The 72089-nt window shown below is 39.0% G+C and overlaps 4 protein-coding genes across 4 annotated transcripts; all 4 read right to left on the reverse strand.

Moving 5' to 3' along the window:
* Positions 1 to 5167: 5167 nt before the first annotated feature.
* On the reverse strand, positions 5168 to 6097 carry LOC101823769 (olfactory receptor 4X1). Its single transcript, XM_005064565.1, has one exon. The coding sequence runs from the start codon at positions 6095 to 6097 to the stop codon at positions 5168 to 5170; it is 930 nt and encodes a 309-aa protein (XP_005064622.1).
* Positions 6098 to 18612: 12515 nt separating this feature from the next.
* On the reverse strand, positions 18613 to 19542 carry LOC101823507 (olfactory receptor 4X2-like). Its single transcript, XM_040744922.1, has one exon. The coding sequence runs from the start codon at positions 19540 to 19542 to the stop codon at positions 18613 to 18615; it is 930 nt and encodes a 309-aa protein (XP_040600856.1).
* Positions 19543 to 34872: 15330 nt separating this feature from the next.
* On the reverse strand, positions 34873 to 35802 carry LOC101828593 (olfactory receptor 4B1-like). Its single transcript, XM_005064966.2, has one exon. It carries the CDS (start codon positions 35800 to 35802, stop codon positions 34873 to 34875), a length of 930 nt encoding a protein of 309 aa, XP_005065023.1.
* A 29351-nt stretch (positions 35803 to 65153) lies between these two features.
* On the reverse strand, positions 65154 to 66065 carry LOC121140283 (olfactory receptor 4B1-like). The gene has a single exon (XM_040744975.1). It carries the CDS (start codon positions 66063 to 66065, stop codon positions 65154 to 65156), a length of 912 nt encoding a protein of 303 aa, XP_040600909.1.
* Between the last annotated feature and the right edge of the window lie 6024 nt (positions 66066 to 72089).

The raw sequence follows: 72089 nt of genomic DNA on the forward strand, positions 1-72089 counted from the left end.
GACCTCACATAGTAATAGTGGGAGACTTCAATACCCCACTGTCACCACTAGACAGGACCACCAGACAGGAACTTAACAAAGAAACAAAGGAACTGACAGAGTTATGACCCAATTGGGTTTAACAGACATCTATAGAACATTCCATCCAAACACAAATGAATATACAATCTTCTCAGCTCCACATGGGACCTTCTCTGAAATTGACAACATATTTGGCAACATAGCAAATCTCAACAGGTGCAAAACAAATTAGAATAACCCTCTGTATCTTATCAGACCACCATTCTTTAAAGTTAGAATTCAACAATAACACATACTGAAGAAATGCTACAAACTCATGGAAATTAAACAATGCACAATTGCACCACTCCGGGGTCAAGGAAAAATAAAGAAAGGAATTAAAGACTTCCTAGAATTCAATGAAAATGAAGACACAACATACCCAAACTTATGGGACACTTTGAAAGCAGTACTAAGAGGAAAGTTCATGGCACTAAGTGCCCAAAAGAAGAAACTATAAAACAGTCACACTAGAGAATTAACAGCAAAACTGAAAGTTCTAGAACAAACAGAAGCAAACTTACCCTGAGGAGAAGACACCAAGAAATATTCAAACTGAGGACTGAAATCAATAAAGTCAAATCAAAGAAAGCAATACAAAGAATCAATGTAACAAAGAGTTGGTTTTTTGAGAAAATCAACAAGAGACACAAACCTCTATCCAAGTTAACTAAAAGGCAGAGAGACAACATGGAAATTAACAAAATCAGGAATGAAAAGGGGGACATTACAATGAACACTGAGAAAATCCAGAGAATCTTCAGGTCATACTTTGAAAATCTGTACTCCACAAAATTTGAAAATTTAAAGGAAATGGACAATTTTCTGGACAGATATCACTTACCAAAATTAAATCAAGAGCAGATAAGCAATTTAAACATACCTATAACCCCTAATGAAATAAAAGCAGTCATTAGTCTCCCAACCGAAAAATGCCCAGGCCCAGATGGCTTCAGTGCAGGATTCTATCCGAAATTCAAAGAACAACTAATACTAATACTCCTCAAAGTGTTCCACACAATAGAAGAAGGTTCATTGCCAAACTCTTTTTACAAGGCTACAATTACCTTGCTACCCAAGCCAAAGAAAGACACAGCTAAGAAAGAGAGCTACAGACCAATCTCCCTCGTGAACACTGATGCAAGACTATTCAATAAAACACTGGCAAATCAAATCCAAGTACACTTCAGAGAAATCATCCACTATGATGAAGTAGACTTCATCCCAGGGATTCAGGAATGGTACAACATATGAAAATCTATCAATGTAATCCACCATATAAACGAACTGCTAAAGAAAAACTACATGAAAATCTCACTAGATATTGAAAACTTATACAATGCAAAAAAAACATCTTCAACAAATGGTGCTGGCATAAATCCAGCCACTCTGAACCTCTTCAATGAATTGATACAGGGGGTAGCTTTCTGAACATAACACCAGTAGCATAGACACTGAGATCAACAATTAATAAATGGAACCTCCTGAAACTGAGAAACTTCTTTCTGTAAGGCAAAGGACACAGTCAACAAGACAAAAAGGCAACCCACAGATTGGGAAAAGCTATTCACTAACCCCACATCTGACAAAATTTACAAAGAACTCAAGAAGCAAGTCTCCAAAACACCAAAGGATCCATTTAAAAAGTGGGGTACAGGGCTAAATAGAGAATTCTCAATAGAGGAATCTAAAATGGCTGAGAGACACTTAAGTGTCTTAAGGATTTAGCCATTAGGGAAATGCAAATCAAAACAACTCTGAGATACCATCTTACTCCTGTCAAAACACCAAGGATAACTTATACTGGAGAGGGTGTGGAGAAAGGGAAACACTCCTCATCTGCTGGTGTGTGTGCCAACTTGTACAGTCACTATGGAAATCAGTATGGAGATTCCTCAGGAAAATGGGAATCAGTCTACCACAAGACCCAGAAATTCCACTCTTAGGCATGTGCCCAAAAGATGCACATTCACATAACAAGGACGTCTGTTCAAGTATGTTCATAGCAGCATTATTTGTAATAGCCAGAACCTGAAAGCTACCTAGATACTCTTCAATTGAAGAGTGGATAGAGAAAATGTGGTACTTACATAATGGAGTACTACTCAGTGAAAAAAAATGGAATCTTGAAATTCGCAGGCAAATGGATGGCACTAGAAGAAACCATCCTGAGTGAGGTAACCCATTCACAAAAAGACAGACATGGTATGTATTCACTCATATGTGGATTTTAAGACATGGAGCATGGGATTGCCCACCTACAATCCCACTGCCAGAGAGTTTGGGAAACCAGGAGAACCCTAAGGGAGATATGCATGGTACTTTGTAGAAGGGGAATGGGACAGGATCTCCTGAGCAGATTGGGAGCATGTGGGGAGGGGAGAGGTAGCTGGGAAAAAGAGGAGAGGATGACATGGGGGAGCACGAAGGTTGAGTCAGGGGAAGAATAGAAGAGAGAAGTATGAGAGATACTATAATAGAGGGAGTCATTATAGGTTTGAGGAGAGATCTGGCACTAGTGAGATTTCCAGAGATCTACAAGGATGACACCAACTGATAATCTACGCAATAGTGGAGAGGCTACCCTAAATGCCCTTCCCAGACAATGAGATTGACGTTTACCTTATATGCCATCCTAGAGCTTTCATCCAGTGGTTGATGGAAGCAGAAGCAGACACCCACAGCTAAACACTGAACTGAACTCCTGGAACCCAGTTTCAGAGAGGGAAGACCGATGAGCAAAGGGGTCAAGACTGGACTGGTGAAACCCACAGAAATAGCTGACCTGAACAAGGGGGAGTTCATGGACCCCAGACTGATGGCTGAGAGGCCAGCATGAGACTGATCCAGACCCCCTAAATTTGGGTGTCAGTGAGGATGCCTCAGCAATCAATGGGGCCCCAGATAGTAGATCAGTATTTATCCCTGGGATATGAATGGACTTTGGGAGCTCATTCCACATGGAGGAATTCTCTCTCAGCCTGGACACGTGGTGGAGGGCCTAGGCCCTGCCATGGATGATATGACAGACTTTGGAGATTCCCCCATGGAGGGCCTCACCCTCCATGGGGAGCAGAATGGGGATTGGGTGGAGGGTTGGGGGCTGGGGGGGTCATGGGAGGAGGTGAGGGAGAGGGATCTTGGATTGACATGTGAAGCAAGCTTATTTCTAATTGAAATAAAAAAGATTGCCTTTCAAGATAAATAATAAAGTTGTTGGCCTTTTCAATAAAGTAATTGGCCCTTTCTTTGTCACTGCAAAATGTCAGTAAAGGACCTGACAAGAATAGCTTCCTTGCCCACATGGTTAATCTACACTACATTGCTTGGGTATGAATGTAAATGGGTTCTTCGGAGCTTTTCACTTGTAGTATATGAAATGTTTAATCATGTAAGGGATATGGAAAACATGCTGTTTTATTGTTTATTTTGTATTTATTGTAATCATTCACTTGGGAAACAGAATGTAACCACATTTTAATTCCTATACTGCCTGGAAACCTTTATTGGAATATATAAGCTGTAGTTACACCAACTCCACGCATTCTTCTCAAAGCCCTGTGCAGGTGGACGATGGCCCCCCAAAACAACAGTAGATGACACCAACGGACATGCTAACATAGAAGGAAATCTCACTGGGTTTCAACCATAAACAAAGAACTGCAGGCAACCAAGGAATTCTGAGAATAGGAGAAATAATCTTCCCTTAGGAAGAGCTCACCAATTGTTTATCCAAAACCGAATGGTCAGCCCTGAAAACAAAAATGCAAGTAACATTTATATAGACTAATTAGGCTGTATTTATGTATTTAGAATAGACACACACCACATAGTGTGTGTGTGTGTGTGTGTGTGTGTGTGTGTGTGTGTGTGTGTAACAGAAGCCATACATTTAAGAGAGAATCAGACATGGTGCTTCCTAGGATGGTTTGAATGAAGGAAATGGAAAGGGGAAAATAATTTTTTAATGATTTTTAAGTGATTAGGCATTGTTATGTAGGAGTTCAATTGCTTTTTCCCAACCCTCTGCCAACCTGCCGTTGGCATTGGACCCACAATAACTCTACTCCAGGTACTGATGTACTGTCAAGAAGAACTTTTTCTGTTTTCACAATTTTTATTTATATACCCAGAAGAAACTCAGCCTTTGGGTCAAGGAGTCATATTTATATTCTCTCCCCCCCACACACACACACTTTATCACTACAATAGTCAAGATGAGGGAAGCATTTGTCAGGTTCTGAGCACTTATGAGCCACTGGCTAGTTATGATTGAATTTAATACAATTTACTTAAATTCATTTATTCAGTTACTTAGAACTCATGACATTTGTTTATTCCTTCATATATTCATTCATTTACCATGATTTTGCTATTTTCTCAGGGTTTTGAATTCTGTTTGTATTATATTACTACACAGCTTCCAGGGTAAACACCTTAATAGAAACTCTCAGTTCCAGGATAAGAAAATATAATATTTTATCTATTTGTTGCTGTCATTGTTTTCATATTCCATAGCTAGTATTTATTCATTCACTCATTTAATCAGCAAATACTAATGGAACACCAACAAAATGCCAAGTAATGTTCTAGATACTTGGGACACATCAGAGAATAAAACTATGAACACTACCTCTTTATTTCCTCTTTTTGTTTGTTTGTTTGTTTGTTTTGGTTTTTCGAGACAGGGCTTCTCTGTATTGTTTTGGAGGCTGTCCAGGAACTCACTCTGTAGACTAGGCTGGCCTCAAACTCACAGAGATCCACCTGCCTATGCCTCTTGAGTGCTGGGATTAAAGGTGTGTTCCACCAACACTCAGCCATATCTCCTCTTTCTTTATTTCCTTCCTCAAACTTCCCAGACTGATCTGGGGTTCCGAAGAAGTTCACTTTCTCCAGATTTGCCAATGTGCCTCACGGCCACCTGTAGCACTGGAATATCCATCTTACCCCCTTCCAGATATCTTCACTCTTTTTCTATTAACATAAAGATGAGGAAATGGAAGTTCCAATAAGGTCACTGTTAGACAAGGTAGAGACTGAGTGCGTGCGATCTGAAGTGTCCCCCAGCTTCCCATTTCTAGTGTCCCTGTTTTGCCTAAGTTTTCTATTTTTCTTCCCAAGTCATCTTCCTCCCTACAAGTCTCCTCATGGCATTTTTCACCTCAGTGTTTCTGAAAGAGTAAATAATGGGGTTCAAGAGAGGTGTGACAACTGTATAAAACACAGCCACGATCTTGTCCACAGGGAGGGTGATGCAGGGTCTCATGTAGACAAAAGAACAGGGTATGAAAAACAGCCCCACCACAACAAGGTGAGAGGCACAGGTAGAGAGGGCCCTGCGCCGTCCTTCTGCTGTGTGGCTCCTCAGGGAATGTAGGATGACCACATAAGAAACCAGCAGCACCGCAAAGCTGATCACTGAGATGGAGCCACCGTTGATGATGACTAGTAGGCTAATGAGGAAGGTGTCTGAGCAAGCCAACTTCAATACTGGGTGGACATCACAGAAGTAGTGGTCAATGATGTTGGGACCACAAAAGGGCAGCTGGAAAATGAGGAATGCTTGCCCAGCAGAATGCAGCAAGCCCCCACTCCATGCTGCCCCTACCAGGAAGCCACACACTTTCCGATTCATGATGGTGACATAGTGCAAGGGCTTACAGATAGCCACATAGCGGTCATAGGCCATCACTGTCAAAAGAAAGATTTCAGTGCCACCAAAGAAGTGGAGGAAAAATATCTGTGTGATGCATCCCTGGAGGGAAATTGCTTTCCTCTTGAGCAAAGAGTCAAAGATGAGCTTAGGGGCTGTGACAGAACAGTAACATAGTTCTACCAACGACAAGTAGCTGAGGAAGAAATACATAGGGGAAGAGAGCCCTTTGCTGGCCATAACAGTCACCACAATCAGGCCATTGCCCAGTACAATGGCTATGTACATCAAGAGAAACATCGCAAAAATGACCTTCTGTACATGCTGGCTCTGGGAAAATCCCAAGAAAATTATTTCTGTTATGTTGCTTGTAGCTTTCATGTTTTAAAGTGTAGTTTCTGGGAACCTAGAATCACAGAAGCCAGAATCAGAACTCCATTAGAAATGAGAGGCATCTTCTTCAGGTTCTGGGGTCTGGTATTACCTCCCGCTCCTTTCTCTTCCCCTCCCTCCCTCTCTCCATGTTTTGATTTGGGTTTCCCCAAAGCAAGGATTCCATGGCACAAGTGACTAAAGCAGAAATTATCTAATGGTGGATATTAATCTCAGGCTGCAATTTGACTTGGTAGTGCTATAAATACATAGGAATTACCTGACTATCCTCAAAAATGTCAGAAAGCTGTATATGATGCAGCCCAGAGGGAAATGAGACAATATTTTATAAATAAGAAAGATAACACTTAGGTTCACCCATGTACTTAAGATCACAAATACCATACTTAGACAATTGTTTGTATTCTTCAAGCATCTGCCCTAAATCTGAGACTCATAGTGACTTAACTGATCACATAGTCCCCCCCTACACCAGGAATGGATCAACATTCTAGAAGGAGTGATAGAATTTCTCAACTCTAATTGTTCTTCAATTGATAAAACTTACCAGGCTCCTGACCTTGTACATGCTAAAATCAGATTATCAAGTATTAAAAATAGTTGGTTATACTTTTATTTACCTTATCACACTACTCATGGCATCTGTGAGGGGGTGTTGCTTAAAGTACTTTTGCAGTGGAGGCATGTATAACACTATCTTTAGAATGTTCAGTGTTCCAGGATCCTGATACAAGAATCATCCACCCAACACATGCACAGAAGTGGTGGGTACACATGCATGTATGTGGAAACCAGAGGTAACTCTCAGGTAAAATTCCTCAGAAGTGCCATACACATTATGTTTTTTGAGACAGTGTCTCTCACTGGCTCATGGGGCTTGTAAATTCTGGTAGGCTGGCTGGATAGCCTGCAAACCTGAGATATCCACCTGTCTCTGCCTCCTCAGCACTGAGATTATAAATAAGCATCATCACATCTTGCTTTTCACTTGGTTGCTGGGAATCAAATTCAGGTCCTCAGTTTTTCATGGCAAGCACTTTACCAACTGACATATCTTTTCAGCTATGATTTGATTTGAGTTGGGTTGGATTGGGTTGGCTTGGCTTAAATTGGGTTTAGTTTAAGATTATTGATATTTAAAGTATCCTTACAATGTAATCATCTTAAAAACTAAAAATTAAATGTATTTAGGTGGAACAACAATAAAGGAACCAACATCTTCTCAGTGGAAATGAAAAAGCGTTTGAGAGAATGTCATAAAGGGGTTATCAGACAAGTTAAACAAGGACAACAACAATGACATTTCATCTATGGGGCATAAATTATTTTAATTCTAAATTCTTAATTATTGGAGACAGACTAAAAGACTGAAAGATAAGTACACATTCTTATCAGGCAGAAAGCTAACTGACTGTCTCTAGGATTTGAAGTTAATAAAACTCTAAATAGAAATGAACATAGAAGCTTAAATTAAACTGACCCAATAAACAATTTCCTTGAGAACCTTTCAGATCATTCCAACGAATCCAGAACCTACTCTGTGATTTCCTGTATGATACTTCCTGCCTTAGAATCCCATATACCATGCTGTTCTAAAAGATGTAACTGGCCCAGTTGTTCTTCCTCTCCCACATTTTCTCCAAAGAGATAGCATGGGGATGGAAGAGATCAACCAGGCACAGGAGCTTCTTTATTCATTTCCTTTCATTCAATAATCATAGCTGTTCATTTTGGAAGGAAGTTCATGGGATTCTCATCCTTCTGAGGAAGACTCTGGGGCCTGGATGGCATGGAGTTGGGATGAGAACCAAGTTTCACAGCTTCTGATCAACAGTGTCTCATCTACCCCCTCCTCCTCTGGGGCTGACCCAAATCTGTCTCCATTCAGGAGGCAGACCAGAATTACAAATTATGGGCTCCATCCAATTCCAGTGGACCACTTACCCTGGATATAATGCCTACTGAGATGGCGTATCTTCACAGCTAGGAGGTTGTGAAAGGGAAAGCATATTTCTGGAGTCAGACAAGCTTGAGTGCCAGGAACAAATGACCTTTGTAAGACTTGTGTTCAGGACCACAGAGCTTATCACCAGCACTAAGCCCCAAGAGTTAGCTTAAACTTAAGTGTTTGACATACATCCATCAAGTCTCACCAGCAAAACTGTAAATTCTTGATGGCACCTAGAGAATGTCTTATATCTGCTGTAGTGCTCTACACAGACTTACAAACAGTAGATACTAATAAATAGCTTGGTGTGATCTCTGAGTTCTCTGTCTATTACCTCATGTATTAGGAAGCCAAGGCAACAATGGAGGAGTGTGGATGGAATTTCTGTTCCGCCTTGTTCCACAGCCATTTAGCCCCAAATAAACACACTGATGCTTATATTAATTATAAGCTGTTTGACTGATGGCTCAGGCTTCTTATTGGCTTTCTCTTTCTTAATTATTAACCCATTTCTATTAATCTAAGTATTTTCATGTGGTCTTATCTTACCAGAGAAGGGTCCAAATCTCTCTCTCTCTCTCTCTCTCTCTCTCTCTCTCTCTCTCTCTCTCTCTCTCTCTCTCTCTCTCTCTGTTTCTCTCTGCATCCTCTCCCCAGAATTCTTCTCATCTCGTAATGCCACCTATATACAGAAGGACATCCCCCATCAGAGGAGCGCTCAAAATGGACCAGATACTCAAAAGTACATGGTCTCTTTTAAAAGAAAATAACTCCAAGTACACTCTAGAAGAGGCTTAGTGGCTGAACTTACCTTGGAAATACTTAATTGCCTTGATTCTTAATTTTACCTTCCAGATATTTTATAGTTCATTTTCACAGTCACTCCTGAAGAAAAAGTTTTATGTCATTAACCATATCCAAAAACAAAGTGATCAAAGAAATATAGAGTGTGTTAGTGTTTGTGAGTCTAAAACTTGGAAATGTCAATTCAAGATTATTCCTCAGCAAAATTCGGACTTTTTTCTTTTTATAGTGCTGGGGATAGCAACCAACGCCTCATGTATACTCCATGAGCACTCAACCACTGCATCCCATCTCCAGACCCAAAATTCAGATTTCTGGGTGATCTCCATTCAGGCTCAGATGAAGTTAGTAGATTTATGTCCTCAGAGAATGTCAGGTATAAGAAAGTCTTAGCCAAGGCCCTTGAAATTCTCAAAATAATATTTCTTTAAAAAAAAGCTTTACCCTCTCTGAGGAATGGATGAGGGAGTGGGGTAGAGGGAAGGAGGGATAGAGGGAAGGAGGGATAGCAGGAGGAGGGGAGGAAGGGAGAATTGGGATTGATATGTAAAATGAGAAAAGATTGTTTTTAAATTTTTTAAAAAATGATTAAAAAAGCATCAAGTTGAGGCAGGACCAAGCTGCTCCCCCTGCATCAAGGCTGGGTGAGGCAACTCAACAGGAGGAATAAGTTTCCAAAAGCCAAGAGTAGGCAGGAGTGGATAGGGAATGGTAGGAGAGGATGGAAGGGAAACTGTGATCAGTATGTAAAATAAATGAAATAAATAAATGATAAAAACAAAAAAGGAAACAGAATGAGAATAAAAGTTTACTTGGAATACAAGTAAATAGTCAATCACGCTTTGAAAATGTATTGCATACTGGTACACTAACAGAGTTTTATAAACAAATTCTGAATGACATCACACACAAGCTGATGCGGAAAAACAGTTCAACACTCTCCTTATACTGAACCCAACATTCCTTAAGAGCTGGACAGAATCCTTGTTCTTAGCCCCAATATATTTGATCATGACCTTACTCGGCATACATTCTTTATACATTATCTTACAACTGCCATTTATCAGTCCTTTCTATATAGTAAGCTCTCGAGTGTGGTGCTGTTATTCTCACATGTTCCCTCTGGCATCCATCCCTCTTTACCTCTTCTCTCTACACTTTATTTTAACACTGTTCCCAGATGATAACATTTTGAATTAATTTCTTAAATGTACAAATAAAAGTGATCCTTTTGCTTTACATCAAAAGAACGTACAGCAACCAATTTGGAAAGCTAACATTGCAAATATTCCTAGCTAGCCATGTGACCAGAAGCTTGGCTAAAAATGACTGGCTATAACATCTGCTCTGAGCCAAGGTGCAAACTAACTCTCACCCTGTCATTTAGTCAGATAGGCAAGATTCTGACATAATGATAACTAAGGCCATCCCATCAGCTGATTGAGAGCAAGTCTGAGAAAGGCTTTCTGTTATGAAAGCATGTGAAGCAGGGGTACCAAGAGTGAAATGAGCTATTGTAGGTACTGGGTGTGCTGTGCAGCTGGTAGACTGCTTACCTAGCTTGTAGAAAGTTCCAGCATCGCATAAAACTGGATGTGATGTACATGCACTTGGAGGTGGTTGCAGGAAAATCAGAAGTTCAAGATCATCCTTGGTTACCTAGCAACTATAAGGCCAGCCTGGGATATGTGAGACCTTATTAAAGAATGAAGGATATAAGAAGAGAAGAAGGAAGGGATAGAAGGAGTATGTCAGTGTGTGAAAGGCCCCACCCAAGTATCTGTCCATCCATGGAAGAGCTCAGTGAATGGAAAAGACTTGGAATCTGCTCCACCCCTGTGTGACAACTCCAGCACTTAATGACCTTCCCATTAGGAAAGTGATAAGAAAGTATAATAGGATCATTCTACCATAAGACCTAGGAAAAGAAAGTTGGAAACATTTGCTGGACCAAGGATCCTGAACCATTTAAGGTATGAGGGATGAAGAATTTAAATCAGAGATCTGAATTCCCTGAGCATCCTCCACCTGGGGAGTTTCTGAGAACAACAAAAGTCAGGTTCTAATTTACTTCATTCAGGTTTAAGGGAGTTCTCTTTAATTAATCCAATTAGAAAGCCAAGATTTCTACTTGCCCCCTCATGATTGGCCCCTGCTGATCTGGCCCCAAAGGTGCTCCCTCCTCTATTCTCAGGTTAGTGACAGAGAAGGATGCAATATCTCAGGTCACTAGAACATTCTCAGAGGGCTCAAGATGGCCTCTCCTGTCCTCTTCTTATACTTCATTGTACCTATGATGTCAACAAGTTCCAGAAAAACTTCAGTCAAGGAAAGCCAGGTCATCTCACACATGTACTTTAAACATCTCTGAGTCATAGCATGGCCTTTGAGCTCATTTACTCACTCATTGTAAAGATGAGAGAGTAACTAAAGTGGAAACAGTAGCCCAGCTCTTAACATCTGTTGTAAGATTCTTACAATTGTTCATTCTTACAAGTATAAGCATTTTATGAAGAATTCCCAGAACATGGTGAAGGGGCATCATAAAGTCTAGAGTTCTCTAACTACAAGATAGGCATTCTAAAGCAACAGTTTGCATTTGCATTTCTATATCTTTCTACGTTTCTAATTTCTCATATAGTGAAAGTGATATTCTCCCATAGCAACTGACATTCCCATTTGAGAGATTAAGCAAAGAAGTTTCTGAAAGGTGAGGAAAATTGTTCAGACCAAAAAAAATCATAAATGATTCTATTGAATCAAATTATTAGGAGTTGTAGAACTTACCTACCCACAATGTAACCAGCAGCTGACACCCTGTGAAGGAGCTAGCAGAAAACTGATGTGAGACATGCACTTACTGTCATCTGCTCAGTGTAGTGACACTGCTTCTTCAAAGTCCCGAGAATTATAAACCAAAATCTAAAAGTGACATTACTCCTCCCATCAGTATCCTACTACAAACACTACACAAAAACACAAACTCTATTTTCAAAGCTGCAGAAGAATGAAAATAAATCCCTATCTATCACTCTGCACAAAACTCAAGTCCAAGTGGATCAAAGACCTCAACATAAAACCAGATACAATAAACCTGATAGGAGCAAAAGTGGGGAGTAGCCTTGAACACATTGGCACAGTAGGTAACTTCCTGAACAGAACACAAATCTCAAAGACACTAAGACCAACAATTAATAAATGTGGTATCATGATACTGAAAAGCTTATATAAGGAAAAGGACATTGTCAGTAGGACAAAACAGCAGCCTACAGAATGGAAAAATACCTTCACCAACCCCACACCTGACAGAGGGCTGATGTCCAAAATAAATAAAGAACTGGAAAAAAAACTAGGCATCAACAAACCCAATAATCCAATTCCTACATGTAAAAATTTATGGATAAAGAGCTTTACTGTGTGATTTAGTGTATCACACTGCAGATTCCATGGTGGGATTCTCCTTTCTTCAGTTATTCACCCTTCTCTTACATCTTATTTTGTTTTATTTGTGGGGATGGGTGAGATCAAGAGACATGATGTGGAGACTTGATGGGAAAGACACAAATAAAAAGAAAGTTTAAAAATCTTTAGGAAAAAGTGGCATACAGATATAAACAGAGAATTCTCAAATGATAGGAGCACCTAAAGAAATGTTCAACATCCTTAAGCCTCAGGCAAATGCAAACCAAAACAACTCTGAGATTCCCCCTTACACCTAATAGAATGGCTAGGATTAAAAACACAAGTGAAAGCTCAAGCTGGAGAGGATGTGGACCAATACCACAAGAATATTTGCTCAACTATGTTCATAGCAGACTTATTGGTAGCATACATGTCCCTCAACCAAGAAATGTGGTAGATTTATAGAATGGACTACTCTCCAGCTATTAAAAACAATAACATCATGAAATTTACAGGTAAATGGATGGCACTTATAAAAATAATCTTGAGTGAGGTAACCCAGACACCTCAGAAAAACAAACATGGTATGTACTCGTTTATATGTGGATGTTAGCTGTAAAGGATAGCCATGCTACAGTTCACAGCCCCAGAGAAACTAAGTAGCAAGGAGAGTTCAGTGAGGGACATATGAAACTCCCTAGGAAGGAGAAATTGAATAGACATCGTGGGGAAGTGGGGTATGGGAACAGGAAGGGTCAGGTTGGGGGAGGGTGAAGGGAGAGAGTACTGGTAGAGACAACTGGAATTGGGGGATCTCAAGGATGAACTAGATATCTAGTGCAATGGAATTCCCAGGAATCTAAGAAGTTGATCCCAGCTCAGTGGAGGGATTGGGACACCACCCAGCCACATAACTTCAATCTGTTCTGACTATAAAAGTTGCTGGGTAAAGGTGATGCAGAGAATGTGGGAATGACCAACCAATGATAGGACTAGCTTGAGATACATGCCATAAGAGGAAGCCCAGCCCTGACACTGACTATAGGGCCAGGACCTAGAGGCTGCATAGCCTGGGAAACCTAGAATAGAACCAAACATGACTGACAAAAAAAATGAAATGATTCTGCTATACCCATAGACTGGTGCCTAGCCCAATTTTATCAGAGAGGCATCATCCAGCAACTGATAGAAACAGAATCAGAAGCCCATAGCCAAACATTAGGGGGATCCCAGGGAGTCCTGCAGAAGAGGAGGAGGAAGGATTGTAGGAGAGGTCAAGGATACAGCAAGAAAATCCATGAGATCAACTAACCTGGGCTCATACCGGCTCACAGAGCCTGCATGGGACTGAAGTCGGCCCTCTGCATATATGTTACAGTTGTATAACTTGGTCTTCTTAAAGAACTCCTAACATTGGGAGCAGAAGCTGTCTCTGACTCCTATGCCAGCTTTTGGGAACCTTATCCTGTAATAGGTTGTCTTGTCTAACCTTCAGTTATGCCTTCCTATGTCAATATCCATAGGAGGCCTTCCCTCCTCTGAATAGAAACAAGGAGTAGGGCATGGTGGTGGCTTATGGAGGGGAAGGACTGGAAAGAAAGGAAGGAGGGGAAATGGCTGTTGGGTTGTAAAAAGGTAGATAAATAATATTCACAGCAAAATAAAAATAAAGGTGGTGCATACCTATATTTTCTTCATTGTACTAAATCTTTCACTGGGTATAAGTACATCAAAAGAGCATGTTGTATACCGTAAGCAAATATAATTGAAGTGGTGCTTATTTTTATTTAATAGTTTTTATATTTTCTGAGAATTTTGTACATGAGCACATTGTGTCTTTATCACCCCTGCTCCTTCTTTTTCACAAAAAAACACAACTTCAATTTTTATTAATATCCATCCAGATAGTTATGCAAATCAATCATAGTTACTTTCCTTGTCTGCTCTACTTTATGTTCCTAATAAATTGTTGTGACGATTTTTAAATGTATATATTATAAAATCTTTAAAAAACTTTTACAAAATGTCCCTTTAACCCTACTACTTCAGTGAGTAATTCCTAAATCCAAAGATGCTCTCTGAGATGGACAGTGTCATCTTCAAAGTTAGCAAACTAACATTTACACAATCCCACAACTTCATCTAAAAAGATCTCATCCACAAGCATACATTACATACAATTGTCATCAGTTCATAAAGAACTGAGACATGTTATTTTTTTTCCTTTTATTGAAACTAGATGGAAATGACCCAGGAGGCTCAAGCCTGGAATCATAATTAGGATTTTTTTTTCTTTCCACAAGTAGAAAACTGAAATACATTCATTCTGAGGCCTGGATCCCTAAGTGGGAAGCCGGACATGAGGTGCTGGGAATGCAGTTGACTGGGGAGAGAGAATCTGAGGGAAACAGGGAAGATGGAGAGAATGCTGAGGAAGCTGGAGAGCAAAGGGGAGGATGGGAGCACATGAAGAATGGGGGAGGATCCAGGCCTCAAAGGGAAAGGGACACCAAGAAGACAAATAAATGAACAAAGATTGCAAGCTATACACAAGACATTTCTGTCAAAAGAACAAAGGAAGGATTGCATAGCAAAATATCACCCCTCATCAGCAACCTCCAAATTTTTGATACATCTAGGGATATCTTACAGGAGCACTAACTGTTTTATGAGGTTTCCTAATACACAAAAATCTTGGCTTGGGAAGCTGTCATATAAACTGGATTTCACTGTTGATTCCCCTAGTATGTAAGATAGAATTCTCACTACATTCTCATTGTCAAACTAAAATAACACATTTACTTTTTTCTTTTTTCTATTTTTTAGGATTGCCATTATCTTTTTTAATATTTTTATTTAAATTAGAAACAAGCCTGCTTCACATGTCAATCTCAGCTCCCTCTCTCTCCCCCTCTTTCCCAGCCCCTCAGCCCCCCAGCCCCCCACCCAATCTCCACTCCATTCCCCAGGGAGGGTGAGGCCTTCCCTGGGGGATCTCCAGAGTCTGTCATTTCATTCAGGGCAGGGCCTAGGCCCTCGCCAAAGAGTCCAGGCTGAGAGAGCCTCCCTCATTGTGGGATGGGGACCCAAAGTCCACCTGTATGCCAGGGATAAATACTGATCCACTACCCAAGGCCCCATAGATTGACTAGGCTCCTCGCTGACACCACATTCAGGGCGTCTGGATCAGTCCCATGCTGACCTCCTAGCCCTCAGTCTGGGGTCCAAGAACTCCCCCTTTTTTCAGGTCAGCTATTTCTGTGGGTTTCACCAGCCCAGTCTTGACCCCTTTGCTGTCACTGGGTTCCAGGAGTTCAGTTCAGTGTTTAGCTGTGGGTGTCTGCTTCTGCTTCCATCAATCATTGGTTGAAGGTTCGAAGATGGCATATAAGGAAGTAGTCAAACTCATTATCAAGGAGGGGCATTTAAGGTAGTCTCTCCATTATTGCTTAGTTTGCCAGTTGGTGTCATTCTTGTAGATCTCTGGAAATCTCACTAGTGCCAGATCTCTCCTCAAACCTACAATGACTCCCTCTATCATGGTATCTCCCATCCTGCTCTCCTCCATTCCTCCCCTGACCCTACCTTCCTGCTCCCCCAGGTCCTCCTCTCCCCTCCTCCTCTCCCCCTCTCTTTCTCCTGCTCCCCCATGCTCCCAATCTACTCAGGAGATCTTGCTTCATTTTCCCTCTCTGAGATACCATGCATATCTCTCTTAGGGTTCTTCCTGTTTCTCAGATTCTCTGGCAGTGGGATTGTATGCTGACACTCCCCTGATCCATGTCTAAAATCATATATGAGTGAGTACATGCTGTGTTTGTCTTTTTGTGACTGTATTACCTCACTCAGGATGGCTTCTTCTAGTGCTGTCGATTTGCCTGCAAATTTCAAGATTCCATTGTCTTTTTCCGCTAAGAAACGAACACTCCTCCACTGCTGGTGGGAGTGTCAACTCATGCATCCACTTTGGAAATCAGTATGGAGATTCCTCAGTATGGGAATCAGTCTACCACAAGACCCCGCAATTCCACTCTTAGGTATATACCCAAAGATGCACATTCATACAACAAGGACATCTGTTCCACTATGTTCATAGCAGCATTATTTATAATAGCCAGAAAAAGGGAACAACCTAAATGCTCCTCAACTGAAGAGTGGATGGAGAAAATGTAGTACATTTACAAAATTACACATTTTCTAATATCACAGAGAATAAATGGAATTACTGGGTTTTTGTCAAACAGAAATGTCATTTCATTTTCTAAAAGGTTATGTAATGACTCTTGGAAGGTCCACCATAAAATTTCAACTTTTTAACTGTTTCTTCACACACCTCAAAAACTTTGTAGGAAAGTCTAAATGCAAGCAGGATTACCTATCACATTATTACTTTCTTGTCATGTCAGAAAGTTGGTTTTACACACAATTCCCCAAGTGATAAAATGCTTCACACAGCATCATAGTGACATGTTCACCTAAGTTTCTGCAGGGACATGCTTGAGGCTGTGCCAATAACCTTCCTGAACAAACAATTTTAAAAGAAACTTCAGATTTAGGCCTTTTTCTGAAGGATTCTCAGAGGGACCACAGGGTTCTCACATGTTATTTCCTGGAGAGCCCTAGACAGGTTTTCCACAGCCAGATGTTACTAACAGCTGTATCTTGTGGTCTGCCAAGGAACAAAAGGCATCTTTAATGGTGGCCATGGGAAGCCTCACCCTCTCTGAGGAGTGGATGGGATGGAATGGGGCTGGAGAGGAGGAGGAAGGGAAGGAATGGGAACTGGGATTGGTATGTAAAATGAAGAAAGATTGTTTTAAAATAAAATATTGGAAAAAAAGAAAAAACTATGTGTGGACACCACCTGCCCTTTGGAAATCCCTCCAGAGGTACTTAGGAGTCTTCCAGTTGAGGAGTGTTTGAGTAACAGGCTATGAAATGTTATCCAAGATTTGTAAGGTACCTGTTGCATCTTTAGTGGGAGCAGGGAATTTTAGAGATGTGATCTTCCACACACATACTATAGTGACAACTATCTATCAATCACTTAAATGAATTACGTTTTATTTCACTTTTACAAATAAAATAAAAAGAAAATGCTTTTTCTCATATGTATACACATATATATTCCCATAATACATCCTTATTGTGGTTTTCCCTCCCTCTATGCTTCCCAGTTCTTCCCTACCTCCTCCCCCATCCAGATGCACCCTTCTTCAATCTCTCATTAGAAAACAAATCGGTTTCTAAGAAGTAACAATAAAATAAAACAAAATAGAAACTAACACATAGGAATAGGACAAAACAAAAGAGCCAAAGAAAAGACAAATAAGACAGATATGGACACAGAGACCCACTCATGTGCAATCTCAGAAATTCCATAAAAACATACATTGAAAGCCATCACATATATGCAAAAGATCTGTGACATTAAAAAAGAGAGAATAATTTATATTTACATATACATAAAATTAAAACTAAAAATGAGATTTAAAAATCTTTAAAGAAAAAAAGAAAAGCCCTGGTACAATATTATAAGATGAGAAAACTCCAAAGATGCCACTGAGTTCACTTTCTGTTGTTCATCTGCTGCTGGGCATACAGCCTGTCCTAAAGAGTAACTTAAAGGGGAAACAATTCTTCAATCTTCCTTTCTTCCCACTCTTTTGAACAGTGAATTACCAGCAATAATGCAGACATCCTTCAATTTGATTTTTTCTTAACCTATTAAAAAATTTTACTTAGATTATTTGTTTTTGAAAGAATAGCACAGTTACGATGTTGGGTGTCTCTAGAACATATCATATACAGAGCTATGCTCCATTGGTTTAGCTCATTGCTAGTGATATTCACTTTGGACAGTTGTATAAGAGATATTTAACAAGTTACATGTTTCCTTTTGTAATTAACAAGCATCTGTCAAGACACAATGAGATAGCTCATCCATTCATTTATTTCATACACAAAAAGTAAACTATTCTGTTAAATGAAATGTTTGTTTCTATCAAACAGGCATTTATAAGACAAATTGCTCAAAGTAACCCTGTGAAGCAAAGATATGTCTGTCCCATGTCACAGTAAAATTACCATAGGAAGTGAACCTAAACCAAAATAAGTATAGTCTAGTATTCTGCTGCAAATATTTGCTACAGTATTATGAGTGGTGGCAAAATGCAAACAATATAAAATAGCTAGTTATTTAAGACTATTTTCATAAAGGAACTGATTTACAAGTATTTTAGATGTTGTTCACCAGTTACAGTAATGCTGAGCATCACTTCCACTCACAGTGCCCAATCAATTTGGACCCAGCACCATTCCAATACTGACAGCCACTAATACCCAGACTCTATTTCTCATCTACTTTCAGTGCCCTGATCCATAGACTTTTCATGGCTTTCTTCACTTCTGCATTTCTCAGGGAATAGATGATAGGGTTGAGGAGGGGAGTTATCACTGTGTAGAACACAGCTACCATCTTGTCTACAGACAGAGTGGCTGAAGGTCTCAGATAGATGAAGACACATGGACCAAAGAACAATACAACCACAGCGACATGGGACCCACAGGTGGACAGAGCTTTGCTTCGTCCCTCAGAACTCTGTGTTCTCAGATGAAACAAGATGACTACATAGGATGCTAAGAGGACCACAAAACTGATCACAGACAGTGTACCCCCATTGGCAACAATCAGAAAACCAATAAGGAAAGTGTTTGAGCAGGCAAGTTTGAGCACAGGAAGCAAGTCACAGAAATAATGGTCAATGACATTGGGGCCACAGAAGGGTAAGCGGAAGATGAGAAGGATCTGGACAAAGGAGTGCACAAAGCCTCCCATCCATGCTGTTCCCACGAGGACAACACACACCTGTCGGTTCATGATGCTGGTGTAGTGCAGGGGCTTGCAGATGGCCACATAGCGGTCATAGGCCATCACCGTGAGCAGGAAAATCTCAGTGCCACCAAAGAAATGCATGAAGAAAAGCTGTGTCATGCAGCCCCACACAGATATGGATTTCTTCTCAGCTAGGAGATCCCAGATGAGTTTGGGGGCTGTTGTAGAGGAGTAGCAGATCTCCACGAAGGAGAGGTGGCTGAGGAAGAAGTACATGGGGGATCCAAGACTTCTGCTGACTGTGACAGTGACCACCATGAGGAGGTTCCCCAGCACAATGGCTGTGTACAAGAGCAGAAATATCACAAAACAGACTCTCTGCACCTCTTGATTGGGAGACAGTCCCAGAAAAATGAACTCAGTCACATTGTGTATGTTAGCCATGAGGGAGGAAGTTGGGTGGTATGACCTGAAACGCCACAAAAGACTTCATGAAATAAGTAAATTAAATCTTTTGCAGGATACCTGTGAGCTAAGTATTTTTAAAATGAGCAGGAATTAGTAACAAAAAGATGAGAGTTCCAAACGGATGAAGAGAGTGTCAATGTATTGTGTATGACTGGAATTATGGAGAAAATAACTAAATGTAAAGCTGCAGGAAAAGAATACCCCTGATATATGAAGGGGTGTTGTGGACTTTAGAGTTTACCTATAGTCAGTGAGGAACATCAAGAGTGTGTCAGCTGAGGAGCACAGACTTACTTACAGAGGGTGGACTCAAAGAGAGATGATCAATTAAAAACTCAATAAATGCACTTATTGTTCAACATGGGACATCCAGGATAGTATTGCTATATCCAAGTTATATGCTTTTCTAGTACTTTTAAACATCTTTGTTGTACTTTCCCCTACAAATTTCCCTCTTTACCTTTCTCCTAGCTCATTTTCCTTTCTTGGTTTACAGGGGATGGTCTCCAACCTCTCACACACTCATTAGTGTCTTCTCAAGACATGTTCATGCTGTATCTCCCTTGACACTTCGCACCCCTTAGAGAGACTACAAGCCTGTACACAGTCATAGCCTGTAATTTCCATTCTGCTGCTCCTCTGGATTCTCACTCTATATAGTTGTTTGCTTGATGACATCACCATAATTCAACCCATGCACAATTTTCTTCTTTGCTGACATGATCATTTCCTCTAGCCCTGTAGCTTCAGTGTCAGTTGTCTTACATCCTTTCATAGTGTCCACTCATGCTCTGAGACATCATCCCCTAGAGACAGCTCTCCAGCTCCTCAGAAAATCACCCAGACTGCCACTGACTGACTTGAAAATCTCCTGGTACGTGAAGTAGTTGAGGACTGTATGTATCAACAGAACCTCTCCTACAGCAAGACTCCAGGGCTCCTGAATGTAGGAACCAGGTGACTTCCACTCATATCACAAAGGGACACACTAGTACAAACACAAAAACAAAAAGAGGGTGAAGACCAAAAACTCACTCATGAAAGAAGGCACTACTCACTGGCTGGATTCTTGATCTCACATTCAGTTTTATCATATGGCTATTGTGTAATACATAGAAAGTTCTTTAACTTCTTATAGGCTAAGATTCCAATCAATACCATGCATGTAACATATGACTCCAGGATTGAGACCACAGTTTTCATTCCCAGTTTCTTGGTGCAGGTGAAGTTCTCATCATATGACTCTTCATGCTCTTCCATAGGTCCTCACAACCAGTGGTCCTTCTTATCCCATGACATTTTAGAATCAAAGCACTTACCATACTGAATTATAATTATTTATGCAGTCATCTGTCTAGCTATAGCCTGAGCTTCCTTAAGGCAGAGACTATTTCTTTCTCACCACTTCATTGCTAGTACATTATGTGTCTCCTTGTAACACTCCCTTTTCTTTCAAAGTACACTTAGTTATCACAAGAAGCCCATGAACAGATATTAAAGTCACACCAGAATTCTTCTGATTTTGCTGCTCTGAATAAATATACATATGCCAAAAAAAGTCTCTGGGTTCACGCCGTTTCTTGGTGAGACAACAGAGAAGCATTAAGCAAACTATGACCTACCCCTGTGCCCCTGTAGTAACAGGCTAGATCTGCTTCCCTTTAAGTCTTAAACTTGGAGATATCAAGACTATATATAGATACAGAGTCACTAGGACTCATCTCTACCCAATTTTTTAGTAAAAGAAAAGTAGACTTGCCTCCCAGATGTTCCATAGAAAACAGATCACCCAGACAGCTCAGCCTTAAGTTCATGCTGCCTAGATGATACCCAGGGAGAAGACATGATCAGGTAAGAGGACGGAGCCCCCCAGAGATCTGCAGTCCCTTTTCTTTCTACTAAGAAAGAATGCCTCATGGGAAGCAAGACCTCAAAAGCCTCTATAGGAAACATTAGATCAGAGAGAAATGCAAACCAGTTGCATTCACTCAGTGTTCACAGACTGTTAACCCATAAAGGTCTGTTAATAGGTGAGAATTTACCTACCCATCATAAGATTAATCTGGTATCTTCACATAGAAGGTGAAACATACATGTCAGGAAATTTAAAAAGGACTTCTCACTGTCTGTGGGAAGAAAACAATTGAACAGACAAAATGATACACATCATAGACTCTCTTTCAGCAATGGCTTTGCCTCAAAGGAGGTTTAGTTCTGTCTAAAAGCATTTTCCCATTGTCCAACTTAGTTAAGTAGAAAAAATACCAACAACATTAGCAAAGTAGAGGCCAAGGACACAGAGAAACATCTTACAAGGCACAAGACACTCCCATATAACAAAGAATAGCCCAAAGTGAAGAGATCTTAGACCTACCATTGAGATATCATGACATAAAGGAAAGTTAATTTGCCCTGAACTAATAATCTTTAAAGTGGTCATGTTGGTAGATTGCAGGAGAATTTACTATACTGCTTTGAGAATACCTGTATATACTTTAAGTTTCCTGTGATAAAACATCTGAAAGATACTATAATAGAAGTTTCAAACAAAATATCCTTTTTGTCAGTGAAACTCATAAAAACACAACCTTGAATAAAGATTAAACAAAAAGAAGTTAATTTAAACTAATTATTAATAAGACATGTTAAGAGTTATAAAAAAGTTTGAAACTTCTTTTTGCACATTCAACTCCTGAATCAAACATTATCCTTTAGAAACAAAAATCACAAAAATAAATAGAGAAATAAACATGAATAATTAGGGTTAAAGGCACAGGTACATGGTAAAGAGTACTGACTGCTCTTACAGAAGACCCAAGTTTGATTCCTTGCACACACATGGCAGCTAATAACAATCTTTAATTCCAGTCCCAAGGAATCTGATACATCGCTTCTGGGCTTTTGTTTTGTTTTGGTTGGGTTGGGATGGGTTGGATTGGGTTGGGTTGGAATTTTGGGTTTGGGATTTTATTTGAGACAGGGTCTTTCTACATAGTCATGGCCATACTCACTATGTAGATCAGGCTGGCTTCAAGTCACAGAGATCTACCTGCCTCTACCTTTAGGGTTTTGGGATTAAAGCTGTGTACCAACACTTTATAGGTGTTTCTTCTGACATTACTACTTGATACAATTTCATTGCTCCAACAATCTTTCAGACCACTCTTCTGCATATCCCCTGAGCCTTAGGTACAGAAGTGTTTAATAGGTATGCCTATGGGATTAGGCGCCATGACTCTGCACTTGGTTAGTTGTGATTTTCTGTAGTGTTCTCTGTCTATTAAAATGAGACCTATCTTTGATGATGGGTCAAGGCTATAGTTATCTGTGAGTATAAGGACCAATGTTTGTAGATTGTCATTAGGGATTATGCTAGTTCAGTAAATTAGTGTCTATAGCTTCTACTCTAGTAACCATTATTTCATTAGCACCAAGTAGTTAGCTAGGTATCCATTCCAGGAATGGGCTCTCTCTTGTTGAGCAAGTCTTAAGTGCAATTAGAGAACTTCTGGTTACTAGCAAGTTATACACACCACTACTGCACCCTTAGGGTTATCGTACCATGCTTATCGTTGATGTGGCTCATAGCCATCATAGCTGGGTAAGAATGTTGATTGTTTCCCCCTTTAGAAACTTGCATGATACCTTTTGGTACCATAAAAGCTAGTCTTCCAGAAGGAGGTATTCAGATAAGTTCTAATTCAGGGGTCTCAGGATCCTGTATCTGAAGGACATGGAGTCTTTAGGAATAGGGACTTATCTTTCACCTCTGGGGAACATCCAAGGGAAGTGGCAACATACTGTATGTTTTGGGAGTCTATTAGAAAGACCTACTCAACAAGCCAAAAGAAAGTGTCTCATGTTTAGTATGGATGAGCTGTTAAGTTGCCTTTTGAGTCTTGGAGGGAGTAATGTCAATCCAGATAAGATTTCTTTGTCTCTTTTTCTCATATTAGTTTGTTTAGTGCTATCTCAATTTGTTGTTATGGCTTATCTTATTTATTATAGTATTATTCCTTAGATCCCTGTTTGTTTTCTAATGAGAGACAGAAAGGGTATTTATCTGAAGGGGAAGGGGAGTGGGAATGAACGAGAGAAGTTGAGATAGAGAAAACTATAATCACTATGTACTATTTAGAAGTTGATTTAAGCAAGTTGATTATCCTAACACATTGCTGAATTTGTTCATAATTTCTAAGTTTTCTGATAGAATTTTTGGAATCTCTAATGTATAGTAGCATATCATCTACAAATAAGGATAGTTTTACTTCTTCTTTCCCTATTTGTACCCCTTTAATTTCCTTCTCTTGACTCATTGCTCCAGATAGTATTTGAAGCATAATATTGAGAAGTGGGGATAGTGTTTCCTGTTTCCTTCCTGACTTCAGTGGGATTGCATTAAGCCTTTTCTCTATTTAAGATGATGTTAGCTGTGAGTTTTTCATATATAGCTTTTATTGTTTTGAGGCTAGTGCCTTCTAGCCCTACATTCATTTTAGGATTTTCATCATGAAGGCATGCTGGATTTTTTTTCAAAACCCTTTCTGCATTCTATTTAGATAATTGTGTGATAGTTGAAGTCCATGTATGTGGTTTATTGCATTTATTGACTTGCATATGTTGAACCACCCCTGAATTTCAGGAGTAAAGACTTCTTAGTCACATTGTATTCTGCTTTCATTTTATTGAGTAATTTTTACCCTATATTCATAAGAAATAATGGCCTGTATTTATAATACTTCCCTGTTCATTTCTGATTCTATAATTAGGTCCCCTCTTTCTTTCTTTGGGTAGTTGGGCCAGGGGTCTCTTAATCTTGTTTATATTCTCAAAGAACCATGTTTTATATTTATTAATTTTTGTGTTGTTTTCTTTATTTCCACTTCATTGATTTGTTGCTGCCAACTGGATTTACCTTTTGTTTGTTTTTCCAAATTATATTTGTGTTCTTTCTAACTTTTTGATGTATACAATGGGGGCTAATAAATTTCCTTTGTAGGACTGTTTTCAGTGTGTCCCAGAGTTTTGTTGTGTTGTTTTTATTTTAATTTACTTACAGGAAGATTTTCTTTCTTTCTTGATTTTGTCTTTGATATGCCCATTATTTAGTGATAAGCTGTTTGATTTCCATGACATTGTATACTTACTAAAGGCTGTTTTTGCTGTCAATTTTAAGTTTTATTGCAGTCAGATAAGATACAAAGAATTATTTAAATCTTTTTGAATAACTAAAGATTTGTTTTGTGTCCCAAGTGGGGTCTGTTTTAGAAAAGCCTTTGTGTATGGCTGAGTATATTCTTCGTTGCTTGTGTGGAATATACTATAGATATCTGTTAAGTCCATTTGATATATGATATCAATTAGTTCTGATATTTCTCTAAGTTTTTGTCCAGAGACCTGTCTATTAGAGAAAATGGGATACTGAAATAATTTTTTATTTGTGGACTGATGTTATTCTGTGCCTTTAAAGCAGTAATGGAATTTTTATTAAATTGGGAGCCCCAGATTCATTTAGGATACTAATGTTTTCTCGGTTAACTATTCTCTTGATTAGGTGAAGTGCCCTTTATCTCTTCTGATTAGTTTTAATTTGAGGTCTGTCTTGTCAGATCCCATAGTAGCAAAACCTGCTTGTATCCAGGTCCCATTTGATCAGAATACTTTTGTCTGCCCTTTTACTCTAAAATTGTGCTTCTCCTTAAAACAAAAGTGTATTTCTTGCAAGCAATAGATTAATAGAGTTTTGTTTCTTGATCCATTTGTCAGTCTGTCTTTTGATTAAAGAATTGAAATCATTTATATTTGTGGTGTTTAAATTAGAACTGTCCCCATAGGCTCATATATTTGAATGTTTAGTCACCAAGGAGTGGTGTTTGAGAAGGATTAGGAGGTATGGCCTTGTTGGAGGAGGTTATCACTGGGAGTGGCTTTGAGATTTCAAAAGCCAATGTCATCTCTCTCTCTCTCTCTCTCTCTCTCTCTCTCTCTCTCTCTCTCTCTCTCTCTCGCTTGCTCACTCTTGCTCTGGCTCTCTTCCTCCCTCCTTTCCTCCCTCCACTCTCTGCCTGTTGCCTGTAGATTGGGATGTAAACCTCTCAGCTACTGCCTCTGTATCTTGTTTGCCTGCTTCCTGCCATGATGACCATGGACTATTCCCTAAATAACTAAGCAGTCTCCCAAATTAAAGGCTCTATTTTATAAAACTTGCCTTAGTTGTGGTGTCTCTTCACAGCACTAGAACACTGACTACTGACTGCTGGCAATATTTAAAGTCATTATTTAAATGTGTGTTAGTTGTAATCATCAGGTTGTTGACTTTTGGAGTTGTTTGTATTCTCAGTGATATTTTGTATTTTAATAATTATAGCTTTATATTTCTAACAGTTTCTCAGCTATTCTTATTACTCTTTTCAGCACTAAGTTTTGATTCCTGTATTTTCTTGAGATTTGGTTTTTATATAAAAATTTTAGGCTGTTCATATTATGGAAATTTTCCCTTCCCTTCAATTATTGAGAATAGTTTTACTGGATATATTAGTGTAGGCTGGCCATCGCAGTTTGTTAGGAGTTAGAATTCATTTGTCCACGCTCTTCTGGCTTTCAAAATTTTCTTTCAGAATTCAGCTGTTATTCTGATGAGCTTTTCTTTGTATGTACCTTGCTATTTTTTCCTCTTGCAGCTTTCAATAGTTTCTTTTTGCCATTTTTTATTTAAATTAGAAACAAGATTGGTTCACATGTCAATCCCAGCTCCCTCACCCTCCCCTCCTCCCCCCGGGTCCCCAACAGGCCCCCAGCCTCCAACCCAATCCACACTCCATTCCACAGGGAGGGTGAGGCCCTCCATGGGGGATCTCCAGAGCCTATCATTTCCCTCAGTGCAGGGCCTAGGCCCTTCCCCAAGAAGTCTAGGCTGAGAGAGCATCCCTCATTGTGGGATGGACACCCAAAGTCCATTTGTATGCCAGGGATAAATACTGATCTACTACCCAAGGCCCCATAGATTACCTAGGCACCCTCACTGACACCGACATTCAGGGAATCTGGATCAGTTCCATGCTGGCCTCCCAGCCATCAGGCTGGGATCCAAGAGCTCCCCTTTGTTCAGTTCAGCTGTTTCTGTGGGTTAAATCAACCCATTCTTTACCCCTTTGCTCATCAGTTCTCTCTCTCTCTATCAGTGAATTCCAGGAATTCAGCTCAGGATTTAGCTGTGGGTGTCTGCCTCTGCTTCCATCAGTCACCAGATAAAGGTTCTGTTTCCCAGACTCTCTGGCAATGGGACTGTAGTCTGGCACTCCCCTGATCCATGTCTAAAATCCATATATAAATGAGTACATACCATATTTGTCTTTTGTGATTGGGTTACCTTACTCAGGATGGTTTCTTCTAGTGCCCTCCATTTGCCTGAAAATTGCAAGATTCCATTGTTTCTTTCCACTGAATAGTTTTCCATTGTGTAAATGCACCACATTTTCTCTATCCACTCTTGAGTTGAGGGGCATCTAGGTTTCTTCCAGGTTCTGGCTACTACAAATAATGCTATTTTGAATATAGTGGAATAGATGTCCTTGTTGTATGAATATGCTTCTTTTGGGTATATGCCTAAGAGTGGAATTGATGGGTCTTCTGGTAGACTGATTCCCATTTTCCTGAGGAATATCTATACTGATTTACAAAGTGGCTATATAAGTTGGCACTCCCACCAACAGTGGAGGAGTGTTCCACTTTCTCCACATCCTCTCCAGCATCAAATGTCATTGGTGTGTTTGATTTTAGTCATTCTGACAGGAGTGAGATGGTATCTCAGAGTTGTTTTGATTGGCATTTCCCTGATGTCTAGGGAGGTTGAGCACTTTCTTAAGTGTCTCTCAGCCATTTTAGACTTCTCTATTGGGAATTCTCTAGTTCTGTACCCCACTTTTTAATTGGATCCTTTGGTGCTTTGGAGACTTGCTTCTTGAGTTCTTTATAAATTTTGGAGATCAGCCCTCTGTCAGATGTGGGGTTAGTGAATATCTCTTCCCATGCTGTGTGCTGCCTTCTTATCTTGTTGACTGTGTACTTTGCCTTACAGAAGCTCCTCAGTTTCAGGAGGTCCCATGTTTTAATTGTTGACCTCAGGGCCTGTGCTACTGGTGTTATGTTCAGGAAGCTGCCTCCTATACCAATTCATTCAAGGGTACCTCCACTTTCTGTTCTAAAAGGTTCATGGGTTTATGTTAAGGTCTTTGATCCATTTTGTGCATGGCGATAAACATGGATCCATCCTCATTCTTCTACATGCCAGCATCCAGTTATGCCAGCACCATTTGTTGAAGATGCTTTCTTTTTTCCTTTGTGTATTTTTACCTTCTTTGTCAAAGATCCGATGTTCATACGTGTATGGGTTAATATCGGTGTGTTCAATTCGATTCCATTGGTCTACCTTCTATTTTTTGTACCATTACCAAGCGGTTTTCAGGACTATAGCTCTATAACAGAACTTGAAGTCAGGGATGGTGATGCCTCTATATGTTGCCTTAGTACTGCTTTCAAAGTGTCCCATAAGTTTGGGTATGTTGTGTCTTCATTTTCATTGAATTCTAGGAAGTCTTTAATTTCTTTTTTTATTTCTTCTTTGACCCAAGAATGGTGTAATTGTGCCTTATTCAATTTCCATGAGTTTGCAGGGTTTCTGCAATTTGCGTTGTTGTTGAATTCTAACTTTAACACATGGTGATCTGATAAGATACATGGAGTTATTCCAATTTTTTGTACCTGCTGAAGTTTGATATGTTGCAGAGTATATGGTTGATTTTTGAGAAGGTTCCATGAGGCACTGAGAAGAAGGTATATTTGTAGGAGTGAGCACCACAAAACTCTTCATGCCCATAAGGGCGGAGATAAGGAAATTAGCACAGATGAAGATAAAAGGAAGCGAAAGAAGAAAGAAGATCTCTTTTGGAAGCCTGCCACGCTTCCGATTCCCAGCTTGTGTGATTCTTTCTCTGGTAAATAAATATATTGTACTCCCTATTGCATTGACCATCATCATTATATGTTCTTTTGTGTTTGGATGGAATGTTCTATAGATGTCTGTTAAACCCAATTAGGTCATAACTTCTATTAGTTCCTTTGTTTCTTTGTGAAGTTTCTGTCAAGTGGTGAGAGTGGAGTGTTGAAGTCTTCCACTATAAGTGTGTGAGGTTTCATGTATGATCTGAGTTTTAGTAATGTTTCTTTTACAAACATGGATGTCTTTGTATTTGGGGCATAGATGCTCAGAATTGAAACTTCATCTTGGTGGATTTCTCGTGTGATGGGTATGAAATGAACTCCTTCATATCTTTTGATTGATTTTAGTTTAATGTCTATTTTGTTAGATATTAGGATTGCTACCCCTGCTTGGTTCTTGGGTCCATTTGATTGGAAAATCTTTTCCCAACCCTTTACTTTGAGGTTATGTCTGTCTTTGAAGCTGAGGTGTATTTATTGTATGCACCAGAAGAATGAATTCTGTCTTTGAATCCATTCTGTTAGCCTGTGTCTTTTTATGGGCAAATCAAGACCATTAATATTGAAGGATATTAATGACCATTGATTGCTCATTTTGTTTGTTTGGAGTTGCTGTTGGTGGTGGAATTGTTTGTGGATTTTCACCCCTTTTTTATTTTGGCTCTTGGCAAAGTGGGATTATCTATTGCCTATGTTTTTCTGGTTGTAGTTAACTTCCTTGGGTTAGAGAACTTTCTGTAGGGCTAGATTAGCAGATAAGTGTTGTTTAAATATGTTTTTGTCATGGAATATCTTGTTTTCTCCATCTATAGTGATTGAAAGCTTTGCTGCATATAGTAGTCTGGGCTGGCTTCTGTGGTCATTTAGTGTTGGTAGAATAACTATCCAGGACCTTCTAGCTTTCAGAGTTTCCATGGAGAGGTCAGGTGTCCTTCTGATAGGTTTGCCTTTATATATTGCTTGACTTTTTTCCTTAGCTGCTCTTAATATTCCTTCTTAATTCTGCATGTTTGGGTCCTTGATTATTATGTGGTAAGGGGATTGTGTGTGTGTGTGTGTGTGTGTGTGTGTGTGTGTGTGTGTGTGTGTGTGTATGTGTGGTTTACTCTGTTTGATGTTCTGTAAGCTTCTTGTACTTTCATTGGTATATCTTTATTTAGGTTGGGAAAGTTTCTTCTATGATTTTGTTGAATATGTTTTTTGCCCCTTTGAGGTGGTTTTCTTCACCTTCTTCTATACCTGTTATTCTTAGGTTTGGTCTTTTCACAGTGTCCCATATTTCCTGGATATTTTGTGTTAGGGATTCGCTGGACTTAAGATTTTCTTTGGTCAATGGATCTATTTCTCCTAGTGTATCTTCAACACTTGAGATTCTCTCTTCCATCTCTTGTATTCTGTTGGTCATGCTTGCATCTGTAGTTCCTGACCATTTGCCCAGCTTTTCTATTTCCAGCTTTCCTTCAGACTGTGTTTTTTATTGTCTCTATTTCAGCTTTCAACCCTTGCACTGTTTGAATTTTTTCTTGAAATTTTTGCTTTGTTTTTCCCTCCCTTTCTTGCATTTGTTGGATTTTTTCATTTGGTTTTTCTTCTGTTTCTTGCATTTTTTGGTTTGTTTTTTCTTCCATTTCTTTAAGGGATTTTATCATATCCTCTTTGAGAGGCTCTATCATTGTTTTTAAGGTCATTCTCTTCTGCTTCATTTGCATTGGGGTGTTCAGGTCTTGCTGGTGTAGAGTCTCTAGACTCTGCCAGTGTCATGTTGTTTTTTCTGTTGCTGAGTGTGTTTTTACTTCCAGTGTGGGCAGAAGGAATCTTTTCCTCTCCGGTGGATATGTGATCACGGTTCCCTTGCAGTGGGTGCAAGCAGGTCCAGTACTCTGGTAGCTCCCCTCTTCCGTGGATGGAGGTAGTCCTAGTCCCAGGGCCTTGGCAGTCTTTGGGTAGGCTGAACCCTGTTGGAATGGGATCCATAGTTCCAAGGTCTATAGTGGTTCTGGTCAGGGCACCGGAAGGCAGGCCAGAAACGGGCCCATGCCTACCTTGCCTGTCCCATGGGTGGAGGATGGGACTTGGATGCTGGCAGTCTCTGGGCAGGCTGACTTTGGATGGATTAGGATGCACATGTGCCATCCCCAGGTCACAGCTGGTTGCCTGTAGGGCCCTGGAAGGTTGGTCAAAGACAGGCCCAGTCCTACCTAATCCCCTAAGCAGAGAAAGAGACCAGGCTGCTGGCAGTCTCTGGATGGGTTGACTCCTGCCAGGATGGGAGCCCTAGTGCACAGTCCCCCTGTCTTGGCTAGTTGTGCGCAGAGCACTGGAAGGCAGGCTGGAAACAGGTCCAGGTCTACCTAGTCCCGTGGGTGGGGAAAGAGACTATGATGCTGGCCATCTCTGGGCAGGCCGAATCCCATCGGGATGGGATCCCGCAGTGTGAAGTCCTTAGGTCTCAAGTGGTTCTGTTCAGGGCACAGGAAGGCTGGCCAAAAACAGCTCAATTCAGTTTCTTTGTTGTATATATTTAGTATTTTAACTGTGATATGATGTGGAGATTTCCTTTTCTGGTCTTGTCTATTTGATATTCTGTGTGCTTCTTGCATTTATGTGGTGGGTATGTCTCTCTTTAGTTTTGACAAGTTTTCTCCTATAATCTTGATGAATACCTGAGTTATGCAATTGACTTGGAATCTTTCTCCCTCATCTATGCCTATAAATAAAAGGTTTGGCTTTTTCATGGTGGTCCATATTTCCTGTGTATTCTTTCCTGAGGCTTTTTTCATGTTTCTGTCTTATTTGGTCCTGATTTTTGATATTCTGGTAGATTCTTTTAACTTGTAAGGTTTTCCTTTGAGTTTTCTGGTTTATTTGGGTTTTTCTGAGTTATCGGGTTTTTCACTTCCATATCCATTTCAACTTGAGACCTCCTCAGTGTTGCTATCTCCTTACTCAAACTCATTCTCAAGTTCTGGATTTTCTTCAGTTTCTGTCAGCTTTATGTTTATGTTTTCTTAGGCATCTTTCAGGCATTTGTTCTCCTTATGATTTTTCTCCTTAATTTCATTGAGCTGTTTCTTTGTGTCTTCTTTAAACTCCTTGAATTCCTTGATGAAATCTATGATTGTTCTTTTAACTTCTGTGTCCTAGAGTTCATCTATATAATTTTCATTGGCAAACATTTCCACAGGCCTGGGAAGATTTGGAGAGAAGACATTGGTTTGACCTTTCACATAGTTGGTATTCTTGCAATAATATCTGGCATGTGGACTTCATCTGTTAGTTCTTAGGTTTTATTCTTTCTTTTTTTTAGACAGAACAGGTTGGGGAATAGGAGAATTTGTGGGTGTGGGTTGGGTCTAGAAGTTGAAAACAGCTTGAATGGAATGAAGTCAGGGGCACAGAAGGGACTGAGCTGGTATACATGTTTCCTGTTCCCAGCCTAGAGTTGTGGGGGTAGATCTGTCCTAGTGGAAAAGTTGAATACAACATGGCAGAGTCTGTGGTTTGGATAATATGTAGTTAGGATCCTGCCCCAAGCCTAGAGTTCCTTTACCATGCAGGCAAGGAAAGTCAGGCTAAGCTGGTGTATTAGTCATGGGACCTAGGTTAAATCTGGTAAGTTGTGGAAAAAGTGTATGTTGTGTGTATGGAAAAGGTGTGTATGAAGATGGAAGTAATATTCACTAGGCTAGACCCAGTGGGGGATGTCCAGGTACCAAGTGGAGTCGTGGGGACAGCCAGAAGTTGCATCTGAGTGGTTACAGGTAGAGCAGCTCCTGGTATAAGCCTAGAGCTTATACCAGGCTTTTTCACAGGCCTGGGTGGCTAGACTAGGCTGAGTACTTGATGTGGGACCCAGGCTGGATCTTCCTGGTTGTTGGAAAATGAAGATGGTGTACGTGGTAAGAGATACTCACCAAACCAGACCATGGAGGAGGACACTTGGGAAGTCTAGGTATCTAGTGGAGTGATGAAAGTGGTGAAGACGTATATGCTTTCCTTTAAAAACAGGAACTTAAAATCACTTCTCAAAACTTTTGTAAAAATATGTATTTTGGGGGGGAAACAGTACATGTGTGCCATGTTGCATGAGTTGAGGTCAGAGAACAATTTTTAGATGTTGGTTCTCCCCTCCTACCACATGGAATCTGGGAATCAAACTCAGGTCACCAGATTTGGCAGCAATCACTTTTATGTCTCATAATTTTATTTACAGCACCTAATAATCCAGGCATGATCTCTGGTTACAAATCTAGATATTCTGACTCCTAGAACTTATGTCTTTCTCCATGCAGTCCACTAGCCCATCACGCCTGGTTTATGTATTCTGTCATGGATAACCGGTGTTTCCCAACCCTTCTTTGTCTTAAGCATTAGAAATAGGCCCAATGTCCACCAGTGAAACAACTTTTATTCACTGTGATGCATTCATGCAGTGGCACAGCACTCAATAAAGAAAATAACAAATTATTGTGATGCACAGCACAAGTGAGTTTCAAAAACATTAAAATTAGCTAAGAGACCCAATACAAAGAGGGCAATTACTGCTAGCATTTCTATGAACACAGCAATACTCGAAACTAACATCAGATGATAGAAATTAGAATGGCAGCTGCTGTTGGGATGAAGAGGAGGTGGTGTACATGAGAGGACACAAGAGAATTATCCGTGTCTTCTTTTAGATGTCAGTGAAACAATGTGTAAATTTGTCAGTAATCATCGGATTGCATTCTTAAGGTTTTTACATTTCACTGAATTTAAATTTTGTGTCAATTAAATGCTGCCATTGTGAATGAAGCTCCAGTACTCATCCTAGGACATGAGGTAAACATGGAAATGGAGGGGCTTGATGATGGGTAGACATGATAAAGAATGTTTCTACCCTGAATGCACCTTGCCACTTCTCTCTTATTTCAGATTCTATTCCTTGTAACCAAAACCTAACTTAAATGACATTTAATATTATTAATTACTATTTCATTAACATCATAGAGTTTCTTTGAAGATTTGAAGAAGTAATGGATGTGATATACAAAAACTATTTACCCAAATAGAATGCATATCAGTCACTCCATTAATAAATGTGAATATGGATTAAGAGCAGCCCCATGGAGTTCATAAAACTGATACATTTTCATTGCAAGATCATCTATTAACTCCACTTTAACAGCCATAGGTTAATTAAAGTAACTCCTAAAAAAACTCTTCCTTGATTCCAGGTATCCTCATATCTCACCCAATCCCCTTCCAAATGAAAAATACTATAATTGTGTAGCTCAGTTCCTGCTGTATATGACTTGTCATGTAACTGACTTGGAAAGAGCACAGATGTAGGGGGTGAGGAACAGGCTGATGATTAAATATGATCAGCTAGGGAACTCACATTGAGAATCAGTGAAGGTGTCCTAGGACTCCCTCCAAAATTGCAAGGTAACAAAGGCAAAATGTGAACTTTTACTGTAGGATGTCAAGATCCTTTCACATACCACAGTATGCTAACATTTGAAGAGAAATGAATAAAGTTGAGGTCACAGAGCTGATAGGTGGCAGGGCAGGGTTCCATTTGTGAATTGAGACTCCCAGGAAAAAGCCACACTTGTGTTAAAGATTCTGAAAAACTGACTGACCCATTAAAATTTTATAATTATGGGATGTTGGGGTGTTATAGACCCATGCCAAATTATCATGAGCTAGCTTTAGAGCCATTAATAGTCAACCATTGTCCACCTCTGTGCCTAATCTAATGTCCTTGTAACTATCACATGAAACTTTCAGGTATTTCTTAACTTAACAGACCACCAGCTTCATCAACTCAAAAGCTAAGAATGCCAGCACATACTATCTGAGGCCAATAGCAGAGATTTCACACACATGCACACTGTTCCATAACCTATCAACCTAATATTCTCACCAATGTATTTGAAAAGTGCCTTGACTTTTGACTTTTTGTTCCATGAGCCTGTGACCACAGTGAACACAGTGTTTAGTGTAACCTGAGTCTATATTCTTAGGCCACTTAATTCATATTGACTTAAGAACATACTATTCCATTCCTTTTGATGAGAGAAGTATATTTTGCATCTGCACATTATAGAAGTTCTATTCCTCAATCTTACACACTACAGATCTCTGGAGAAGAGATGTAAAATAGCCCAGTTTGAATATACTCTAAAATACTGATACCTATGACATGATAGAAGTCAAGAAAAAAAACATAAGCATGTAGATTTTGATGTGTGCCTTCACTGATTATTAAAGTCAATTTCAAGTTCTTGTCATATTAGTTATGCTGTTTATTTCATGTTTCTTATTTTATTCTAGACTTGAGTTCACTTTTTTGCCCCATAACTTCTTCACAGCATTTTTCACCTCTGCGTTCCTGAGTGTGTAGATGATTGGGTTCAGCATGGGGGTGATGACTGTGTAGAACACAGCCACGAGTTTATCTTCAGTGTAGGTGGAGGCAGGTCTCAAGTAGAGGAAGATGGCAGGTCCAAAGAACAAGACAACCACCATGATGTGAGAGGCACAGGTAGATAGGGCCTTCCGCCTTCCCTCAGCAGAATGATTTCTCAAGTTGAACAAGATAACAACATAAGAGGACACCAAGAAAAGGAAGGAAAAGACAGAGAATAATCCACTGTTAACAAACATAATAACCCCAACCACAAAGGTATCAGTACAGGCCAGCTTGAATAAGGGATGGAGGTCACAGAAGTAGTGGTCAATCACATTGGGACCACAAAAGGGCAAGGGGATAGTGATGAAAATCTGAATTATGGAATGAAAAAAGCCCCCTACCCAGGAACCAGCCACCAGATGGTGACACACGGTCCTACTCATGATGGTTGTGTAATAAAGAGGTTTGCAGATGGCCACATAGCGGTCATAGGCCATCACTGTAAGCAAGAGGATTTCAGTGACCCCAAAGAAATGGAAGAAGAAAATTTGAGCCAGACAGCCCTTGAAGGAGATGGTTTTAACTTTGGCAAGTAAATCACTGATGAACTTAGGGACAACAGTAGAGGAGTAGCATATCTCCACCAGGGACAAGTAGCTGAGGAAGAAGTACATAGGGGAACGCAGACTCTTACTGATGTTGACTGTCACAACAATGAGGCCATTGCCCAGCACTGTGGCCAGGTACACAGGGAGGAACAGTACAAAACACACCTTCTGCACCTCTGGATCCTGAAAAAGGCCAGTGATGATAAGCGCAGTTACATTATTTATACTGCCCATGGCATCAGTTCAGGTGTGCCAGACACCAGCAGTTGAGGGACCTACAATAAAACAAGCAATAATTGTGACATTATTCGCATTGTTTGTATCACTGCAGAGAGTGAAAACTAACTTACGGTATGTTTAGGTATGTTCACTGAATATTAAATGTTACTTATCTAACACTTTATTTTAATTACCTTACTTTTCATTATTAAAAAGTGAAAACCGAGTAGAAAATTAAAAGCTAGGCAAATCATTATTTGCCCAAGATCACACAAAATATTGTAAAACTTAAGACTTGGACAAGTATTTCTGACTGTTCAGGGTTCTCTCTAATCCACAAAAGACATTCCAACAAAGGTGGGGCACTCAAGTGAAAAGTCTGTCTGTATCAATTGCACAGCATTTCAGTAGCTCTGTCCCACTGTAAAATCCCCTTGGTACATCTCTGGTCTGTGTTCTTCATCTCTTTTCTCTGTACCTCAGGAACTTAGTTTCTCACAGACCATTCTCCCCAAGGCCCCATGCTGTCTGCTTTTCTCAGTCACAGACACTCTTTGCTCCTCCAATAATATAAGCAGACAATAGCCCTGTATACATGCTTTGGGGGTGTGGTGACTTAATACCAGGACATATTGGCTTTGGTTGCATCTTATGCCAAGTGCACTTTCAGTGATGTCACCTTGATTGATTGAAATGGGATCAGGATGTTAAATCATTGGTAAAGGTTCGTGGAAGAATGTTTTCTCTTTACCCCTGATGCCATATCCTGCCATAGAGGAGTGGGCCAAATCTGGAAGGAGAGATTAAGTACATCCAGCTGTTCCCTTTCCCTCTCTTCATGTAAAACTTTCTAAGATGCTTCAGGGACAACTTCTGTCTAAGTGTTGTAGAGATGGTGTTCTCTCTGTTAGGTATATCTGATGCTTCCATAGCTCTTTGGGTATATCCAAAGTTGCAGCAGCTGGATGTAAGTCTACTTTTGGAGAAAGTCATATGAAGGTCACTGACAGCTAGTGTAGAACCATATTTGTTATCATCTTTGTCAGTAACCAAGGCAATGCCTCCAAACTCAAGTGCTGTAGTTCTTGCCTTTTGCTCTAGTTGCTTCATTGGCAAGAGGTCTTAAGTGTGTTTGTTCTTTTCCTTCTCCTAGGGCATACTTGATATTTGCTATCTTTGTGTATAGTTTTGTATCTAGCCTAAATCATTTTCTTTGGACTAAAAGGGGAATTGTAGTAAGATATCCACCCTGCCCATACCTGTAGGGCTGACCACGCCCATTTGGGCATGGTCACAGGTGAGGATGTGACAAGGAGAGAGTTTAGGTCTGGGGTCCGGGCAAGTGGATCTCTCTTGGGTTCAGTTGGGTCACAGGGAACAACCTGTGCGGATCCTTAGAGCAGGAACCTGCAGTGGCCATCTTCGTCTTGTGTAAGTGACTTCTCCCCAAAATAAATTATATTTTACCTGTATTCAAACCTAGTCCAGTGAATCATTATCCGTGCCTCTACAAAGTGTCATTTTCATTAAGTTAGCTCAGGACCCATATAAACAAAATGAAAGATCAAATTTATCAGACACCAAAACAGTATTTCTCATATATTTTAAAAGCAGGAAAAGATGTAAAGCACCTAAATAAACATCAACACTATGAAAATATTTTCTGTCTACTTAAACAGGAGTCATGCCATATAATATCTCTGTGTGACAGAAATAAGAGAAATGGGCTCAGAAGAGAAAGAGAAGTCAGATGTTCACAGAACAAAAAAAAGAAGCTGACTCAAAGGGCCAATGCTTTTAAAGAAATCTTATTCAGCTTCAAAATTACATTGAAATTCAAGGGCACAACAAGCAATATGCTTAAATTCAGCATGTCATGCACTATGAAATAAGAACAATAATTTGGTGCAAGGCTTTTGATTCACCAAGAATATCCAATCACCTGAGAAATCAAGTTGCTAAATAGGGAGACAATGCAGAGTCATTTTTCCACACCCTCACAAGCACAGGGCAAAGATGTGGATGGGGTTAGGAGTGCAGATGGTGAACTACACTGTGGTTTTACAGAATAACTAAGGGCACATAGGGTCTGGAAAGTATTCTGCTGGTCCCATTACCCTCCAGGCTGCCTGACCTTGCAGCGTTGGTGCTGTCTCATTTCCCATATCCAGGCAGCACATCACATTAATTTGACCTGCACACCAGATCCCCAGCATGCCCTTTCCTCCCCATTCTTGCTGTCATCTCCTCATACTCGGAAAGCTGATAACTAAATTACCAAAGTCTTTGGATCTCCAGTCACCCCACCCCATCCTTCCTGTAATGGAAATCAGAAAATTGCTTTACTACACCCTTCCTTCCTCAGATCACTCTGCTGCCTTGGAATAATCAAGGCAAATCTGAGTCCTTCTAACTAGTGCTTAATGACTTGCTACCTAATAATAACCAGGGCAAGCCTGAGTCCCCTCTAATTAGTGTTTAATGACTTGCTACCTAGGAATGACCAGGGCAAACCTGAGTCCTTCTAACTGGCTTCTACTGACTGTAAATCTGAACCATTCTTTCTAATGCCCAGCAAACTTCAACATGTGTATTTTCAAGTCAGTGCCCTCTCCACCTCCATAAACCTACTCTGTTCATTGCACCAGAAACACCCATTCCTTGTTCCTTCCAGCCCTATGCATCTTCTAGGGCCAACTGCATTCCTGTTCGGTGAGTTTGCATTAATTACATGACCCTACACATACCTTCTCCTCTGTAGACACTGAGGAAATGCTTCAACCATTTTCCTTATGTGCAAATATAACCACATTTCTCCTCTACTAAATCTTATCAACTATTCCCTCACTTCCCACAGCACGAGTTTTGATATTTTCAGAGAAATGTAAGTCTGTTATTAAGCTGACTGTAAACTCTTTGCACCCTTATTGCCATCCCCTAACTGAATGCTATGAAGCCCTATTCTAACTTAGAGTGTTCTTACCTTTTTCTTTGATATTCTATCTTTCTAAGCTGTACAATGAATCTCATTGATATAAGAAGAAGGTCTGTGAATTTCTGTTCCAAAATTACCCCATCATATTTATTTCAGAGAGATTAATATAATCTTTCATTATGTCAGCTTCTATATTTATTTCACTTACTAAGAAACACATTGTCTAGTGCTGAATTTACAATTAATTATTTTGCAGTTGTTTGCATCTTGGGTTAATAGGATAGACTGTCATTTCAAAACTACCTAACACATCACACATTTATAAGTGCTCTATCTGAATTAATATATTTAGCATGTACAATACACCTGTAAAATTGGTGTGATTATTGTCTCTCCTTTTTCCACATGAAAAAACAGAAACACAGAGAAGTTAATTAGATTGTCTAGGTTTACACTGCAGCACAGCCAGGCTTTGAAAGCTGGCAACCAGAGTACAATACCTGTGTTCTTAAACTACCACACTATACCTAGTAAGAATAGGACGTGTGCGTATCATGTAAGTGAAGAGAAATACAAATGACCAACTATTAGAAGCAGAGGACATACTCATTTGACAACCCAAATATGTAACTCTTGTCTGATGGTGTGTTGAATTATTCCTGATCAATTACAGAAATGAAGATAAACTTCCTAGAACCACTCTGAGCACTCAGAGATAAGGAAAACCATGTAAGGACCCCTGTTGCCAAGCTTTTTCAATGAGAGGAAGAATATCTAAGTAGCTTTTCCCTTTGAAAAATAACTCTTATTTCTACCTATCATATCAGCCTTTTCTGTATTTCTTCTCTCTAATCCCCACTTCTTTGTCCTTACTCCTTCCCAAAGCTGATAGTGAATACATTCTCTCAGCCCACAATGGCGCCTCACCTGGAAATCTAGAAGACTAAGTGATCAAGAATGGAGGCACAGATCAGTAGGTGAGCATTTAGAATACATACATAATAATCTCTTGGGACTTGCATTACAATAAATGGTGCCATGCCTGAGCAGAGCTTCCTGTGTCAGTTATGCCTGATTACTACATAAAGCAATGGGACTTCTGTTCCTATTGCAGGCTCCAATTTCTTTAAACCCAAATGGTACCTCACAAGAATCCCAAAATTACAAAGGACTTAAAAATATGTATAGACTCTGCAGTGCTGTGTAAAATTATTAATTTAAAAATCAACTGTCTCCAAACTTTACATATATGAGACTATCTCATTTAACAAATGAACTCTGACTCTAGGAGAAAAATCCATGTCCAACATCATGTGTGCGCTAAGAAACTTTGTGCTTTGCTTCTAAGCAGATCACCTACCTTTAAGTCAGAAGAGCTGCTGCATGTTTGGTCTGCCTTGGAAAACAAATCATTGAAAGAGAAGAAATTCAAAGACACTCAAGATGAATCCAACATGAACTTACAATGCAGCAGAGATAGGAATGACCATTGTATTCTTCCTTTTAAATCCTGGTTCCTAGAAAATAAAGTCACTTAACTAAGAGCACCACTAAGAAGATATCTCACCAACTACATGATGCTCCAAATCTAGAATGTCAGATAGACCCTCTATGGGTGATACAGAAAGAATTCAGAGACATGTTTTCCTTCCTAGTCATAGATAAAATGACAGAAACTCAGAGCGGTTACTTAACAAAGTTTACATTCTAGTTATTTCCAGTTACTAACTTAAAAATTGGTGCTTCTTCACCACATGTTGGTGCTTCCTAAAGGAACTGGCCGGTGGATACAACTGTGACTCAAAGATCTGACCTACCCTAAAGGACAAATCACCAGTGGTCTTGGGAGCTTTATAAAGCAAGATAGATAATGCCTAAGACAAATCACAAGGAAAATTCAAGGCATTTGAATCAATGATAATATGTGGATCTAAAAAAATAAGAGCCACAAAAAAAGATCGTGTTGCACTGCAGGAATCCTACCTCCTCATTCAGACTCCAAGAGTTGTGATTAAGTGCTCAGAACTTTGGACTACTTATAATAAATGAAGCTACACACTGTAGTCAAGAGACCAACTTCCCCATAGAATTCCTGTTCTCTAGAGTAAAAATTTGCCAAATGAAGTATGATGCAAGGACAGGATCAAATTGTTTCAATTAATTCCATGCACAGCCATAAAATTTTAGTAATGCAACAGAAAGGTAATTAAAGAAGCAAATTCAAAGTATTTTCCCACATATATTCCCACTGATAATAAGTACCAGTCAATAAAGTTGACTCTGGGCACTAACTCAGGGTGAGCAGTTAATGAACTATGCCACTATACTCATACCACCCCCTGCCAGACATCTTACTCTTCCCTGTTTCTTCTTCTAAATAAAATGAACATATTGGTTTATGGACACCACTGTCCCCTTTGATGCTTGCTTTAGCCATGATCACCTCACCATGATCTTTGACGTTGTGACTGACAACAAGTCTTTGAGCCACATCTCCTTTGAATTGTTTGAAGATGATGCTCCAAAGACAGCAGGAAACTTCTGTACTCTAAGCACCACAGAAAAATGACTCCTTCTTTCACAAAATTATTCCAGGATTCATATTCCAAGATGACAACTTCACATGTCATAATGTATCATGTCCATCAACAGGGAGAAATTTGGGGATGAGAACTTCAACCTAAAGCAAATAACCCCTGGCATCTTTCCCATGGAAAATGCTGAACCAATCACCAATTGTCCCTAGTTTTTTGGCTGTATTCCAAGACTGAGTGGCTCGATGATAAACAGGTGATCTTAGGGAAGGTGAAAGAAGGCATGAGCATTGTGGAAGCTACTGAGAGTTTGTGGTCAAATAATGGCAAGATCATCAAGAATATCTCCATTGCTGACTCTGAACACCTCTAATTCTTTTGCCTTTCTTCTGTAACTCAGGAAAGTACCTCTGCTCCATCTAATCACCATACCTGTAATCACTGTTCTCACTCAAGTTCTTTAGGTTCCATATTCTCTTCAATACCCTCAAAATCTAACTGGATTGCAGAGTTAAGTTTATGATTATTAATCAAAACTAAACAAGAAATCAAATAAATAAATATTGAAAGTATTCATCTAAGATGTATTTATCAGAATCTCTAATTCCACATCCATATATTTGAGTGTAATATTTGAGGGTATTCAATCACTTGGTGAACCTTTTGTCTGTGTCAATGAGGACAATGCTCATGATCATAGACTATGACTAGAATTTTCTCAAAAAAGATGCTATTTTTTCGTTCACATAATCATTCAACACATAGTGCTAAATCCTATGAAATTCTAAGTACTATTCTCAGTAGTGAAGAATACACAGAAGAAAAATAAAATACCTAAACTCATGATAATAAAAACCATCAAAGTGAACATAATGGAAGTGGAGATAAGCATAAACAAGTACAATTTGATAAATAATTGAGTAATAAGTCTATGGTAACTAATATTGGTTGTCAGCCTGTCACAACTGAGAAGAGAGAACCACATTTGAAGAACTATCTCCACAGATTTGGCCTGTGGGGGCACTTTCTTGATTGGTACCTGATATAGGAGGCTCAGCCTCCTGTGAGCAGCATCATCCCTAGACAGGAGGATCTGGGATGTTAAAAAAATTCTAAATGTGAGCCTGTGAGAAGCCAGTAAGCAGCATTCCTCCAAGGTCACTGCTTTAATTCCTTCTTCCAGGTTCCTGCTTTGGATTCCTGCTTTAGTTTCCTTCAATGCTGGATTGTGAGTTGTAAGATGAAATAAACCTTTCCCTCCTCAAGTTGCTTTAATTAGAGTATTTTATCACAGCCACAGAAAAGTAACTAGAACCAAGTCCTATGAAAAAATAAAATAAAACAGATTAAAAGTGGCAGGGATTTCTGAGAGATACTATTTTAGTTACAGTCACAAAGAAAATAAATCCCATGCCATAGTCTTTCTCAAGTATAATGAAGAATAGCTGTAAAAACAAGAAATAGATAGAAGGCCATACCAATCAACATCAAGGAGAAATATAGCTTGATCCAGAATGGACTTAAGAAGTGAACAGAATCTGGGCATGTTTTGAAGGTGGAACTAATAATATCTTCTGATGCTTTGGTCAAAAGTAGAAAGATAAAGAAAAAAATGAAAAATACCTACAAGAAGATAAATATCTGCAAGACAACAGGAAAGAATAAATCATTCTAGAAATGCTAATTGGGGAATAGAAAGACCCAAAATCTACAAAAGCAACAAAATGGCACAAATTAATGCACACCTTCCAATAATAATGTTGAGTATTAATTAATAAATTTCCCCAAGTGGAAAGATACAGACTAGCAGGTTAGAGTTAAGAACAGGATCCAAAGATGGAGAGGTGGTTCAGAAGTTGTGAGTAGTCACTGCTCTTCCAAAGGATCAGAGATCAGATAATACCACCCACATCAGGCAGTTCAGAACTGCCTATAACTCCAGCTCCAAGGCATCTGACACCCACTTCAGGCCTCCTCTCCAGGCACCTGCACTCAAGTGCTCATACACATATATACAGAGACACATAATTAAGAATAAAAATATCTCTCTTTCTCCACCCTGCCCCCTGAGGCAGAGTCTCACTATGTAGCTGGGCTACCCTGTAACTCACTATGTAGAACCTTTCTCTGCCAGAGTTTGGAGTAAAGGCATGTGCTATCATTTCTGGCGTAAAGTAAATGTTAATTTTTTTAATCCATAAGTTTATCACCTCTGAGAAACCAACCTTACTATCAAAAGCAAATGCAACCCAAGGGTTGAAAAAAAAATATGACATGAAAGCAAATGTTACTAAAAAGTAACCAGGAATCAACTACTCCAATAAAATGTTAATACACTTCAAGCTAAATGACAAACAAGAATTAATCAGAAAAGATGAATATAGTCACTCCATGATAATTAAGAGAACAACTTATCCAGAAGACATTATAGTTTTCACCATTTATTCAACCAAAATTGATGTACTTAATTTCATAAAGTGAATACCGCAGGACAATAATAAAAAATTATTTTAGTACCCCATTATTATCAAAAACAGGTCATCCTGACAAAAATAGATACATAAACGTCTGAGTTAAAGTAAATTATAGGTCAAATGGCCTAACAAGCACCAACAGAGCATTATATCCAAACACTTTGTAATATACATTACCTTCAGCTTCCCACAGGACTTTCTTTAAAATAGATCACATAATAGGACACAAAGCAACTTGTTAACAACTACAGAAAAATTGTAAAAGTTTTTTGTATTCTATCTGGCAACAATGAAACAGACTGAATGATAAAAAAGAAATCGAAAATATGCAAACCCACAGATACTGAGCAATACACTATTGAATAATAAATAGATCATCAAAGAAACGTAAAGAGTTGTTAAAATCCCTAATTTTGAGTAAAAAATTAAAGCACAATCCCTACCAAAACCTATGATATTAGAGAAAGCATACTATGAGAGATACTCAGAGTTATATTGCCTACATTAAAATTATAGAGTCCTCAAACAAATAACAATACACTTTAAGGCCTTGGGAAAACCTTGAGTCAACCTCAAGATAAGTAGACAGAAATAAATAATTATATCAGGGACAAATGAATAAGTGAGAAACAGAAAAATAATCAGTGAAACAGATTTGGTTCTTGGAAAGGATAAACAGGACCAGCAAACCCTTAGCCAAGATAAACAAAAGAAAGAGAAAAGACCCAAATTGACAAAAATTAGAGGTGACAAATGAGACATTACAACAGATACTGATGCAGTTCAGAAAGAATCATTGGGATATAGCTTAAAAACTTATATATCACCAAGATAAAAATCTAAAATGAACGACAAATCTAGATTCACATGACCTTCCAAAATTATGCAAGATGAGATAAAAGCATAAACAGATCTATAACAAACAATGAAATTGAATTAATATTTTTAATCTCTCAACTGAGAAATGCCTACACCTAGATAGATTTACTGCCAAATCCTGCCAGGCCTTTGAAAAACTAACACCAGTGCTTCTTAAACTATTCCATGAAATATAAACAGAAGGGACATGACCAAGCTCTCTCGATGAAGCCAGGATTCTCCTTATATCAAAGCCAGACAATATACAACAATAACAAAATAAACTAAAGAAAAATCTCTATAGATGCAAAATTTCTCAACAAAATTACCAAAGAGCAAATTCAATTAAAATTTAAAATATATACTTACAAACTGAATTCAAAAACATATTTAAAAAGATTATTGTTCCCGATCAAGTTGGCTTCACCAGAGATGCAAGGATGGTTCAACATGCACAAATCAATAAATGTGACACATCACATAAATGGACTCAAGGCCAGAAATCAGATGATCATCTCATTACATTCAGAAAACGCTTTTGACAAAATCCAATACCCTTTCTTTAAAAAAAATCCTGAAGAAACTAATATACAAGAACATGTTTATAGTATATATATATATATGTATATATATGTAGTATATACATGTACATAGTAATAACTACTATATACAACAAAACATTATACTAAATGAGAAAAATCATAAAGAATTTCTACTATTTATTAGGAATCAAAACAACTCTGAGATAACATCTCACTCCTGTCAGAATGGCTAAAATCAAAAACACCAACGACAATTTATGCTGGAGAGGATGTGGTGAAAGGGGAACACTCCTCCATTGCTGGTGGGAGTGCCAACTTGTTCAGCCACTTTGGAAATCAGTATGGAGATTCCTCAGAAAAATGGGAATAAACCTACCACAAGACTCAGCAACTCCACTCTTAGGCATATATCCAAAAGATGCCCATTCATACAACAAGGATGTCTGTTCCACTATGTTCATAGCAGCATTATTTGTAATAGCCAGAACTTGGAAGCAACCTAGATGTCCCTCAACCGAAGAGTGGATAGAGAAAACGTGGTACATTTACACAATGGAGTACTACTCATCAGAAAAGAAACAATGGAATCCTGAGATTTGCAGGCAAATGGATGACACTAGAAGAAACCATCCTGAGTGAGGTAACCCAGTCACAAAAAGAGAAACATGGCATGTACTCTCTCATATATGGATTTTAGAGATAGATCTGGGGAGTGCCAGCCTACAATCCCATGGCCAGAGAGTCTGGGAAACAGAACCTTCATTCAGTGGCTGATGGAAGAAAAGGCAGACTCCCAAGGCTAAGCACTGAGCTGAACTCAAGAAAACCAGTAACAGAGGGAGGACTGATGACCAAAGGGATTAAGACTGGGCTGGTTTAACCCCGAGAAACAGCTGACCTGACAAGGGTTGGCTCTTGAATCCCAGGCTAATGCCTGGGACTCCAGCATGGGACTGATCAAGACCCCCTGAGTGGGGGTGTCAGTGAGGAGGCCTAGATAATCTATTGAGCCTTGGGCAGTAGATCGGTATTCATCCCTAGTATACACATGGACTTTGGACTCCTCTCCAACAATGTGAGATGCACTCTTACCCTGAACTCTTGGGGGAGGGTCTGGGCCCTGCCCTGGATGAAATGACAGACTGTGGACACCCCCATGGAGGGCCTCACCCTCCCTGGGGAAATGAGGGGATATTGGGGGGTTTGGAGTGAGGGCAGGGGAGAAGGGGAGGGAAATGGAGAGGGACCTGGAAGTGACTTGTGAAGCAACCTTGTTTCTAATCTAAATTTAAACTTAAAAATAAATAAGAAAAAAAGACTGCAATTCATAATAAACCATGTGTTTCCCTGTCAAAAAAAAATTAGGAATAAGACAAGATGTTCACCTTCTCCATTCCTATTCAATATAATATCTTAAGTATAAGGTAAAGCAAAAAAAAAACAAGAGCTAGAAATAAAAAGGATACAAATTGAAACAGTGAAAAAAATCTGAAAGACAGAGAGAAATAGAATCAATTAAGCAAGGCTCACAGGGGCTCACACAGAATGAAGCGGAGCCTTCATGAGTCTGCACTGGGTCCTTTGCAAATATTTTACAGTTGTGTAGCTTGGTGTTTTTGTGAGGCTTCTAAAAGTGGGAGTGGAGGTGTCTCTGACTCTTTTTGCCTGCTTTGGGACATTTTCCTCCTACTGAGTTGTGTCTCCCAGTCCCAATATGAGGGTTTGTGCCTGGTCTTATTGTAAGCTGTTATGCCATGTTCGGCGGATATCCTTGAGGGGCCTGTTCTTTTCTGAAGGGCAATGGAGGAGGAGTGGATCTGTGGAAGAGGAGGCTGGGGACTGTGAAGAGTGGAGGGAAGGGAAACTACAATGTGGATATATTGTATGAGAGAAGAATAGACAGAAAAAAGAAATGAAGGAAGGAGAAATAAAGAGGTGTTTTTACAGATCTTACAGATATTTAAAACAGAACCATAAAACTATTTGCAAACCTTGCATGAATACATGCAAGACTGGCAAATTATTTCAAACCTTTGAGTCATATAGTGAAATCAGTAATAATTTTAAAGTATAACTTCATTTTGTATATATAATCATAGAAACATGCTTTATATAGTTTTTAACATTTTTTGCTTTTCAGATTATAACATATTTCTCCTTCCCTTTCCTCCTGCCAAATCCTCCCATGTACCTCACCTTGCTCTCTTTAAAATCCATGACCTTAGTGTCTCCCTAGAAACCTTCTGGCCATGATAGTCAGGGAACCAGATAGGCAAACTTCACCCTTGCCATTCTCCAATTCCAGTTCCCTAGTCTTAGCCCACGCTTTGCAGCAGACCACCTTCAGTGGCTTCTGCTTCCATTTCCAGGGAATAAACAGATATTCACCTAAAGTTTTCCTTCCTTACCTCATCAGTATCAGTTGCTAACACCACAGCCACTCTCTCCCTAGAAACCCACTGGCCACACCAGCCAGAAAATCAATTAACCAATCTTCATTTGCCTTTCTGTCTTTCCAATTCCGATTCCGCAGTCTCATCTCCAGCCCTGTAGCAGACCTCTGCAAAGACCCATCTTCCTTCTCTTTCTCCATTGCCTGTGGACTCCACAAATCCTCATGATAGACCCAGCTTTTCTCCCTTCTCTGTACCCTCTCATCATCCTGCCCTTCTTGCCTTTCCCCACTTTTTACTGTGAGCACCCAATACCTAGAAACAAGTTCTACCCAGGAACTCAAGTGGTTATACCAGACAGGGATGCAGAAGTACTCCCTACCAAGGGACCCACCCACAGCTACCACATGCTCCTAAGATCCAAAGGACAACACAAACCAAGGACTGGAAAATCCACCCAACAAACACAAGCCTAAATATCAACACCTAGGATTACAATCATCCCAAACCAAGAAGACTAGATGTCAATATAAAAACTCAATCAGCTGGGAATTGGTGGTACATGCCTTTAATCCCAGCACTCGGGAAGCAGAGGCAGGCAGATCTCTGTGAGTTCGAGACCAACCTGGTCTACTGAGCAAGTTCCAGGACAGGCTCCAAAACAATACAGAGAAATCCTGTCTCGAAAAAAGAAAAAACACAATCAGTAGCAATCAAGGCAATATGTCTCCACTAGAGCCCAGCAACTCTACCACAGTTGGCCCTGAGAAATGCAATATAGTTGTAGCACAAGAGAAGGACTTCAAAGTAGCTATTAGAAATATACTCAAGGATATGAAAGAGGATATAAATAGACCCAGTAATGAAATCTATAAAAACAAAAGCAAATGGTGAAAATAGAATGAATAAAGAAAACCCAAACTAAGATAAAACTTGAAGTGAAAATTTTAGGAACTCAAACAAAAACCTCAGAGGAAAGCCTCACCAACAGATTACAAGAGATGAAAGAGAGAATCTCAGGAATTAAAGACAAGATAGAAGAAATAGATACCTTAGTCCAAAAAAAAATTAAATCTAAAAAATCCAGCCATAAACATCTAGGAAATTTGGGACACTATGAACAGATCAAATATACAAGATAAAAGAGAATAAACCCAGGTAAAAGGCACAGAAAACAGGTTTTTAAATCAAAGAACAAAATTTTCATACCTAAAGAAGGAGGTGGCTGTCAAGATCTAAGAAGCAAACAGAACACCAATAGACTAGACCAGAAAAGGAATTATGCATTATACATAATAGTCAAAAAACTAAACATATACAGCAGCAACAACAAAAACTGTAAAAGTTTCAAGGGAAAAGAAACTAAGTAACATACTAGTAACCAATAAATTAACACCTAATTTCTCAGTGGAGACCCTAAAAGTCAGAAGGTCCTGGACTGATGCTCTACAAATTCTAAGAGACCAAAGATGCCAACCAGACTACTATACCCAGAAAAACTATACATGGTAATGGAGAAAGATATAACATTGAAAAACAAAATTTAAGCAGTGTCTATCTACAAATTCAGCTCTACAGAAAGTTATAAAAGAAAAATTTAAACCTGAAGAAGTGGGCCACACCCAAGAAAATACTTTGAATAAATAATATCACACCAGCAAATCAAAATATGGGGAAAAACCCACACCACAACAAAATAATGGGAATCAACAAACACGCTCATTGGTAACGCTCAACATCAATACTCTCAACTCTCCAAATAAAAACACACAGCCTAATATACTGGATTAGAAAACAGGATCCATCCTCCTGTTGCATCCAGGAAGCACACTTTAACATCAAGAGTAGATATCACCTCAGGGTGAAAGGGTGGAAAAAATACTCAAAAAAATGAGCCAAGAAGCAAGCAGGAGTAGCCATTTTAGTAGTTGACAAAAATAGACTTTGAACCCAAACTTGTCAGAATAAATAAGGAAGGACAGTATATGTTCACTAAGGGAAAATTCCATAAAGAGGATATTGAAATTCTAAACATCTATGCCCCAAACTCAAAGGCACACAGTTCATACCAAAAAAACACTACTGCTGCTAAAATCATATATTGATCCTCATATAGTGATAATGAATGATTTCTATACCTCATCTTGTCTTCCAGACAAAAACTAAACAGAGAAATGCTGGAGCTAAATGACATCATACAATAATTGGACCTAGCAAATATTTATAGAATATCTCACCCAAGCATAAAAGAATATACCTTCTTCACAGCATCTCGTGGAACTTTCTCCAAAATTGACCACATGCTAAGACGCAAAGCAAATCTCAACATATTCAGCACTCTATCTGACCATCACTTATTAAAGCTAAATATCAGAAACAACAAAAATCGTACAAATTCATAGAAACTGAACAATTCACTATTGAATGAAACATGGGTTAAGACAGAAATTAAGAAATAAATTTAAATTTTTTAGAATTAAATTAAAATGAAAACACAACATACCCAGAGTTATAAAGCATAATCAAGGCTGTTTTAAGAGCCAAGTTCATAGCACTGAGTGCCTACAAAAAAAAATGGAGAGATCTCATTTTAGTAACTTAACAGAACACTTAAAAGCTCTAGAACAAGCCGGGCGGTGGTGGCGCATGGCTTTAATCCCAGCACTCGGGAGGCAGAGGCAGGCAGATCTCTGTGAGTTCGAGGCCAAGCCTGGTCTACCGAGCAAGTTCTAGGACATGGTCCAAAAAACAATACAGAGAAACCCAGTCTTCAAAAACCAAAAAAAAAAAAAAAAGCTCTAGAACAAAAAGAACAAATAATGTCTAAAAGGTGTAGAAGGTAACAAAAAACTCATGGCTGACATCAATGAAATAGAATTTTTTAAAAAGCAAAGCATTAATGAAAGAAAAAGTTGGATCATTCATAAAATCAATAGGATTGACAATTATTAGCAAAATTAGCTACAATGCAGAGGGGGAGTATCAAATTATTGAGATTATAGACCAAGAAGATGGAATTAACAATAGATACCACGGAACTCCAGAGAACCATAAGCTCATACTTTAAACATCTATATTCCACCAAAGTGGAAAATTCAAAAGAAATGGATATATCACCTGTCAAACTTAAATCAAGATCTGATAAGAAACTTAAACAACCTCTAACCCCCAGTGAAACAGAAGCAATAATTACAAGTCTCCCACAGGGAAAAAAGCCCAGGTCCAGAGGATTTTAGTTCCAATTTCTACCAGACTTTAAAAGAAAAATAAATACCAATATTATTCCATAAAATAGAAACAGAAAGAATATTGTCCAATTTGTTTATGAAGCCACAATTACCCTGATTTCTAAACCACATAGAAGACCCAACAAAGAAAGAAATACAGGCTATCTTACCTTATCAACATAGACTCAAAATTTCTCAGTAAAATACTTACAACCAGAACCCAAGAAGATACAAAAAGATTATCTGCCATAGTCAAGTAGGCTTCATCCCAGAAATACAGGCATGGTTACATGTATAAAAATGACAGGCTAAAAGACAAAAGCTACATGATCATCTCATTTGATACAGAAAATTCCTTTGACTGAATCTAACATACCTTCATGATAAAAGACACAAAGAGACCACAGATACAAGGGTTATACAACAACATAACAAATGCAATATACAACAAGCCCATAGCCAACACCAATTTAAATGGAAAGTCAAAGCTGTTTCACTAAAATAAGGGAAAAGATAAGGTTATCCACTCTCTCCATACCTATTCAATATAGTACTTAAAATCTTAAAGTCTTAGCTAGAGCAATTAGGACAACCAATGGTGATCAAGGAGAAACAAATGGGAAGGGAGGAAGTCAAGGGTATCTTTATTTGAAGATATTATGATGGAAAGCTCATAGACTAATACAATTAACATAGTGAAAATGACCATACTACCAAAAGCAATCTACAGATTCAATGGAATCTCCATTAAAATTCTAATCCAATTATTCACAGAATTTGAAAATAATTTTTAGCTTCATATGGAAACACACACACACACACACACACACACACACACACCAAAAGAGGATAGCTAAAACCATGCTGAATAATAAAAGAATTGCAAAAGGTATTACCATCCCTAATCTCACATTGTATCACAGAACCTTAGTAATATAAAACAGCAACGTGTTGCCATTAAGACGGACACATTGATCAATGGAATTGTAAAAAGACTCAGTCATAAGTCCACAAACCTATGGATACCTTTTTTTTTTACAAAGAAGCCAGAAATATACAGTGGAAAAAAGACAGCATCTTCAACAAATGGTGCTGGTCATACTAGATGACTTCATGAAGAAGAATGCAAACAGACCTGAATTTATCTCTCTTCAGAAATCTCAGCTCCAAATCTCAGCTCTGGTCTTAGGATAAGGCCAGATACCATGACACTTATAGAAGAAAAAGTGGTGAATAGTCTTGAACTCATTGACACAGGAAATAACCTTCTGAACAGGACACTGATAGCACAGGCACTAAGATCAACAGTTATTAAATGGGACTGCATGGAAACTGAAAGTTTCTGTATAGAAAAGACACTATCACTGGGACAAAATAAGAGGCTCCAGAATGGGAAAAGTTCTTTACCAATTACAAATCTAATATCTAAAATATATTAAGACTAAAAACTTAGAGAATAAGAAAAACAAATAACCCAATTTAAAAATGGAGTACAGAGATCTCCTGAGCAGATTGGGAGCATGGAGGGAGATGATAGAGAGCTGGGAAAAAGAGAGGGGAGAAGAGGAGGGGAGAGGAGGATATGGGGGAGCAGGAAGGTTGAGTCAGGGAAATAGAAGATAGCAGTACCAGAGATACCATAATAGAGGGAGTCATTATAGGTTTGAGGAGAGATCTGGTACTAGTGAGATTTCCAGATAGCTACAAGGATGACACCAACTGGCAAACTAAGCAATAGTGAAGAGACTACCTTGGATGCCCCTCCCTAGTAATGAGTTTGACGACTTCCTTGTATGCCATCCTAGAACCGTCAACCAATGACTGATGGAAGCAGAGGCAGACACCCACAGCTAAACACTGAACTGAACTCCTGGAACCCAGTGACAGAGAGGGAAGAGTGACGAGCAAAGGGGTCAAGACTGGGCTGGTGAAAACCACAGAAATAGCTGACCTGAAAAAGGGGGAGTTCATAGACTCCAGACTGAGGGCTAGGAGGCATCATGGGACTGATCCAGACCCCCTGAATGTGGGTGTCAGTGAGGAGGCCTAGTCAATCTATGGGGCCTTGGATAGTAGATCAGTATTTATCTCTGGCATAAAAATGGACTTTGGGTGCCCATTCCACAATGAGGGATGTTGTCTCAGTCTGGAGTCTTGGGGGAGGGCCTAGACCCTGCTCTGAACAAAATGACAGACTATGGATATTGCCCATGGAGGGCCTCACCCTCTCTGGGGAGCGGAGTGGGGATTGGGTAGGGGGGTAGAGGGTGGTGGGAGTGCGTGGGAGGAGGGGAGGGAGAGGGAGCTGGGACTGACATGTGAAGCAACCTTGTTTCTAATTTAAATAAAATTTAAAAACTGGAGTACAGAATTAGAGAGTTCTCAAAAGAGATGAAACACAAATCACTGAGAAACACTTGAAGAAAAGTTCAATATCCTTGGTCATGAGGGAAATCAAATCAAACTACTTTGAGAGCTTATCTTATACCAGTAAGAATTTCCAAGGTCAATAAAACAAATGACAGCTAGTTCTGGCTGGCAAAGTTGTCGAATAAGGGGAACACTCATCCATTTCTAGCAGGAGTGCAAACTAAGAAAATCAGTGTGGCAGTTACTCAAGAAGCTGAGACTAGATCTACCTCAAGATCCAGCTATACCAACCATGGACACATACCCAAAGGATTCTACATACTACTACAGAGAAACTTGCTCATCCATGTTCATTGTTGCTTTAATCATAATGGACAGAAATTGGAAACAACAGAGATGTCCATCAACAGATGAGTAAATAATGACAATGTGGTTAATTTACACACAGAATATTACTCAGCTTTTTTAAAAAAGGCATGAAATTCACAGGTAAATGGATGGAGCTAGAAAAGAATCATCCTGAGTAAGGTGGCCCAGACCCAAAAAGAGAAATACGGCCTGTATTCTCTTATTTGACTAGCAGGCTACAGTCTGTATAGCCACAGCGATTAGATACAGAATTAAGGGAGCAGGGAAGGATCTCATAAGGAAGGGAAAATAGAATGTATAGCTATGGAAAGACAGAGGCTGAATAGAACAGCAGAATTAATTTGGGAGGGGAATGGAAGACAGTGAAAAGGGACAGAATATAAGGAAAGACAGCTAACACTAAGGGCTACTTGAAGGATCATACAAAAACCCACTACAGTATAAGATTCTTAAAATGTGTACATATATAAAAGAAATTTAAATGGATTACAAAATAACAGGGGAGACAAACCCCAACCAGACATTTCTCATCACCAAATAAAAATTACTGAGAATGGGTTGCATATAATTGTCGGTCAAAGAGCGCCATGGATAGTCCCAAACAATTCAGGATATTGACGTGGCTATTGGTTGCTCTCTGCAATCATGGCCCTATTGCTGAACACAATCCTCACAGAGCTCACTGAACACAAAGAAGTCAAACTTACACCTTATTAGAGCCTTGATTCCTCCTGACTAGTAGTCACAGTACTGAAAGGTGCTCTATATACTACCAGAGGAGAAAGGCAAACACAAACCCACCTACAAACCCTTTCATCAACAGTGGAGATCTGCCTGCGTGTTACACTGATACAACAGTGGTATAAATGTTGTGGGAGTTGCCAACCAAAATTATATTGGCTTTGAGGCCCACTCGGTTAGACAGAACTCATGCCTGACACTGGCAACAAACCTGGGACTATGACAGGCCATGGACCTAGGGGAAAACCAAGTACTATTATTCTGCTAAAGACATGCAACAACATAGCGACGTTTAACGACATTCTACTATCCCTGTAAATTCATGGCATGCTCTGCCATCATCAGAGATGCTTTTTCCTGCAGTATATGGAAACAAGTACTGAAACCCACAACTGAACAATGTGCAGAGACTTTGGAACACTCAATCCTAAATGGGATGTCTTCACCAAACCCTTTCCCTTGGAGTTTAGAGAACCATGCACAAAAGGAGGTGAAAAGATTGTAAGAGTCAAAAGGGTTGAATGACACCAAGGAAACATTGTCTTCCAGACATAACAGGGCTATCACACATAAACTCATAGATGTTGTGGCACCATGCACAGGGTTTGCACAGGTCCATACCAGATGGAGTCCTAGGACAAAGAGGGAGAAGTAGACATAAACCCCTGTCCTTAACCAAGAAGCTATCTCCAGTTGATTGTAACTTACAAAGGAATATTAGTTGTTGTTGTTTTTTTTATTTTTCGAGACAGGGTTTCTCTGTATTGTTTTGGAGGCTGTCCTGGAACTCGCTCTGTAGACCAGGCTGGCCTTGAACTCATAGAGGGAATATTAGTTTTTTAGCCCCACAGGGAATACAAATCACACAAAGAGCAGGCCGTATGTCCAACAGTAGGTGACCAACACAAAACACAATGCTAGTTTGAAGGGGTTTTTTTGTCTCATAGTGCTTTGTTTATTGCTTATATATTATGGTTTACAGTTTTGTGTTTTTATTGGTTTTATTTGTTGGTCTCTGCATGTCTATGTGTTTCTTATGCCTTTTTATTCTTTTTTCTAATTTATTTGTTTTATTTGCCTATTTGTTTTATAAAGAGAGGAAGAAAGAAGGGGTGTATTTGGATGGGTGGAGAAATCAGGAGAATCTAGGAGGAGATGAGGGAGGGAAAACGGGGATCATTTGAAAAAGAATTTTTTCAATTCATAAAACTAAAAATAGCCCCCGATATACTATTCCTGGGTATTTGCTAAAGGACTCCAACTCACTACATTACCAAGATACTTGTGAGTCAATCTTTTTTCTGAACTTTTTACAATAGTTAAGGTTGGCATTATGAATTAAGATTCAAGCATGAGGTCTGGGAAGAACTAAACAGTTTGAGAGTCATTGACACATGACATACTGAAAGCTATATCACTTGCATGGATTCATGTGTAATAGTCATACAGTATTGAGGGATAGGATAGTGGTGACACTGGCATCTCTGTCAGGGAATGGAATAGAAAGACAGTAAACAGATAAAGCTGAATTACAAAAAACGGTAAACGAGGAGCCTAAGATTCAAGGAAGTTAGCCACTGAACCACCAGGGTCCTGGAAAAGGAGCTGTCTCAACTCTGACCATGAGTTAGGCACAGGTGTGAAGCAGAAGTAAACATAAAGGCCAATAGACTTCTGCTATCCATTTTGGGAGCCATCAGTATGTCGCTAAATAAAGTTAATTCTAATTTAACAAGGTAAAAAACAAAACAAAAAAAAAAAGAATGCTGTATATCTTTCAAGTGTTCAGTAGCCCTGTGGCATGCACCACCATGAATTAGCACAGATAAACTGTCATCAGATAAAACTCGAATAAGCAATGTTGACCCAGATAGACCACAGCAACTTTGAAGCAAAAGGTTTTCCTGAGATGTGAGCCCAAGGATGAGAAGTGCTAAGTCTGTGTGGCATTATCTCGCTAGCTCTTAGAACTAAGCTTCACACAAAACATATGTTCAATTGATTTTGTTGAATAAATTATTAAATCAATTCATACCCCTGAAATGGATCATTGGATAAGAAAATTATGTTACCATTAGGCTGAATGATAACACTAAATCATCGTAAATTATATTTGGGGAAAAATATTACATGAGAAATTACATGGATCTGATGTTGCATGAAAACACTCTGACCCATTCTTAGACCTAGGAACAGAACAAAATTAAATTCAGAGATTTAGATGAACAAAAAATAAAATGCTTCAATTGCTAGCCTCATTTGTTATTAAGGGGGGCCACGTGACTATTTTCTCAGATAATATGAAAACAAAAGTATTGTGTGGCATATTTAAATAGTCTCCTAAAATCAAAAAAGATCAGATTATCCTTCTTTTTCCCACTGCGTTCTGATGACATAAATGAATTGAAAATGTTATGATCTTACAAATCAACCACAAGCCTCATGTGATTGCTAAAATTTAAACTTTTAAAAATTGAATTTAAAGCCGGGCATTGGTGGCGCACGCCTTTAATCCCAGCACTCGGAAGGCAGAGGCAGGCAGATCTCTGTGAGTTCCAGGACAGCCTGGCCTACAAAGCTAGTTCCAGGACAGCCTCCAAAACAATACAGAGAAACCCTGTCTCAAAAAAACAAAAACAAAAACAAAATAGAGAACCCATCTCAAAAATTGAATTTAGTTATTAAGTGCACTTCAGATAGCTTTACTGCCCATAATCCCTTGATGAGTTAAGGAAAATAAAAATATAGAAATTTTACTATTTATAATGTTATATTATTTATATTATATTTTTATTTATATTTACTCATAAACAATTTTCCTTATATATATATATATATACTTTTTAAATTTATTTTTAAATTTAAATTTAAATTAGAAATAAGGTTGCTTAGCAAGTCAATTCCAGGTCCCTCTCCGTTTCCCTCCCCTCCTCCCGTAACCTTCCCCCAACCCCACCCAATATTCCCTCATTTCCGCAGGGATGGTGAGGTCCTCCATTGGGGTGTCCATAGTCTGTCATCTCATCCCAGGCAGGGCCTAGACCCTCCCCCAAGAGTTCAAGGTGAGAGTGCAACTCACATTGCTGGATAGGAGTCCAAAGTCCATTTGTATACCCGGGATAAAGACTGATCAACTATAGACTACCTAGGCCTTCTCACTGACACCCACACTCAGGGGATCTTGATCACTCCCATGCTGGATTCCCAGGCATCAGCCTGGGATTCAAGACTTAAGCCTTGTCAGGTCAGCTGTTTCTGGGGGTTAAACCAGCCCAGTCTTAATCCTTTGGTCACCAGTCCTCCCTCTCTGTTACTGGCTTTCTTGAGTTCAGCTAAATGCTTAGCCTTGGGAGTCTGCCTCTTCTTCCATCAGCCACTGAATGAAGGTTCTGTTTCCCAGACTCTCTGGCCATGGGATTGTAGGTTGGCACTCCCCAGATCTATCTCTAAAATACATATATGAGAGAGTACATGCCATGATTTTCTTTTTATGACTGCCTTACCTCACTCAGTATGGTTTCTTCTAGTGTAATCCATTTGCCTGCAAATCTCAGGATTCCATTGTTTTTTTCTGCTGACTAGTACTCCATTGTGTAAATGTACCACATTTTCTCTATCCACTCTTTGGTTGAGGGGCATCTAGGTTGCTTCCAAGTTCTGGCTATTACAAATAATGCTGCTATGAACATAGTGGAACAGACATCCTTGTTGTATGAATGGGCATCTTTTAGGTATATGCCTAAGAGTAGAGTTGCTGGGTCTTGTGGTAGGTTTATTCCCATTTATCTGAGGAATCTCCATACTGATTTCCAAAGTGGCTGAACAAGTTGGCACTCCCACCAGCAATGGAGGAGTGTTCCCCTTTCACCACATCCTCTCCAGCATAAATTGTCATTGGTGTTTTTGATCTTATCCATTCTGACAGGAGTGAGATGGTATCTCAGAGTTGTTTTGATTTGCATTTCCCGGATGGCTAAGGATGTTGAGCACTTTCTCAAGTGCCTCTCAGCCATTTTAGACTCCTCTATTGAAAATTCTCTATTTAATTCTGCAGCCCACTTTTTAATTGGATCCTTTGGTGTTTTGGAGACTTGCTTCTTGAGTTCTTTATAAATTTTGGAGATTAGCCCTCTGTCAGATGTGGGGTTAGTGAATATTTTTCCCATTCTGTGGGCTGCCTTTTTGTCTTACTGACTGTGTCCTTTGCCTTATAGAAGCTTCTCAGTTTCAGGAGGTCCCATTTATTAATTGTTGATCTCACTGTCTGTGCTACTGGTGTTATGTTCAGGAAGCTTTCTCCTGTACCAATTCGTTCAAGGGTAAAACCCACTTTCTCTTCTAAGAGGTTCAGTGTGGCTGGATTTATGTTGAGGTCTTTGATCCATTTGGACTTAAGTTTTGTGCATGTCGATAAATATGGATAAATCCACATTCTTCTACATGCCAGCATCCAGTTACACCAGCATCATTTGTTGAAGATGCTTTCTTTTTTCCATTGTATATTTTTGTCAAAGATCAGATGTTCATACATGTGTGGGTTAATATCAGGGTTTTCAATTCGGTTCCATTGGTCTACCTGACTATTTTTGTGCCAATACCAACCTGTTTTCAGGACTATAGCTCTATAATAGAGCTTGAAGTCAGGGATGGTGATACCTCCGGACATTGCCTTGTTGAACAGGGTTGTTTTGGCTACTCAGGGTCTTTTGTTTTTCCATACAAAATTGATTACTGTTCTTTCAAGGTCTGTGAAGAATTGTGCTGGGATTTTAATGGGGATTGCATTGAATCTGTAGATTGCTTTTGGCAGGATTGCCATTTTTACTACATTGATCCTATCTATCCAAGAGATTGGGAGATCTTTCCATTTTCAGAGGGCTTCTTTAATTTCTTTCTTTAAAGATTCAAAGTTCTTGCGATACTGGTCTTTCACTTGTGTGGTTAGCGTTACCCCAAGGTATTTTATGTTGTTTGTGGCAATTGTAAAGGGTGATGCTTCTCTGATTTCTTTTCAGCCCTTTTATCATCTGTATATAGTAGGGCTACTGCTTTTCTTGAGTTGATCTTGTAGCCTGCCACTTTGCTGAAGGTGTTAATCAGCTGTAAGTGTTCCCTGGTAGATTTCTTTGGGTCATTTATGTAAACCACCATATCATCTGCAAATAGTGAACGTTTGACCTCTTCCTTCCCAATTTGTATCCCCTTGATCCCCTTTTGTTGTCGTATGGCTCTGGCTAGAACTTCAAGTACAATGTTGAAAAGGTATGGAGAGAGTGGACAGCCTTGTTTTGTTCCTGATTTTAGAGGAATTTCAACAGAGTGTGAACATGCAAATTAACAAAATCAAAAATGAAAAGGGGGACATAACAATGGACACTGAGGAAATTCAGAAAATCATCAGGTCATATTTTGGAAACCTGTACTCCACAAAATTCAAAAATTTAAAGGAAATAGACAACTTCCTGGATAGCTATCACTTGCCAAAATTAAATCAAGAACAGATAAGCAACTTAAATAGACCTATAACCCCTATGGAAATAGAAGCAGTCATCACAAGTCTCCCAACCAAAAAAAGCCCAGGTCCTGATGTCCTCAGTGCAGAATTCTACCAGAAATTCAAAGAACAGCTTATACCAATTCTTCTCAAAGTATTGCACACAATAGAAGCAGAAGGGTCTTTGCCAAACTCTTTCTACAGGGTTTCAATTACCTTGATCCCCAAGCCACACAAAGACACAACTAAGAAAGAGAACTTCAGACCAATATCCCTCATGAACATTGATGCAAAAATACTCAATAAAATACTGGCAAATCAGACCCAAGAATATATCAAAACAATCACTCACCACCATCAAGTAGGTTTCATCCCAGGGATGCAGGGATGGTTCAACATATGAAAATCTATCAATGTAATCCACCATATAAGCAAGCTGAAAAACAAAAATCACATGATCATATCACTAGATACTGAAAAAGCCTTTGACAAAATCCAACTTCCCTTCATGATAAAGGTCTTGGAGAGATCTGGGATAGCAGGAACATACCTAAACTTAATAAAAGCTATATACAGCAAACCAACAGCCAACATCAAACTAAATGGACAGAAATTCAACGCAATTCCTCTAAAATATGAACAAATTTTTAAAAAATGAATTTAGAATTCAGTGCCTGTGATCACTATCACATTAGATTACCTCCAGTCAGGGCTGCACTTTCCATCTCCATACTTAGTAATTCTAGACCAGTAATTTTCTCTTTCTTCTGTTAATATTCAGCCAAAACTGAAGGATCCAAACATTTAATGGGAAAAGAACATAAGACTATATGCATAGTGAATTCCTACTGTAATTTCTCTTGCAAAAATAATTACATTGTATTTATTATCTAAACTATATTTTAATGTCATCAGTGAAGATTACACACTCTTCAATGCTGGAGTGCAATATTTGGACTGTCACTATTTCTTGAATTGAAAAGCTTTTTGATTTTTTTCAGCATCTAGTGAGATGATCATGTGATTTTTTTCAGCTTGTTTATATGGTGGATTACATTGATGGATTTTCGTATGTTGAACCATCCCTGCATCCCTGGGATGAAACCTACTTGATCGTGGTCAATGATTGTTTTGATGTGTTCTTGGATCCGATTTGCCAGTATTTTATTGAGTATTTTTGCATCAATGTTCATGAGGGATATTGGTCTGAAGTTCTCTTTCTTAGTTGTGTCTTTGTGTGGCTTGGGGATCAAGGTTATATTTTTTTTAATTTTCACAAGATTTTTATTCTTTAGCAAATGGTCAGCCCTAAAAACATATATGCAAGTAATATTATACAAGCTGAGTATGTTGTATTTAGAGATATGTATGTACATACGTTTATATATATGAATACAACAACAATTAATGAAAAAAGAGGCCATAAATTTGAAAGAGAGAAAGGAGGGATATAGTAGGATTCGGAGGGAGAAAAGGGAAGTGGGAAATGAAGCAGTTATATCACAATCTAAGGACAAAAGAAGCAATTAAAAAAACAATGAGAGCCGGGCGGTGGTGGCGCACGCCTTTAATCCCAGCACTCAGGAGGCAGAGGCAGGTAGATCTCAGTGAGTTCGAGGCCGGGCTGGACCGATAGCCACCAAAACTATATATAGAAACCCTGCCTCTTAAAAACAAAAAAAAATATGAGAAAATACTTTCCTTTAATTTCTATGAATTTCTTCCTGTGAATGTAGAACAAAGTGAGTAATTAACTCTAGATAGACCCACCATTCTTAACCCTCAGTAGGTGAAGTAATTCTGAAAATATTGATAGTTCCATAACTGCAGACTTTATCAACCTGTGCGGTCCCCAGCCCCTCGAAGGTCACTGATGAAGTCCTGGTTGTAGCTTTAGCTGAAGAAACCAAACCTGCCAAAAAGTGAGGACTGCAGCCCAAGACATTTATAGAAGAACATGATACAGAGAACAGGGCCCTTAATAAGGTTTAACATCACCACCACCACCATCATTAGTGCTAGGTATCCATTTTGTGTGATTACTGGATATCTTCCTAGTGTTTGTCTTGCTAAATGTAGGCAAAAACTATTGTTCACAAAAGTCAGGTACCTTAACTCTTTGGCTATAGCTGGCAGGCAATTAAAACATCCCAAGGAACTCAGAGGCGGAGTTCCCTTAAAATTTAATAGGGAAAAAATGTGTTGCTCACTGTGAAAATGTTCAAGTAGAATCAGCAAGAGTTGATGCAGCAAGCATTACACATCAGCCTCAAGAGTTGTTCACATGAAATATTTATGCAGCATCAGTATGATATTCACAGCTACAAGGAAGAGACAATGAACAGTCCTCTACTTAAGAACTTATAGTTTGAGAGAAAAACACACTTATAATCATTATAATAAAACTGGTAGAACAATAAAATCATGACAATTTTGGAAAAATTTAATTCTTCTCAAAAGGGAAAGCTCAGCAAATACTTCACAAAGTGCGGGGTTTTAAAGTAGGACTCTATGGGTTTGCAGTATAGGAAAAGGAAATAAAGTCATCCCAGGCAGAACAAGCAACAACTTCTTGGGGAATAGATGGTCACTTGTGAACATACATCTATGAACAAGAAATAATGAAGGCACCAAGAAAAGCAAGATTCTGTGCTGCCATTAAAGACATTATCCACCTGCAGCTTCAACTAATACATACAAGAAAGTAAAAGAGGAAAATCCATAAGATTTAGTGACACCACAGATGTTCCATCTCTCTGCTAAGAATAATTTTTCTAGTTCCAACTATTTGCCTACATGATGTTATTTTTTTAGTAGCATCGTATTCCATTATAAATATACCACATTTTCTTTCTCCATTCTTCTGTTGAGGGACATCTAGGTTCTTTCTAGTTTCTGGCTATTATGAGCAGAAAGAACGAACATGTTTGAGCAATTGTCATTATGGCACAACAGAGAGTCCTTTGGGTTTATGCCCAAAGATTGTACAGCTGTATAGCTGGATCTTGAGATAGATGGATACCCATCTTTCTGAGTAATTGCCAAGATGACTGAATGAGTTTGCACTCCTATCAGCAATAGATGAGTGTTCCCTTATTCCACATCCTTGCCAGCATGAGCTGTCACTTGTGTTACTGATTTTAGTCATTAAAACAGGGATAAGATGAGATCTCAAAATAATTTTTATTTGCATTGCCCTGATGGCAAAGGATGGTGGACATTTCTATTTTTAATCTTTTATACATTTTACATAGCAACCACAATTCCCTCCCCACCTCCTCACAACCCACCTACTCCTCAGTGCCCCCATGCACTCCTCAGAAAGTGTTTCTCAGCCATTTGAGTTTCCTCTATTGAGAACTCTCTGTTTAGGTCTGCACCTCATTTTAATTGAATTATTGGGGTTTTGGATATCTTAGCTTCTTGAATTCTTTATATATTTTAGATACCAGCCTTCTATCAGACGGGAAGTAGGTAAAAAATATTTTTCCCATTCTGTAGGCTGCCTCTTTGTCCTCATGACGTGTCCTTTGTCTTATAAAAGCTTTTTGGTAACATGAGGACACATTTATTAGTTGCTGATCTTGGTGCCTGTGTTAACAGTGTTCTGTTCAGAAAAATAATCTCCTGTGCCAATGTGTTCAAAGCTATTCCCACTTTCTCTTCTTGCAGTTTCAGTTTATCTGGTTTTATATTAGGTTCATTGATCCACTTGGATTTCAGTTTTATACAGGGTGCTATTTGAAAACTCTACATGTAAACATAAATCCACACACCTATAAATACCTGATATCTTTTATAAAGAAGATAGAAATATACACTGGAAAAAAGACATCATATTCAACAAATGGTGCTGGTCAAACTGGAATGTCTATATCATTTTAATATTGTCTTCATTTATAGATTTTGAACATTGTAAGAGGGCCTAGAATAATTTCTTAAATGCCAAAATGTCACAAGAACAGAAATTATTCAAGGAATTGCCTAGTGATCATAATTAGTATGTGATACAAGGTTCTAAGAAGCAATGAGAATAATAGAAAATCCTTGCATGTAATTTTGTTTGTTTTTCCAGATAGGGTTTCTCTGTAGCTTTGGAGTCTGTCTTAGAACTTGCTCTGTAAACCAGGGTGACCTCAAACTCACAGAGATCCACCTGTCTCTGCTACCCAAGTGCTGGGATTAAAGGTGTGAACCACCACCCAGAGTTGGATGTACTTTTAAATGATACATTTTCCACATAAGAAGAGATAACCACATTGATAACCTTATCATTCACTATTTCCTGATTAATGCCTCGGGCTGATTCCCTTACTAAGTTAAGCGTAAATCGCTTCCTTCTTAAGTTATTATCCTGATGCATTTTAAATAAATAAGGAAAAGGAAACAGAAGAATAAATTTTACCCAAAGGATATTTATGAAAATATTCTCCTTATGCTGGGTACAACTGGGTTAAGGAATATCTCCTAATGTTTTACATTACTTCATAATAAATACTAGTGTCAACAATTAATTAAATGTTCAAAATAGCTATAGGAAAGGATGAAGAATTTTCCAACAAAAGAAATGATAGGTGATCAAGGTGACATACATGCCAATTTCCCTGATCAAATAGATTACTACACGTTTCATACATATACTGAGATTATTATACTATACTCCATAATTTTGTCACTAAGTGTCATTTAAAAATACACGTTTCCAATTTTTGAGAAAAAAAAATATGTTTTCTTCTTTTTTTGGTTTTTATGAGACAGAGTTTCTCTGTATTGTTTTGGAGACTGTCGGTCCAGCCCAGCCTCAAACTCACAGAGATCTGCCTGCCTCTGCCTCCCGAGTGCTGGGATTAAAGGCGTGCGCCACCACCGCCCGGCATGTTTTCTTCCTTTAATTGCATTTATCCTTTCCCTTTCCTTCCACCAAACACTCCCATACATCTTCCTCTCTCTCCTTCAAATGCATGGCCTCTTTTTTTCACTAATTTTTATTGTATGCATATATATATACATATATATGTATATGTATGTATATATATATATTCTCAAATACAACCCATTCAGTCTGCAAAATGTTACTTTTGTATTCTTTCAGGACTGACCTAAAACCACAAATTTTTAATGGTCCTTACATCTTTACTATCTTTACTTGGCTTGAACATTCAAATTGCTCAAGCCATGATAAATGCAATTATCAGGAAGACAATTAAGTTCCATAAACTTCCAAAGGGGCAGCTTAGCACTGTGCTTGCATAAAACACTAGGTTACCATGGAATTTTTACCTACTAAGGAAAGTCACAGAAGCAACAATGTGGTATTCTTATATTTGTGGCCACCATTTTTTAATATCTCACAAAAAAGAGATCAACTTCAACAATAATTTGCATTTTTGAAAATCTTCCCCATTATTTAGCTGTCCTATACTCAATCCCTAGGTTTTTTTGACCCACAACTTTCTCATGGCATTTTTCACCTCTGTATTTCTGAGTGTGTAGATGATAGGATTCAACATGGGGGTAATGACTGTGTAGAAAACAGCTACAAGTTTGTCTTCAGTGAAAGTGGAGGAAGGTCGCATGTAAAGGAAGATGGCAGGACCAAAGAACAAGATGACCACAGTGATGTGAGAGGCACAGGTAGAGAGGGCCTTGCGCCTCCCCTCTGCAGAATATTTCCTCAAGTTGACCAGGATGATGACATAGGAAGACACCAACACAAGGAAGGAACACAGAGCAATTAGGCCACTATTAGCCATTACAGTGACACTCTCCACAAAGGTGTCAGTACAAGCCAGCTTGAATAATGGCTGGAGGTCACAGAAGTAGTGGTCAATCACATTGGGACCACAGAAGGGCAACTGAGTAGTGATAAGAACTTGAATTAGAGAATGTAAAAAGCCCCCCAGCCAAGAAACACCCACCAGCATGTGACACACTTGGTGACTCATGATGCTCATGTAATGAAGAGGTTTGCAAATGGCCACATAACGGTCATAGGCCATCACTACAAGCAAAAAGATCTCAGCAACCCCCAAGAAGTGGAAGAAGAATATCTGAGCCAGACAGCCCTTCAGGGAGATGGTTTTAACTTTAGCAAGTAAATCACTGATGAACTTAGGGACAACAGTAGAGGAGTAGCCAATCTCCACCAGGGACAAAGAGCTGAGGAAGATATACATGGGAGAACGCAGAGTCTTACTGATGTTGACTGTCACAACAATGAGGCCATTGCCGAGCACTGTGGCCAGGTACACAGGGAGGAACAGGACAAAGCAAACCTTCTGCACCTCTGGATCCTGGAAAAGGCCAGTGATGATGAGTTCAGTCATATTTGCCCTGGCCATGACTTCCTTTCAGGAGTAATGAACAATCACCATCCTGAAATAAAACACTGTAGAATCAGTTTACACCATCTATAGGATGTCAGAGAAAACAAACCACTTACTAATCATTCCCTTAGCCAATATGTATTAATTCATAATTCAACATGACACTCTAACTTTTATGATATTGTAATTCACCTAGTTTGATCACTAGAAAACAGAAAGCCAGAGAAATGACTGCTTGCCCGTAACCACACAGACTGAGGTCAATTCTGGGTCCAGCACTAATCTTCCTAGCTTCTGGTACATTTATGATTGTGACAAAATATTCTGAATTTGGACAGCCATTCAAGCTAAGAAACTATCTGTACTTCTTTACTATACTTTGATACCTTTCTTCTTCTTGGAGAATTCCCTTGGCATACTTCTTCCCCTCTCTTCTTTGTTTCTTTCTTCTGTGTCTCAAGAAGTATCCATTCTCTGTTGTATCAGTATATTAATGTATGTGAAAATATGTATCATTATTAATCAAGTAAATTCCCATAAAATGTAAAAAGAAACATGCATTTTAAAAATCAAAGTTTTTTACTTGAAAAGGCTATTTGCAAAAGAGAGATACCAAGTGCTTGCGTAGAAGTTCCCATTGGTCTCATATTTCAGTTGTAAACATAAAAACCACTACAAACACTCAAGATAACAAACTCCTGTCAAAGGTTTGGACTCCCATCCAACAATGTGAGATGCACTCTCACCCTGAACTCTTGGGGGAGGGTCTAGGCCCTGCCCTGGATGAAATGACAGACTATGGACACCCCCATGGAGGGCCTCACCCTCCCTGGGGAAATGAGGGGACATGGGGGGGGGGTTGGGAGGAGGGCACGGGAGGAGGGGAGAGAAATGGAGAGGGACCTGGAACTGACTTGTGAAGCTAACTTGTTTCTAATTTAAATTTAAAAATAAATAATAAAAAAGAAAAAAAGAATATTACAAGGAAAATCTAACACTGTACAAGTATTGGGAGCAGTGTATGGAAGCCCTTTGGAACTACCTTTAATAAATCTTTCCCAAGCTTCACATTCAAGAGCATCATCTTGATATGCTTATGTCAGTCAAAGTCACAGTATTTACATATTGTAAATCATCAAACATAACAAATCAGATTCATTTTTTATTAATAAGTGCCATTTGTAAGGACACGTGTGGTAGAGACTATCAGGAAAGATTTTCTACCTAGATACAGTAAAAATTCACTGTAGTCACACCCTGCTAGAAAACTGAGTGGACTTGGAAGAAGAGAGTAGACAAACATGGCCCTTACCCACTCCTCTTCTTAAATGAGTATTTCAGATACTATGCTTCCTTCAGATTCTGTCTCTGTGGTTGAGTACATCCAGTACAGTCATAACTTTGTGTATGGGTTGTCCATTCTGGTGAGTAAACTACACATAAACTACTTGGACAGACATAAGCCACCATCTCCCTTATCATCTTTATCAACAAAGGGTAATGCTTTCTACTCACTCAAGTGCCTCCCTTCTGAATTACTTCAGCTTTCATGAGGGGCAGAGCTATTAAGTTTCCTACATACATAGAATGTATGAACTAATAACACTTTACAACAGAAAAAAATGTAATAATCTAATATATCAAAGATAAAGCTATGGTACATCATACACACACACACACACACACATACACACACATATATATATGTATGTATATATATGTATGTATATATATGTATATATATATATATATAATACTCTCTTATTTCTTGAGTAAGCACTTGTTACATGACCAAAAACAAGAAATGAGCCAGTTGTTCATTGACAGAATCTATGACAAATGCATAAGACAATAGTTTAAATTAAGTATAACCTTTGTTAGAAATGTTAGGTATAGTTATCTAAATAAACACTAACTCTTCTCTGATCTTAAACACAATTTAATCTTGATCTATACAGAAATCAAGTTAAATTTACTGAAACAGACATGAGATATCACTTGGAGATAGAAGAATTGTATAGGTCACCAGTGTTTCCAGGCTTCATCTCAAGATCCTTTGGGAAAGATCCTTGCCTCTGAAAATGACCCTCTCTCTCTCCTCCCTTTCCTGTTCTTCTTCCTCTCCCTGTCCCCCCTTACCCATTTGAACTCTCTCTGCCTCTGAGATAGTAAGAAATACCTCCTACTTTGCTTCATACTAGACATAGAGTTTGACTAGGGAAAAATATGAAACAACTTGCTGTAGTAATGTGACTAAACATGGGTTAAGTAATAGAACCTTTACCAATAAAGGCCCCAATCTGGTAATTGCCAAAAAGTACTTTATAGAATGTATAATTGTAGAGGGATGCATCATCTCATTTCATGCTATGGAATTTATACCATAAGAATAGTTAGGGGCTTAGTTCATTACCTCAACTCAACCATCACTTCATCTCAAAAATGAATTCTCATGACCCTAATAAAAATGTAACTAGGCCAACATCCTACGTCAGCTGAGGAAGTCAGCATCTTGCCTCTATCACACCACCTACCTTATATCAGAACAGCTGTTGTGCTCTTATGCTTTCCTTGGAACAACAACAGCAACAAATGGATTGCATGAATTTAAACAGATTCAATGTACCTCCAAAGCGGCATGATGTCAGGTACCCTGCTGAAACACATCACTACTCAAGGTTTGTTCAGACTTAGGAAAACTGAGCTGGGAGAATAACTGGATTCTTGCCTGAAGCTGATCCTAGAGCAGAAAGATCTGTGAGCTAAAGTCGCCACCCAGGTGATTTCTCACTGAAGACCCTCAGCTCATTTTCAACTAAGACACTCAGGGATAGTGCTGGAAAGAATTTAAAGAAAGATTTTTCTAATTCCCTTTTTTCATACATGAGGTAACATGGGCTAAGAGGGGGCAATTGACTTTCAAAAAACACCGTCTAATTATTTTCCAGGTACTATTTAGTAATCATTACTCTTTCAAAAAATAGGCTATCATTGGTGATATGGGGTGACTATTGTTACTATAGTCAAGGAGTTGGTTTTGTCTCCTAGACCATATATCAAAAGGATCCTGGCAGCTTTTAAAAGCAAAACACAGTAGGCAGAGTCTACTGTAAATCACAATGGGGGAAATTTACAGCATCTGTATCTGGATTTTGAAGAAACAAAATCCTTAAAAATAGTAAACTCAGAGTCTCTGGGATCCTGTTTTTAAAAGAACTACCCACCCATACAAAGTCCAGGCACTGCAACTGAATGTTCACATAATTGAAATGTTCATAATACATCAGCCCTTCCCTTATAACCAAGGGACCAACCTCCCCACGGAATTTCTTTTCCCTGTGGCAAAGCTTGCCAAATAAACCATGACTTGAAGAAAGTTTCAAAATCCATTCCAATTATTTGCAGTCACTTCCATGTTGTTTAGCACACAGTACAGAGAAAGAACATGAAGTGATGAAAGCAAGGCCTGCAGGGCCGTTTGACTAAACTTCCCAACTGAACATCCATCCCAGAGGAGTAAGGGAAGAAAAAAAGGCCAGTGGGCCCTGCTGTGATCAGCCCTGGACTCACTATCCACCTACAGCTCTGACACTCTCCACCTCCCCTTCCCATTCTTCTACTTAAATTTCCCATTTTAATTGGAGTCCACCAAGCCTTCGAAATCCACCTTCAGGCATATGTGCATATTCTGTGTGTACAAAAGCATTTAGTCTTCTTTTTATTTGGCTGTGTTCCCCTGTCAACAGCAGTGATCCAGTCATGGAATATACCACTAATTTCTTCTGAAACAGAAGTGGTTTGTTGACCCATTTTTTTCATCCATCGTTTAAGAAATATAATATTGAATTCTATGATGTTCCAAGCACTGTTATAGGTACTAAACAACACACTGTGGAAAAAAAAAGTCACTTAATCTCATGGATGCAGCATCCTTAATTCCCCTTTAGTACATAACTGAGGTTAGGAGTAAATTAAAAATAAAAATGATTCTAGATTGCAACTCAGTCCCTTGAGTATTAAGGAAATTCTGTCACGGATCGGATCCTCTATCCAGTTGAAAAGGGCATTTTAGTCTAAGAGGCAGGGATTACATTAGGGATGGAGGAGGGGAGAGGGAATAGGTAGAGTGGAAAACAACACTGGCCGGCATTTGCAATTCCAAAGTGAGGAAGTAGGCAGTGGAGTATCTTCACAGTAGCTTGAATCCATCTCAGGTTTTCCTTTTCCTTTAATAATTGTGCACAGGATTTGTTTATTAATAAACAGTAAAGGAATCATTGTCATCCAGCACGGAGTCCCTGTCCCCCGCTATTCTGCTCAGAGTGGACAGGTTATGAAGCCGAATCTAGGGCAGCTTGTAGCTGCTCTCCCTTGCCCTCCCAGGCAGATTCTGCCCAGCTAGATGAGGCCTTGGAGCAGAAATCTGGTGTGAACCTGAACTACCTTTGAGCTGCGATTACTCCACCTTCTGGTCAAACATTGTCAGTACATCTACACAACCCAATCTTCAAGGATTGCATAAGAACAGGTAAGACACTTGAGAACTTTTAAAAGGTAAGCTAGGCTACTAGGTTAATTACTTAGTTGATTAATTAATTACTAGTTAACTAATTAAAATATATATTTAAAAGGGGAGGAAGGATAATATTTAAACATTTTCAAAAGAAATTAGAAATATCACAATGCAGGTAATGAGGGCCCTGTTCACTGCTACTATGAACAGGATAAACACACACACACACAAAGAATGAGGACTCCCATCCAACAATGTGAGATGCACTCTCACCCTGAACTCTTGGGGGAGAGTCTGGGCCCTGCCCTGGATGAAATGACAGACTATGGACACCCGCATGGAGGGCCTCACCCTCCCTGGGGAAATGAGGGGATATTGGAGGGGTTGATGGGAGGGCACTGGAGGAGGGGAGGAAAACGGAGAGGGACCTGAAACTGACATGTGAAGTATGTTTCTAATTTAAATTTAAATTTAAAAATAAATTTTAAAACTCCTCTAGTATTGACATAATGTCAGTCATAATTATTAGTAGTAGTAGTCTGGTAATTCATATTTTATCCTTAAAAATTGCTTATATCTGTGCCAACTATAAGAAACTGATTGGTTAAATACAATTGGTAAGAAAAGGTTACAATTGATTATATACAAACTTTATAAGTATTATTAAAGAAAATAATAACAGCTTTAGTAATATTTACTAATGAAGAGAGTAAAACAGTGGCTGATAATATACAAATCTCAGAAAAACTTACTATTCATAAGATACAGTCCTTAGAAAAGGTTATTACTGATAATATGTAAGCCCTACAAATAATTACTAAAGTAAATAATACCATTTTGACTGATAAGATACAAGCCTTAGAAAAATCTATTAAAATAGAATGCAGGCTATACCAGAAAACCCCACAATACATTGTAACCTGCAAATCCCACTCCACCCCCAATCCCACTCATTCCCAGTGACCTCAGCAGCTCCCTGGGACACAGACATCTACTGTACATAAAGGACTAACAGGTGAGTGACCAGATTTTCATCTGGACTACACAGCCTCTAGGCCCTAGGGCCCCCCCTTGGGAGGGACCCCAGGCTCTTCCCCCATCCATCTCAGCCACACTAGCAGGTTATCAGGAAAGACTCTACAGGCAGGCTACACCAAGAGCCTCCCATGGGATCCTGTAAACTAGAAGGCCCACTCCACCATCAAACCTACCCATCCCCCACAACCTCAGTGGCCCACTGGGACAAAGACATCTACTGCACAGAGAGGACTGAGAGAAAGCATTCAGAGTACCCCCTGGGACACAAACATCTATTGAATGAGAGGTTGGATCAAGAGGCAAAAACACTGCCTGCAACCAATGGGAATATGAGATGGATAAATGACAATATAAGAATACATTCAACAACCTAAAGATCGATATGACAACAATAGAAACTAGTAGTATTACATCAGGAAGACTTGAACATAAAAACACAGAAGAAGCAGGAGAAAATGACCTTTAAAATAACTTGGTCAAGATGATGG

Source organism: Mesocricetus auratus, unplaced genomic scaffold (assembly GCF_017639785.1).
Source record: "Mesocricetus auratus isolate SY011 unplaced genomic scaffold, BCM_Maur_2.0 Super-Scaffold_100004, whole genome shotgun sequence".
NCBI lineage: Eukaryota > Metazoa > Chordata > Mammalia > Rodentia > Cricetidae > Mesocricetus > Mesocricetus auratus.

Coding starts and splice junctions, on each gene's coding strand:
- LOC101823769 (XM_005064565.1), bottom strand. CDS start 6,097: ATGAAAGCTACAAGCAACATAACAGAAATAATTTTCTTGGGATTTTCC.
- LOC101823507 (XM_040744922.1), bottom strand. CDS start 19,542: ATGGCTAACATACACAATGTGACTGAGTTCATTTTTCTGGGACTGTCT.
- LOC101828593 (XM_005064966.2), bottom strand. CDS start 35,802: ATGGGCAGTATAAATAATGTAACTGCGCTTATCATCACTGGCCTTTTT.
- LOC121140283 (XM_040744975.1), bottom strand. CDS start 66,065: ATGGCCAGGGCAAATATGACTGAACTCATCATCACTGGCCTTTTCCAG.